The following is a 72089-nucleotide window of genomic DNA, read 5'->3' as shown; positions in this document are numbered from 1 at the left end:
CAGCAAAGATGTTGAGATGCGTTCCCATGTATAAACCTCAGTGTTTATAATAGAATGAAAGCAATGCTATTCAAAGATGCTTCCTCAGAGAAATAAAAACAAAACATGAAGGCATTAAGCAACTCTTCTTGATGATAAATTTTTGAAAATATCCAGCAATTAAATAATTATAGAAACCTAGAATTTATCTGCAATTTTGAATTGCACAAGGTAACACAACTGCATGTCCTTCAGTATTATGTCAGATAATAAAAATTCTAGAGCATAATGTAGCAAATGCTCTGGAATAATCATATTAGCATAAGACTTTTGCCTGGAATTCTAGCACTGCAGAAAAGCTACCATGATTCATAAAATGACATATAAATATGAGATCCTTTATCTATAAAATAAAATTACTTATCTACTACCAGTGAAATATGCAGTTGGTGTTTATACATATTCTGCTTGTGAATATTGATATTCACTAATGAAATATTTGTTTGGCTTCAGATGAAGCACATTAGTCAAACAAATTTTATTTTGTAGAGAGATCTGAGCACTGAGTAGTACTATTGGCATATATATGTATACACATATATACTTTCACCAAGGTTGAAACAAAAGAAAAATATTTCATTACACTTATTTGTTAAGTGACTCGCCTTGAGCTTGATAATTGCTTTTAAATTCCTCCACATGAACATCGCTGGTTAATATATTCTTATGCCTTAAAATTCCCATGCGATTAGAGCATAATTGTTACTTACTAATGAAAGTGGTCCTTTAAGAATGACCATCCCAGAAATATTTAAAAGAGCTATTGAGAAATAAAGGAGATGAAATAAAAAATATTAGGGCTAAAAGCATTTTAGATCATTATAAGACATATTGGAAGATTATATGTGTGATATGTGCACCAAAAATAATATACAATTGAGAACACTTTATATATACAAAAAGTAGAGAAAGGAACTAACATTAGTTCCTAATTAAATAAAAACATGATATTTCAAATTCTTAGACATTGCTATAATGTTCCTGGTATGTAGGGCCACAAACAATGAACATTCTCTTGACAAATGAGTTCACTGAAGATATAAAAGTGATTTACCCTATTGACCAAGCTGACCTTGTTTTATGTCTCCCAAGCCGCTTACACGCTGATCTACATATAGTTCTCAAAGTGGTACAGCAACTAATATTCTAGTAAATTTCAGAATCCAACAAAAATGTAGTTTAAAAATGTAGATAATGATAATGATATAATTCTAATGGAAACGTACACTTAGAAGATATTTACCACTTTCATATTAATGTCAATTTTTCACATACAGGGTGCATAGAGTTTTAAATTCAGAGCCAGAACCTTCAGGAAACTGCCTTGTATATATATATATATATAGCTTGATATCATGGTTACTTAAGAAAATGCTTATCATTTTCTTATCTGTATTTATTTTACTCAGAATCTGTTCTTACCTAAACCCACAGGTTGAAACAGCATAGTTTTAGACATGGTCAGGGTCTGAAGATTAGAGGTCTTGAGATTATTTTAAGTAATTTTTTCTAGAAAACTGTAAGTACTGTATCACTGAGATTTTACAGGCTTCCCTCCCACCCTTCACAGTGACATGATACAAGGTGCAAGTTCATATGTGATGGAGAAGAGAGAGAATCTTCCCTAGACATAGGCCCATCGACTGATGTGAGGATGCCTGAGAAAGCAGATTGCTCTCTCTCTAACACGGTACCGCACAGTGGTATGCCTGGGCCAGAGACCAGAGACAGAAGATGCTCATACTTCAGGCAGAGGAGAGGATTGTTCTCCAACATGTCTACTAATAGCAAAAACTTATACATTCATTGTGTGCAAATTCCAGTAAACCCTAAAACTTCTGACAACTGGAGACTTGAGCCACAGGTAAATGTGAATTTCTTCAATGTTTCATATTATTTGACTAAGAGAACAATGAGATTAAAGTTTTTTTGATCACTGACAGTTTAAAACTATCATTATATGTGGAGTAGGGTAGAAAAAATGTGACCCAATTAACTTTTAATTTTATTTTTTATTCTCACCCAAGGACATTTTTCCTTTTTTTTTTTTTTTTTTGTTCAGATAGAGTGGGAGGAAGAGAGAGAGAGAGAGAAACATTGACGTAAGAGAGACACATCGAGTGGTTGTCACCCACACAACCCAACCAGGGCCCAGGACAAACTGCAACCGAGGTACATGCCCTTAGCGGGAACTGAACCCGGGTCTCTCTGGACCTCAGGCCGATGCTCTGACCGCTGAGCCAAACCGGCCAGGGCGCAATTAACTTTTTTTAAATGCTAAAGAATATATTAAAATACTCTCATATTATAAAACCATGACTTTCAGTTTATCTAACCATAACCAACACACATCTATCTATGTATCTATATATCCTCTATCCATTCATCCATCTATCCATTGAAGAGATTACACAAAGTTAGCATTATGGAGATATATGTGACATTCAGAATTCCTTTACTGATTGCACCTGTAGTCCTAAAGAAACCATGTTCTTGCAATGAGTAAAAGTGGTGATTAAAATTATGCTCAGATAGATTTTCTTTGACATTCAGCTCCAAGCTTTCTACCTACTTCTCCCATCTGTATTAATATTAATATAATAACCCTACCTGACCCAGAGCTGCAGGCGTTCTATTTGAATCTGCTTTTTCTTTGCACAATACTACTGATTTTAGAGATGTGAAATTAGTAGCAGTTGCAGGGCAATGGAAATCTGTCATTCCTCACTCCATTCTCTGAGCTCTTCTCCCTGAAGCAAGCAAGGAAAGGGGTCAGGAGAATGGAATAATCTAGGGTTCTCTCTGAGAGCCAACACTGGAATAGGACATAAAAAGAAAGGAAAACACTGGCCAGGTGGTTCAGCTGAAGTGTCATCCCACATGACAAAAGGTTGCAGGTTTGATTCCTGGTCAGGGCACATACCTAGGATGCAGTTTTGATCCTTATTTAGAGCACATAAGGGAGGCAACCAAGTGATGTTTCTCTCTCACATGGATGTTACCCTCTCTCTCTAAATATCAGTCAAAAATATACTCGAGTGAAGATTTAAAAAAAGAAAGGGAAGGAAAGAACTAAGGTACTTCACCACAGGTAAGCTAAGATACCATGAGATAGATCTAATGTTGTGACAGATTATATATAATAAATATTGCACATTAATTTATACTATTTTAATTTTAACTTAAATAGTGTATGATTATTTATTTAAAAAAAACCCAGAAAATATGGGCTGGTAAATGATTAGTCACTTATGTATACATATACATATACATATACATATACATATACATATACATATACACATACACATACATATACATATACATAGAGAAAGGTGAGGGAAGACATATACATATATAATGTCTGTGTCATTTATTTGTCATTTTTTCCCCTCATTCCTCTAGGTTTCTAAACAGCAAGAAAATATATGTGCAAAATAGTAATATGTATCCATTTATTCTGTAGAAAATTTCAATAACAAGTACTTTTCTGTTGGTGAGTACAGCTGTCATAAACCTCATGGGAGTCACTCCCCTTACGTTGTAGAAATAACTTCTGTGCTTGCTACACACAAATAAGGTTGTAGTAAGAGTAAACATATTAAAATCTAATGTACTCCTGGGAGACTCATAACAATTTTTAAATCAAGAAAATCAGAGGAAAGGTATAAGCAATCACATAACCATACAAAACTTCAAAAAGAAAAGAAATACTTTTCATAAATAGAGCCTGGAGCTATAGAGCTAACCTAAATAACTGAACAAAAAAAAATTGTAAGAAGTATACAGATATTCACATTTTTGAGATTGCTAAAATGTGGATATTTTGGAAATAAATTTCCCCTTCTAGTCCCCTCTCTGTATACAAGGTTAAACCCTCCACATTATAAGACATTCTTTAAATGGAAGGAAAGAAAGCATCTCTTACGTTCCTCATAGCCAACATACTTTCCCCACTGTGTCACAGGGCGAGATCTGGCTTCATCTGCCAGCCCTCCCGTCGTCTGCCACAAGCAGAGTTTTCTCATTGTGCGCCATTCGGCGGAGCGTTAGGGCTGCTAGCTCGCTTGGCTGAAGATCTCTTGGCTGTCCGGTTTTTGTCTTGAACCATGTATCACCTACCTCGCATGTTTGACTTCTAAAAGCTACCAAATATTTACCTTTACAATAGACTCACATTTCATGCATAATTTCTTACTGTTGGTGAAACAAAATAGGAAATAAACATACTGCTAGATATAATTTTTTTCTAAAGAGGGAATCAAGGATACTTGAGTAAGGAAAATATATAGATAGAGCTGATATTTAATAATTTAAAAAACCCAAAAAACATGATTCTCTTCACTCTAGGTTTTTATGTTTTCATTGTGGTTTTTTTTTTTTTTGCATCTTACCTCCCCCCAATTTCAACACATCTTCTGTCATTCCATGAACTCCAGAAGAAAACTCTCCAGTTTCATGAGTCAGGTATAGAGAGAGGTAGCCTTTAGCGGAATTTCAACTATATATCATATATTTGGGGACAATGACATATTTCATTTGTACTCTTTGCTATTATTTGCCCTGTGATACAATGGTCAGGCTAAATAAGTACAGGAGAACCACCATATAATTTACCATATAATTCTGCAATTGAGAAAGTAAACACCACCTCTTCAAATCCTATTCTAACCTGATTGAGATTTTATTAGTACCTTGGATTGATATGTTGTGGTTTTATGTTAAAACAATAAACTAGGGAGCTTATTCATAACAGGATTAAAATGAAACAAAAAACAAATAAACAGTGAAACTAACTATCCCTTAGGGAAAATAAAAGAAACAGACATAAGGTTAATCTCACATGAGTTGCTACATATACGGGGCTACCTGACTCACCCATACTCCACGTGAGGGTTTTCTATTTAGTTATTGCCGTAGGCAAAATAATAACTCCCTAAAATGGATGCGTTCTAATTCTCAGAACCTGTATATAGGTTCCATGGGGAATTAAGGTTGCAGGTGATATTAAGTATGCTAATCAGCTGACCTAGAAAAAGAGAGAAATTATCTGATATTATTCAGATGAACCCAGGATAATCAAAAGGGCCCTGAGAAATGGAAGGCCAAAGCAGAAGAAGAGGGTCACAGAAAAAGACATGATGCCAGAAACTGGCCAGAGTCAATGCCCTTGGTTTTGAAGATAGAAGAAAGGCTCTATGGGTCAAAGAATGCAGACAGGTAGAAAAGGTGGAAAATAAAACTGGTTTATTCCTAGAGTTTCCAGAAAGGAAGACACAGCTGTGGACACATGATTTTAGCCTAGTAAGATTTTACCCCAATAAGTGTTGGATTTATAACCTATGAAACTATAAAGTAACACATTTGTATTCTTTTAAGCCACTAAATTGTGGTAATTTGCTAAAGCAACATTAGAAACTAATACAACTGTTTTTATCAATGACCCTTAAAATTTGCATGCTGACATTAAAATAACAGTGTTATACAATAGTGACAAACAATTTAGGGCAACTAGTCATAAACCAGAGATTAATATGTTCATACCAGTTGGTAATCTGATCAGTAAATACAACTTCACATAAAAATTCATATCTTTATATATGTGGATTACTTAATAAACACAATACTTTTTAATTGTAAGTGAATCAAATAACATTCATTAAATTAGTATTTTACTTAAAAAAAATACAGACATAAAACTGAAGCAGATGGCATGAGAATCATGATGTAGATTGCCACATGATACAGATTAATGTACTAAGCTTGCCAGTTAAGTGGAAAAAGATCTACATAAAAGTTTTGCTAAAACTAAGAAGAAATATAATTTTCTACCTATATTGGAAACATTAGTGCTCAGCAGGGAGCAGAATGATTTATGATAGTAGAGGTAGCATAATGTTCTGGAAAAGAAATTAAGATAAAATTAAGCTGGATATCAGAAACTGTCTCAACACAATGCAGTAATCTCCCAAATAAATTGGTGGAATCTATACCACCTGAGAACTTTAATAATGACTTTTAAAATAAAATACTCTTTAAAATATTACCAGAAACTTGGGGGAAAAAAAAAAAAAAAGCTTGGGTTCATGAAAGTATATATATTATGTCTAGAATACAGGTGCCCCTAATATTTATACCAGAATATACAAGCATTAAAAATATATATAATATATTTAAACACAATGTATTTATCTTTAAACTACTAAAATTGCAACTTCTAGAAACCACAAATTAGGACAGACCACTGTATACATGTCCCTATAAATATAGTCTATTCTTCTTGTATAAACTAAACTTCAAAAAAAAGAAAATTTACCCTTATATTGATTTTTAAATTAATAGTTTTCACCACAAAATAAGATCCATGTTCTTATAGAGCAATGAATGCCACCTAAATGCAACTATCTCCAGGAATGTTTTCAAAATTGCACAGTTCAACAAGGACAGGAAATAGTGCCTGTTCCCAGCACAGTAATTGGGTAGAGTACTCTCAAGGGGAACATTTAGCTGAAGATTAAATATGACTATAGTTCTATTATTAAGAACATGGCCCAAAATGATCAAATTGTTTCCAAATAACTCCATCCCAGAAAAAAAAACTCTAAAACATGTATGGAAACACACAAATATTCATAATCTAATAAAATAAAATTCACAGTGTCTGGGATCTAATAAAAATGACTAGTCATTTAAAGGAACAAGAATATATAACCCATAATGAGGAGGAAAAGAAAAACTAATTGATTGAAACTGAACAAAATTGATATATATATATTGAAAATAGCAGACAAAGATAATAAACTATTATTATAACTGTAAGTCATGTCCAAAGCTTAATAAAGACTTAAAATATATTTCACAAAGATCCAAATCAGTCTCTGAGTGATGAAAATGACAATGCAAGAGTTGAAAAATGTGTTGGTTGAGAACACAGCAGTTTTGGCACTGCAGAAGAAAACATTAGTGAACTTGAAGACATAGCTATAGAAATTACCAAAAATAAAACTGAGACAGAAAAAATAATTAAACATTAAAGATGAATTCCACTTCTGGATTTATGGGGTAGGTTTAATTTGCCTATTTTTATGTCTCAGTTCAGCTGAAAAACTTAGACTTAATACAGCAAACATAAGAAGACTCTCAAAGACAGAGAGGGCAGATTGGCTAGGGACCTTGGGTCCAAAGGCAAGATACGCTGATGCATTTTCTGGATTTTCTTTTTGCTTTTATATATGCCAGGCTGGGTACTGGAAAAGCTAGAAATATTGAAATGTCAATAGTAGCAGATAAGCCCCAAGGAACTTCTCCTTACTCCAGCTAATTAAAGACAGGGGGAAAAGCAGCCTAAGAACACTTTTAGCTAAAACCCGTCTACATCAGTCAAACGCCACAGAAGAAATAGTGACCCTTCCCCCACAAAGGGTTACTAAGCTGCAACCAGGTACTGAAACCTTCCTTCCAACGTGGTATCAGAGAATGCTGAGTAGAGGATGAGTATATTTATCACCACTTAGTTTTAATAAGGCTACTTCCTCTCATTTCATGATGTCATTGGAGGCCATGTGAAGAATCTGGATTTTCAGTCCCCACTGGTTATAAAAAGGCACCCATCCTCCTCCCCACTGGAGTGGTGTCAGAGGAAGCCCAGCACATGCATCACTATTGAGTAGTAACAGAGACACTCCCAATCTATCAGTGGAGGTCATTTGAGACTGAAGCAAGGCACCGCTGTCCTTCCCAAGCAGGGTTGTATTCACAGATTTCCAGTAAGGAAAAGGCTTTCAGACCCTACCTGATAGTGATGAGGAAGACATAAATAACAAATATCAGGAATAAAATTCAAGATATCTCTACTTACTCTGCAGATATCAACAAGATAAAATAGAATACAATGAATAACTCTACAGACATAGATTTGACAACATACTTGAAAAGACCAAATCTATTTTTTATCTTTATTGTTGAAAGTATGACAAATGTCCACCCTTTCCCACCATTGAAAAGAGCAAAAATTTTAAAACTACACACCTCACCAACATGAAATAGATTATATAAATAGACATAAGGCCTAAAGATTATTTTTGTGGAGTGTTTTAAAAGTGAATTTTTTTTTTTTGGACCCAAATTATTTCACTGAAGAATTCTACCGAATGTTTCAATAGTCAACACCAATTTAACACTTTTACAATATTTTCAGAAGACAGAATAGGAAGTAACATATATCAAAACATACTGTGAAGCCACTGTTACCCTTATATCAAAACCAGATAAAGCTAAAAAAAAAAAAAAAAAAATAGTAGCAATACCAATGGCTGGCAAGGATGTGGCAAAATTGGCACTCTTATACATTGTTAGTGGTAACTTCTTAGAAAAATAAAGCATATGCTTAACATAGGATCCAGCAATTGTACTCCTGGACATTTATCCCAGGGAAATAAAAACAAAAATGTGTGTATAATTGTTCATAGCACCTATATTTTTAATAAACAAACCAGAAAAAAAAATTTTTTTTTTTTAATCCCCACACGAGGACATTTTTCCATTTTTTTGTACAGATAGAGTGGGAGGGAGAGAGAGGAAGAGAGAGAGAGGGAAACATCGATGTGGAAGGGATACATCGAGTGGCTGCCACCCGCACGACCAACCAGGGCCGGGGACAAACCGCAACCGAGGTACATGCCCTTAGCGGGAACTGAACCCGGGTCTCTCCGGACCGCAGGTGGACGCTCTAACCGCTGAGCCAAACCGGCCAGGGCCCAGAAAATAATTTAAATCACTCTCAGTTGAGTTGCCAAAAAAGAAATCACAATATATCCATACCATAGAATACTACTCAGTAATAAACTTAAATAAACTATCAATATGCTCAACAACTTTGATGATTCAAAAAGGCACTGTGGTAAGTGAAAGAGCCAGTATTAAAATGTCACACACCGTAAAATTCACGTGCTATATCATTCTATTTTTAATGCATTATTTAGTTAAGTTATTTTTTATAAAATACAATATTGTTGACAACTGAAACAATGTTGCATGGCATATTTCTACAGCTTATTTATCTTGCTTAACTGAAATGTAATGCCCATTGACTAGTAATGCCTCATCTGTTTCTCCCCCAGCCCTGGAAACCACTATTCTGTTTGTTTGTGCTATGAATTTGACTTTTCTAGATACATGACATAGGTGGGATCATGCAGTATTTCTCTTTCAGTGACTGGCTTGTTTCACTTAGCAAAATGTCCTCAACTTTCAATTATGATGCTGCATATTGCATAATTTTCTTCTTTTTTTTTATGGCTGAATAGTATGCATTGTATGTATATAGCACATTTTCTTTAGTCCTTTATGTGTCAATAGATACTGAAGTTTTTTTTGTTTTGTTTTGTTTTTTACACCTTGGCTACTGGAAATAGTGTTTCAATGAGCATAAGATTGCTAATATCTCTTTGAGATCTTGATTTCTTGATTTCAATTCCTTTGGATAAATATCCTTGAATGGGATTGCTGGATCATATGGTGGTTTTTCTATAGGGGATACACCATTTTGTATCCCCAACAGTGTGAAAGGGTTTCAATTTCTTCACATTCTCACCAACACTTGATATATATATATTGGCTATCTTGACAGGTATGAGGTGATATCTCATTGTGACTTTGTTTTCCATTCCCCTGATGAATAATGACATTGAGAATTTTTTATATACTTATTAGCCATTTCTATGTCTTCTTTGGAAAAATGTCTACCCAAGCCCTTTGCCCATTTTTAAATTCGGTTATTAGATTTTATGCTATTGTGATGTATTTGTGGCTTCTACACTTTAAAGGTAAATACATTATCAGATAGCTTGTAAATATTTTCTCCCATTATGTAAGGTGCCTTTTCACTCTATTGATTATTTTCTTTGTTGTGCAGGAGATTTTTGAGTTTTATATAGTCCACTTGTTTGTTTTTGTTTTGGTTGCCTTTGCTTATGATCTCATACCCATAAAATTATTGCTAAGACTACAGTCAAGATGCTTTCCCTTATATTTTCTTCTGGAAGTTTTATAATTTCTGGTCATAAATCTAAGTCTTTAAATCGTTTTTAGTAGATTTGTGTGTATAGTGTAAGATGAGGGTCCAATTTCATTCCTTTTGTATGTGGATATTCAGTTTTCCCAACAACAGATATTGAAGAAACCACTGTTCCCTTATTGTTTCTCTTGGCCTTTGTCACAGATTGTTTGACTAGATGTGTATGAATTTGGTTCTGTGCTCTCTGTTCTGTTCTATTGGTCAGTATGCTGTCTTTATACCAGTACCATAATGTTTTCCTTACTGTAACTTTGCAATATATTTTTCAATCAGGAAGTGCTATGCCTTCAGTTTTTCTTTTATTTCTCAAGATTAATTTGGCTATTTGTGACCTTTTGTGCTTACATATAATTTTAGGTTATTTTTTTTCTATTCTTGTAAAATATGTCATTGGGATTTTGATACAGATGTCATTGAATCTATTTATAGATGACTATGTTAGTATAGACATATTATCAATATCTTGTAATGTGGGGGTGTCTTTCCATTCTTTTTATCTTTTCTTTGCTTAATTTCTTTCATCAATATTTTATGGTTTTCAGTATACAAGTCTTTCATCATCTCAGTTAAATTTACCCTAAGTATTTATTATTTTTGGTGCTATTATAAATGGGATTGTATTCTTAGTTTACTTCTCAGAGGGTTTGTTGTTAATGTATAAAACAGAAATGATTTTTTCTTACAAATGTTTTTTTTATTTATTTTAGAAAGAGAGAAAGGGAGAAAGAGAGAGATAGAAACATCAAAGAGAGAGAATATCGATTGGCCGCCTCCTGCATATCCCCCATTGGGGATCAAGCTCACAACCTGGGCATGTGTCCTGATCCAGGATGAAACGGGTGACCTCCTGGTGCATGGGTCAATGCTCAACCACTGAGCCACACCAGCTAGACAAAACATAAATGATTTTTATATGTAGATTTTCTTATCCTAAAACTTTACTGAATTATTTAGTAGTGTTATAATTTTTTTTATTTAGTCTTTAGGGTTTTCCATATATAAAATCATGTCGTCTGCACACAGGGACAATCTTATTTCTTCCTTTCTGATTCAATTGCCTTTTATTTATTTATTTTTTGTATAATTGCTCTGGCTGAGATATCCAGTACTAAGTTGAATAGAAGTGTTGAGAGTGGGCATGACTGACTTGTTCTTGATCTTACAGGAGAAGTTTTCAACCTTTCACTATTGAGTATGATGTCAGTGGTGGGCTTTTCATACACTGCTTGTATTGTTTTTAGTTCATTTCTTTCTTTCTAGTTTGTTGAGAGTTTATTTTGTTTATTTGTTTTCTCACAAAAGGCTGTCAGATTTTTTTAAATGCTTCTTCTGCATCTATCAAAATGATTATTTTTATTCTTTATTATGTTAATGTGGTATGTCACATTAAATAATTTTTATATGTTTACCAGGGATAAAATCTAGTAGGGTATGGTGTATGATCCTTTTAATTACTATTGAATTAAGTTTGCCAATATTTTGTTGAGGACTTTTGCATGAATATTCATAAGGGATATTGGTCTGTGGTTTTCTTGCTGTGTCTTTATTTGGCTTTGATATCAGAATAATGCTGGTCTCATAAAATTAGCTTGGAACTGTTGCCTCCTTTTTTTAGTTTTGGGGATTATTTGGAAAAGGATTGTCATTAATTATTTTTAAAATGTTTAGCAGAATTTACCAGTGAAGCCATCTTGTCCTGGGCTTTACCCTACTGGGAGGTCGTATGTTACTGATACAATATTCATACCAGTTACAGGCCTGAACAGACTTTCATTTCTTCATGATTTAGTCTTGTTAGGTTGCATATTTCCAGTAATTTATCTACTTCATTTAGATAATAAAATTTGATGACATATATTTATTCATTATAGTCTTTTATTACCTTTTGCTGTTTGTTTTCTTCTGGAGCATCAGTTGTAATGTCTCTTATTTCATTTCTTTTCACATCCTTAGAGACATTTCTGACAAAAGTTGTGCAAATTCTGTTCACTAAAACCTACTGAACATTCCTCAGAGTAATTACAGAAGACCTATGCTTCATGACCGTGAGTCAGGAAATTTAACCTTATTGCATAGTGTCAATTCTTTCTAACTTGTTTTATAGAATTAATGCAATCCAAAAAGAGATTGACAAAGAATTCAAATATTCATATGGAAATGCACAAGAACTACAAAAGTCCAACAACTTTGAAAAATAATAATGTTGGAAGATTAACATTACTTGATTTCAGGACTTATAAAGCTGTACTAATCAAGACAGTGTGGTATAGGAGACAAGCCAGATAAATTAATTAATGGAACAGAAAAGAAAGTTCAGCAATAGGCTAACACATTTATAAATAACATATTTTCAACAAAGGTACAAAGACAAGTAGTGAAGAAAGCATAAAAACTATGTTGGAATAATTTGAACTTTATGTGAAAATAAATATATTTTAATTCATAATCAATATTCATAAACTAAAATGAGTCATTAGCCTAAGTTTAAAACCTGTAACTATAATACTATTCAAATAAAACATAAAAGGAAATCCTTGTGACCTTGTGATGGACAAATATTTATTAAATATGACCAAAAATACTATTCAGAATAAACTAAATTGATAAGTTTGACTTCATCAAAATTAAAAGTATCTGCTCTTCAAAAAACGCTAATAAGAAAATAAGACAAGCCACTCACTGACTGGGGGAAAATAATGACCAATTATACATATGATAAAAGACTTGTATCCAGCATGCATGAATAACTCAATAATTAGAAAATATATAATCAATAAATAAAATGGACTAAATATTTGAATTGACATTTCACCAAAGAAGACATATAGATGGCAAATGAACAAATGAAAAGATACTCAATATTTAAAAACATACAAGGTAAAACTATTATTAGCACACATTTACCAGACTGGTTACAGATAAATACGGATGATAGCAAGTGCTGGCGGTGATTCGGAGGAACTGATATTGTCATACAGTGGAGATAAAATGATATAACCACTTTGGAATAGCATGGTGGTTTTTAAAAAGTTAAGCATTCACCTATCATCTGATGTAGCCATCTATGAACCTCAGGCATGCAATCAATCAACGGCTCCCTATTTACTTCTCCCAGTACAAATTTAACCATGGTCGGTGTTATAACATATAGTAGTAAGTTACATAATTAATACAATAAAATACAACACATCGTTTTTTTAATGTCTGAAGTTTTTCTATAATAAAAGTTTTCACTAAAAAAATAAAGATTCTGAATGAATAAAAGATGTAACCAAGTTTAGAAAGTGATTACAAAAAAAATGAGTATATCTGACTGATGTTTCTAGCTGTTTCTTTTTATTTAAAAATATTTCAAAAAGATTAAGAAATGATAAACCAGGCTCAATATAAAAATGGACAAAACAATGAAGAGGAGTAAATATTAATGAATAAAAAATGTGTAAAGATTATTTTTCTTATTTTAAACTGAGATCTAAAACTGAATTGAGATATCATTTCCTTTTTATATTTTTATCTTTCAATTACAGTTGACATTAAATATTGTTTTATATTCGTTTCTAGTGTACAGCATAGTGGTTAGACATTTGTATAATTTATGAAGTGATCCCTTGATAAGTCTAGTACCCTCCTGGCACCATACATAGTTATTACAATATAACTGACTATATTCCCTGTGCTGTACTTCACATTCTTGTGACTGTTTTGTAACTACTAATTTGTACTTCTTAATTCTCTCAATTTTTTCACCCAGCCCCTCAACCCCATTCCTGTCTGACAACCATTGAACAAAGTAAATGAACAAAACAGAAACTGACTAAGAGATGCAGAAGCTATCACTCTTATCATTCTGGAGACTGGAAGTCTGAGCTCATGGTGCCAGTTGGTCGGATTCTGGTGAGAGTTCTCTTCTGGGCTGCAGATAGCTAACTTCTTGTATCGTCGCATGAGGGAAGAGAGAAAAGAAGCATTCTCATGATTCTCAGAAGGACACTAGCCCTGTTAACGAGGGCCTCATCTGATCTTTACGATGTTTAATATTATCACATTGAGGGTAGAGTTTCAACATATGAATTTTGGGTGGAGAACATAACATTCAGTCTTTAAAATCACTTTTCATCCATCAAATTGGGCCAATCAGAAAGATTGATGATGTTAATACTGACAAAAATAATAGATATTTGTGAAGTACTGAATGCAGATTTTTAACTTTGTGAATCTTACCAATCTTTAAAGTTACTGTTGAAATTTACATTTCCACCAGCACTGTGAAATAGCCTCTCCTCCCCCCAAATCATCAGAAGTTAGTATAGTCATTTATAATGTTTTACATTTTACAAGTCCCATGAGTGAAAGCATAGCCTTAATTTAATTTATATTTCCTTTATAACCTGTGGGGTTCAGCAACTTTTCACATGGTGTCTCCTTCTGTAAAAACCTGAACTTTTAAACACTACTTCATTGTAACTTAATTTGTTAACCACAGAAGCATGAATTTTATACTGAGTAACCCATATAGATATTTTCCAGCCAATAAAATTATTAACAATGGAACAGGTATTAACCTGAACATTAGCACCACAGCATATATCAGTCACCTGGTAAGTGTGTATAGATGCAATGACCTCTCACTCTTTTAGTAAGGTGACCTCATCAGAGCACGTAAAAAAATTTTTAAAATCACATTCAACTTATATTAGTTGAAAATTTTAATATGATGTTATAATATTTTCAGGTGAAGAATAAAACACTGTTCTTTTAATTTACAATGACTATTTAAACTCATATTATTACATTTTAAGAAATATAACTGGAGCTAGTAGTATAGAGTAGGTAGATGCCTATCAAAGATGCAGTTACCTTGGGACCTCTTATCTGTAGGATTTCTGGTACCAAGTGTTTACACGTCATCATCACTCTAATACTCAAAAACAAAGAAGAATTTGTACCATATATACTTGAAAATACAAATATATATTTTAAAAACAAAATATGCCATAAAGAATATTAATGAAATCTTGCTTGTTTTATGCAATAGGTTTTTCTATTAGAAGTACACAATTGGCACCAAGTTGATTATTTAACCCTGCTTTCTTCAATTTTACACTTTCTTGTGTGACTATTGGGAAGAGCAAGGAAATGAGTACAGCAATTTTAAGGTAAGTTATGATCCTCTCTAGTTTTATTTTCTGCAGTTGTACAGGCCACTGATGTTCAGTGTGATTCATATATTTACTAGAAATTCCCCAGAGTATGAGATTCCCTTGTTTATCTCTAGGAACTCTGACAGTCATTTTGGTTAATTCCAAATTCAATTCACAGAATGCTTTAGAGATGCAAAGGTATGGTTTTGATTTGTCCCGATGTTATTTGTGGAAAACGTTGCATAATCTTTGTTAGAATTTTTAGTTTCACCTTTGATAGGTAGTTCCCGACCAAGGTCAAAGAGAGAGTAGAGCTCCCTGAGGGATCACCGCCTCAGCCTGCCTAGAGTAATGTGCAGGGAAAAGAGAATTAAATTATACATCCAGCAGTACAGGCATGACACTGTCATTCAACTGGTTCTAAAAAAATGAGTTGATGCACAGTAAATACAACTGATTTTTATGTATCTTGGAAGATGACACTTTATTATAAAGTATGTCACCGTCATCTCCTCACTGTTAAGACATCCAGAGTCATGTTGGTTTACAACCTTCCCTCACGATTACAATTCTGAAGGGTGGTTAGTGGCAAGTGTGCAGTGTTTTGTCAAGCTCTTCAGTTTATACAGATGGAGTGCTGTTCCGCTCACCAAATCCATTACAAGTACAAATATGTGGCTAAATGGACCAGCGTTTGTTTTAGACGTGAGTGTAGCCAGTAACCAGAGTGTTTTAAAGAGCATCTCCTATAACTTTTTTGAGCACAACTCAACATTCCACATTTCTTTCCGAAGACCGTCTGCTTCTATTAACCCCTTTGTGGTTATGTTATTTTCAACATAGCACAAAAACAATTATTTCCTATAGGAACTCTCCCAGGGATACACATCCATTTGGTTATATCTATTAAAGTCTAGAATGCATCTTGCATTTTAGTGTAGGGCTGGCCTTGTTTTTTTCTCTGATTGCAAAGGCTACTTAAGAGATTATTGAAGATCTAGTTTATAGGTGAAGATAAGAAGACATGGTCTTAAAACTCCTAGGGAATAGAAATTGTTTTACTCTTTTCAAGTGAAAATACTGTGTTTTAGCGGACATGAGTCATGAAGGAAGAATGGCAATCACATCAGCCATTTAAAATCCTGTTTTCATTAAGCTGCCAACTAAATCAAGGAGCAGAGAGCAATGCAAAAGTGAAAACAAACAGTTTGTCCCTTAATACTGAAAACGCACAGCAAGCACCATGCTGGCGGGTTCTGGTGTCATTAATCTTTTCCTCCAGTGCAACCATCATCATTGAGACTCCAGCAACACACTCGCTCCCAGGTCCACATTAAGGATGAAGAACCACTTTGCAATGTTTTGAAATCTGTCTAGTTTCATGGGTAGACTGTCTTTTCTCTATGAGATAAAAATCAAAACAAATCCATGATAATGGATAATGGATTTGAATAGAAAAATATTTCTTGATTAAAAGTGATGTAGCCCAATTTATGTCTTTCTGAGGTAGGACTAAGATCCCTCTGACTTAAAGGAAACTTACATTAGAGCTTGGCAGGGTCTCAAGTAATGATACTCAAGAAAGCTAGAAAATGATCTTGCAGATGTTTTATCTTTAGACCACGTAAATAGAATAAACTCTATCTCCTAAATCTATGCACGGCCTGGTTAATTTTTCTTTAAATAATGATAGTGCCAAAGATTTCCAAAAATGCTGAAAGCATTTTTCAACCAAGAGCACATTTAAAAGATTGTCCTAGTAGTAAAATATTCTTAATTGAACGATAATATGAAAGTGTCATAATCATCAAGGTTTGTACGGAGTTCCATAATTTGTCATTTTTTGCTAGTTATGTGTTTCTTTCTCCATTTCAACATCCTATATCATCAGAAAAACATCAGGATGATGGAGACCATAGTGAGTCAGAGTAATGAATCACAAAAGCCTCAGAAACCCCTGCCAAAGGACATGCCATTTCTCACAGGATGACGAGCAGCTGCAGTCATAGCCAAAATGGCCAGTCTTGCTTCAAAGCACACTTGCATAAATCCAGCACATTTATTTGTCCAGGAAGTTAACTGTGAAAAAATAATGTGACAGTAAACTGGCGAGAAAGCAGAACAGTTGTGGAAAGAAGTTGAATTGAAAAATGATGAAGATAACAGAACATTTATTATAATGTAATAACAATATTAAACCCATTGTGGCTATTAACCTCCGAGAAAGGTCTAAAACCCAATTCCCGGAATTCTTCATACAGCAAGTATGGAATTCAAAAGGCTTGCAGGCTTGCAGTCTGTAGTTTGAAGATGGCTTAGAATCTGTTCACTAAGGAGAAAACTGCACAAAACAAGTGTTGAAAGCTCAGTTTATTGAATTATCCAAACGATGTCTATTTATCTAATAGTCTAAATATAAACCAACCGTTTAACCCAAGAAGAATATTTTCTGTTTTCCCCATGTCATGGGTTAGCCAGGATGGAACGTTGCCTAAATTTGAATGCTTGAACAACTTGAGTTAAGAGCATAATAAATGAATCTATCTCTATCTCTATCTCTATCTCTATCTCTATCTCTATCTCTATCTCTATCTCTATCTCTATCTCTATCTCTATCTCTATAGCTATCTCTGTGTCTGTATCTGTCTCGGTATCTATATCTGTCTATATCTATACATTTCCAGAGGTTTTACTGTCCAAGAAAAGTAACAGAATACAATAAGCTTGATCTTCAAGAAAGGTAAGATAATAGAGATCTAAGTGTACAGGAAAAAGAAGCAAGTAATAGGAGAGCAAAAGAAAAATGATGTCTCTATCTCCTCTCAGGGTTGGGTTTAAATAGCTTGCAAGGTGCTTGCACATGGCCTGGTAGAATTACTGTCAGATGTAACAGGGAAAAGGCAAAGAAAATACGGCCTTGAGTGCAGTTCAGTCAGGTTCCAACCCTTAAAGTTGTGAGTTCAAAGGGAAAAAATAAAAGTATCAGGTACACAGGAGAGGTATTTTGGTTACACGAGGGAAGAGTCATTAAGAGAAAAATATTTTAACAGACTCAAGGCAGAAAAGATTTCACAGTCATAAGAAAGGGCAAATAAATTACATTTACTTAACTGAATTTTGGATATAAAAACAGTCAGGTAGAGGATAAATGCAGTACATGGTATCAGCAAGCACAGAATATAAACAAAATCATTGTTCTGGACCTGAATTAATAAGTCTACAAGGGAAGGAGAGAAAAACGTTATTTTCCCCAAATCCAAATGAGTTACATGTTATTAATAAATGTGAGCAGCTGCCCTACAGCACCTGGTGTCACAGAAATTCATTTTCTGTTAGGAAAACCACACATAAAGCACTCGCAGCTCTGTATCGAACAATCTCACAGGATATACCTGTTTCTGACAAAGCTGGTGCAAAATGCATTACCCAGGAGAGAGGTTGTCTTCGAGGGGTCCAAATCCTCCTTTGTTCCTCCCTGTTCTGTTGCAATCTCCTCCCTAAAACTGCTCTTTCTGGGCCCTTCTATCTTAAACAGTCTTTTTCAATAAGAGGCAGAACTGCACTACAGCAGAAAGTGGACTTGACGGAGTTGTCCGAACATTCAAAATGCATAGAAATGTCTTCCCGAGCCCAGCGATCACAGCAGACCTGCCTCTCAGATCCTCACCATGCTCTGAAGCATGCAGACTTTCTTTACTTCATGTATCCCCTAATGCTGCCCACAGTTAACTAATTTTACTACTAACATATGCCTTTTCCTGGTTACTAATGCATAACTTAGCATCTTCCATCTTTTGTCTTTATATATCTCTGGCAATTGCTGCCTTCTGCTTTTGAACAGTAACTCGTTTATCTCTAGATTGGCATAGGAATAAGAAAGATGATATGTGTGGCATTAAACCAACTCCTCTAACTGAAGTCCAAATTTTTAAGAATCGCTAACATAAACATTTTAGTTTCCCCAAACGTCCTGCCAAAGCAAAGACAAAAAATAATAATTTTTAAGAGTGATGTTTTTAAATATATACACATTAACCCACATAACTTTAAAAAGTCTGAGTTAACTGGATCAGAAATACTTTAAGCTTATTGTTTTATATGCAACCCAATCGGGAGTGTTTCTTGAACTCTTATAAAGTCATATTAAACTACGGTAATTACATTTAGGGGCATTTCACTGCTCTGGCTCAACACCAAACTATTTCCTAATTTCCTCACCTTCCTGAGCATCTGCCTCCTAAATCCAAACATGTGTGGATCTCTCTAACAGATTTCCTGCCATAATCTCACTTTTGACATTAAAAAGGAAAAGCAGCGTCATCTTCAGAAGTTAAACCTGCTCATCCTCCTTTAATCTGTGTTTATGATAAGCAGAACCACTGTCCTTACGCGGCACTCTAAATAAGTGTAAGCTCAGTCTCTTCTTTTTCAGGCAATCATTGCTAAACCTTCTGGATATAACTGTGGTGGCTTCTCTGAAGTGTCTCCCATTTTAATCCACAGTGTTATTTGCTATCCTAAATAGACAGAACACTCCTTCACTGGGAGAATGTCTAAAACCTCTTTCAGCTCTAGGTCATCATTCATTAAATACAATGGTCATTAAAGTTCAAATATCTTCTGAACCCCTCCTATGTGATGGACTAAATGTTGTCAGACAGAGATGTCGCCTGACTTTATGGACATCAGAGTCCAAAAGACAAAAATCAGTGAATCTCTCCATCAGCTAATTAAGCAGTAGGCGAGTAAATGGCTATTTACAGTGATAACAAATGATGGTAAGGGCCATGAAACTGGTCAGGGATGGCCTTTCTAAGGGGGTAAATATTAAGCAGAACAGTAAGAATTAAGCAATACTAGAGCCAGCCAAACAAAGAACATGGCGTAGAGTAGTACAAAGGAAGAAGAAAAATATACAAAGCTCTTAAATTTGAGGAAATAAAAGAGGGCCAATATGGTTAGAGTACAGAGAAAGGGAGAGCTTGGCATAGGAAGAAGCTGTTAAGAGCTGGAAAACGTAGGCTCTTGCTGCCTAGAGAAAAGAGTTGGCTTTTCTATTACAAGTATAACAGCAAACCATTGCATATATACTTCTATGGGGAAAAAAGTATAATCTCATTTTGGTCTGCTGTGAGAGGATATGAATATCTAGAAGTCAAAATACCAGGCAGATCCATCAAGTCATCAGTACTGGAAACCCTACTCTGCTTTTCATTGTGCTTGCTTAGAACAATCCACATTACCCTTCACACCTGCTGAATGAAACCCATTTTCATAAGTCACTCCATAAAACTTACTTGACCACTAAACTGTAACCATCATTTACATTTTTGTTTATATATTAAACTTAGTATCTATTGCCTTCTAGCTAGATATTTCTGTTTATATCTTAAACTCCAAACAAGGTTATCCCTCCACCCCATCTCCTTCCCCTTTCCTCCCGTCTTCTCTAACTCCCCCTCCCTCTTTCCCTGCCTTTGTTCCACACCTCCCCTTTATCCATCCCTCTTTCAATTATTTATTGAGTTTTTCTATAGGCTGGGCACTGTTCAGGTGAAAGATTCTTTTGTAATCTTACTAATTACCCTTATATCACCTAGCACAGTGATTTACACATTATAGGTAAACATAACATTTTCAATAGCCTTATGGAATTATTAACATGATTTGCTTATACCTGCCATGTATAAAATTAAACTGTATTTTCCACTAGAAAATGTTAAAAGCAAGTTATGCCATAAAATTAACATTTACAGTCAATATTTCCACATACTTTTCTTTAAAAGCTAATTTAACTTTCTGATAAGTGATTCTTACCAATGGTTGGAAAAGTAGACAAGTGAGGAATATTTTGTAAAAAAAAAAAATGTTTAAGTTCTATAATATTTAATAATTGTATTATTATGGCTTTTCACATATAAATACATATGTATATATATATATATATCAATGGTTTTGTCAGAATTTATAGATACAGTTTTTCTGGCTATTTTATTAACATTTTATCTTGAGACTTTTTCTAGAAATAATTATAATAGCTATACAGTTTTCATCAATATATGAATCATAATTTACTTAATATCATTCTTTTGTTGAGTTTTAATTTAATACCAGATTTCTTATTGAAAATAATTTCACAAGGACAAAGCCCTGATACATAAATCTTCTCACTATATATCACTGATTTTCTCTCAGAGGGTGATAGAGGTAGGACATAAATTTTCAAATTTCTTACCAGTAAGGTTGACTTAACATATATTTTCACTAGTTTAAGAATGTTCTTGTCCCTGCAATTTTTGGCAACATTAAAAATTATTATTTTAATTTTTGCCAACTTTGAAGTAAAAATTTCCTATTATTACTGGTTTAATTTACACGTCTTTCTTTACCAAGGGTCATAATGCCTCAGCTTGAATCCCTTGTGGGCTTCAAGTTTCTATACCTCAGTTTTCCCATCTGTAAAATAAGGATAATAACAGTACTTTGCTCATAATGTTGATGTGAAAATTAAATGAGCTAATAGATGTATAGTTTTTAGAGCAATGTTTGGCACATAGTACGCTATATGTGAATATTTACTGTTTTTATTTACATTATTTTTAAATTTTCATAATATCAAGTGTATCTATTATTTCCACTGTGTATTCTTTTATGATTTATATGCTTAAATATTTACTTTAACATGAGTTTATACTCACTCTTATCGGTTCTTCCTCCTACTATCTCTTAAAAAAATTTTAGAGGCTCTATATTTTTTTCTTTTTTCTTTACAGTATTTGTTTTTCATTATTGACCCTTTAAAGGGAAGCTATCCACATGTGCACATCAGGTATTTACTAGGAAGTTCAAAGTATAAAACAGTGTTAGCTTGTACTCCCATGAAATCAGGCTAACTTGAACACTGAAGCTCAGTGTAGTTGGCATGCTGAGATCACCCCCTAAACTCTTCAATATCCTGAGAGTCTTGGCAACAGGACTCAAGTTTGCCCCTTTGCTACTCTGGCCTCCTGGGTTGCATTACCTTGGACAGACAGACTAACTCAATGTAGATGAATGAAGCAAAGATTAATAAATGATGGTCTATTAAAGTGTTCTGTCTTTTCTTTAAATAAACAATAGAATAATGTAAATTTGTTCTATAGATCATATATAGACAGTATGGTCTATAAAACTGATCTTCTCCTCTCTAGTTTCCCAAATAATCTACTGTTACCTGTGTTCTTCCTATTTCAGCCCCTTCAGTAATATTTATTCTCTGGAAGAAAAATATCCCAGGTGTATGTTGGTTGCTCTCATCCCTGGGACTATGCCACATAATGGCCAGGAAGTTCAATTGTTTCTTTCTAGTGATGTCATCTTGCATGAGTGACTGAATCTCCCTAAGTCTCAGTTTCTCATCTATGGATACAGATGATATCTACCCCTCAGGGTTGCCTTAAGGATCTATAGAAAAGCTCTAGCGATATATCTGGCTCATCAGAATATCTTAATAAAGAGCTATTTTTTTATTATCATCCATATCATTATCATTATCATCATCAAGTAATATAAAAGATGTTCTGGGGGGAAAAGAAAGACATGGAACTATTTTTTACTGAATTGTGTAAGTCATGTATCAGAGGTAAAAAGTCACTGTGAATTTTAAAATATAATTTTTGACTTCACATAAAATGTATTTTGTAAAGACACAGATTAGTGCACATGTATGAAAAAAAAACTTCTTTTGGTATTTATTTTTAAGTCTATCTTTTTAAAGCTCCCTAAGAAATAGTTTCATATAAGGTAAGAAGTAGAAAACTGATATATGTCAGTACAGATTAGATCTCATGCAGATGAAAGAGCTATAGTATATGAATTTCAATTGAACCTTTAAATGATAAAACACTTTTTACCAGTGAAAGAAAATGTGTTATAAATCAATTTTTATTATATGACATCTCACATGTACCAAAAACTATGTTGGAATGGATAAGGTGAAAATCTTATCCTTCATTAGCCTGCACTAATTTTTCCATTTTCTTGCCTCAAGGGAAGAAGGATATTATTAGCATGTTTCTCCTTTCACCACAACAATATTTTTAATTGTCAAAGAAATGAAGTCTTGTCGCTTCAAAAAGCTCAGCAGCATCTTTCCCTTTCTTTGGAAAGAAAAGAAACCTAAGCTTTTAAAAAATTATTATGATTAAAACAAAGAGAATTTATATTTAGATAGTTCATTTCATACATAATAATTTTTGACACGAGTAATCTTTCTGCTTTGTAATATATCCACTATTAATAAGGAAGAGGTGGATAGGCTAACTAATTGCAACATGAGTAATAAAGACAATTACAAAGGAAAACAGTTACCATATTTTGTACTCTAAAGTGGAATTGAAGGGTAGTTTTCTCGTCTTCAATTGAATTAATTTTAATAGAAAACGAACTATATTTAATTTTTCTAGAGAAAAAAAATCCTCCCAGCATTTCCTCATGTTCTGATAGAAAAACCTCATTTTTTGGTGGTATGTTGATGAAGTCATTTACTTACAGGCACAAGGATGCACTCATACAAATAACCACTTCTCTGTCCAGCCCTCCAACCGCCCAGGCCCTGCTCTCACTCCATTAGAGTAAAGGTGAAACTAACAAACAAGCAGAACTCCCAGCAACTCTGTTTTCAGGGAAATGGGAAGGAAAGAGACACTCCCCTGTGAGCCCAAAATGTAGTAATAATTTAGACAGACTTACCCCAAAACAAAAATCAAATTGAGCTAGTATGTCTGCATAGTAACCCCACTGCACCCCAAAATACCTTCTGACACTCAGCTTGAATTATCTGCATCCCTTTGATATACTGCTAGCTTTTTAAAGCTCGAGGTTTCATTTGCTGTAACAAATCTCTTTGTTCAAAATAAGAAAGATGTCTGGGAGTAATATAGTTGTTTGTTTGTTTGTTTGTTTTTTCCAGCCAGTCACACATGTATTTGAATTTGTCCAATTAGGTTGCACTTTCTCATACTTAGCTGAGATAAATGCACAGCAAAAAATGGGAAGATTTAACAAAGAAGAGAGCAGGAAAATCTAGATAGCATGCAAGGATAGTAAGAGGAGAGTAGGACACAGATTTAGTTCACAGATCATGGCCTAGGACAACTACAAGACAAAGGGTATAGAAATCAGGTATAAAAAGAAGTGAGAAAAATTAAACAAGGAGAGCATGAGACTGAGAAAATGCTAATTCCCTGGTGCCTACATAAGCAAACCTAAATCTAAGCCTGTCAATACACCAATCACAAACAACCAACTAGTTTTTAAGCTATAGCCAATCAATACTTTTCTTACTTTACTTTCATTTTTTTCTCCATAAAACTTTTCCCCAGGGCCCATCAACACAATACCCCTGACCACGTCCGGTTTGGCACTGCCAAATTTGAATCAAATTTTGCTCAAATAAATTCTTCAAATGCTAACATGCTTCAGCTTACCTTTGAACAAAGTGATAGTGGAACACAGAATGAGAAACAGTGGTGCCCCGATGATAAACTTCTATTTGTCACAATTTAGGTTCAGTCCCAGGAAGAAGAAGTGGATATTCTTTCCTTATGACCTGGTCACTGTAGCACTTGTCTCTGCCATTAGGAACTTATTAATATAATTCATTCGAGCTATAGATTTGATCATCTTTGGATTGACATGGGATCCATTCAACTGATTATGTTCTTATTTTTAAGTGAAAAATATGCCTAATGTTCCAGACAATGTATTGATTATGTGACGATTGTCATTTTTATGAAGTCATGTTATAATGACATCACTGGGAATGTTATTTTGTGGTATTTTAATTGAAATATCTATATTTCATACTTTGTATTTATTTATTTTAATTTATTCATTAAGAACTTGTAAGGGCAAGTTCTTAAAAACTAGACGCTTAATTCTTCCTGTTGAAAATAGGGGAGGATATGTCCCTCCCCTCCTTTTCTTAGAGCACTTTCCTTAGAAAACTCTCAAGTACTTTCTTCTCTCTTTGAAAGGTATGTGTCTTTTGAAGAGTAATTAGGCCTTTTGTCATCTTTATGACCCAGAATGTCTTTCTCAAGGACCTGGAAGCCATCTCTTTGAAATATAAACACTGAGGGACAGAGTGCCCCTGTCTGCCAGTCTGTTCCAGGGTAGGAGCCTGACCTCTGGGTGTTTCTTGCTTCAAGTTGCAAAACTACTTCCTGCAGTAAACGTGAGAAGTTTGCTTTTCTACTGCATAAAACCAGTTAGCTAATACAGATGTCACTCCAGTTACAGGCAAAGTCAGGAAGAACTATGAGCGACAAACGGTGCTGTCAAGTCCTCTTGCATGAGAACTAGTTCTGGTTTATCCTGAAAACACATATGTAATGGGTTAGATGTGCTTGGTTACATAGAGCATCTTTGCAATCTTTCTGTTTTACAATTCTTATCGGGTTGCCTTTGATACACATTAGATTCTGGTTTAATGTTTATTCAAAGATTAAAGTGTGTTGTTTTTTTCTGTACTACCTTTGTAGAGAGAATTTCTGGGTTGAAAGAAGATACTGTTTTTAATTATAATTCCCCAACAAGCTCAAATTTTTTATATTAAATGATATCACCATATTAATGTATTTATGATTATTCCATTTATGCAGTAAAGTTCTTAAGTATAAAATACTGTAAAATATTAACATTAATAAGTAAAATATGCATTTATAATATGAGATATTTTTGTAAATGCATACATGTTTCTACAAGGCCTAAAAATTAAGTAAGTTGGACTTTCTATGGGCAAAGAATAAGAAAACATGATCACTTATAAGATTTCATAGTGTCCATGAGACGACAAACCAATTGCTCAGCAAAAGTGAAGAATTTCTTGGCATAGGGTTCTGAAACACATTTCACTTGAATATTCATAAATAGCATACTGAGTGATCTTGTGGAAAATTACCTTGACATCCTGTCTGTAATACAAAAACATAAATTCATGCAGTTGTTTTTATAGTGTACATCAATGCAGTTGAAGAGCAAGATATCAAAATCAAATGTAGTAAAAGCTGAAACAATGAGGTTCAAATTTGTACTCCCCGATGGTCTGATTTGAACTGTGGTTAAATTTTCAAATTTTGAGAACATTGGATTAGTTTTCATGCATTCATCCTTTAATGTTGTTTTTTCAAGCAGGCAAGAGTAACACAAGTTTATATTTTCTTGCAAGAACCTGGATTGAAGAATCTCTGTTGATACTCAAAGCCAAATCCACATACTTTATTTATTTAATTTTTTTTTCTTTATTGATTTTAGAGAGAGAGGAAGGAAGAGGGAGAGAAAGATAGAAACACTGATGAGAGAGAACATCGATTGGCTGCCTCCTGCACGCCCCCCACTGCGGTTTTAGCCCACAAACCAGGCATGTGCCCTGACTGGGAATTGAACTGGGGACCTCTCGGTGCATGGGTTGACACTCAACCACTGAACCACACTGGCTGGGCAAATCCACATACTTTAAAAGCAAATAAATATATTGAGGTTAGGATTTTATGGAAATGATGTAACCAAACCAGTAATCCTTATAGTCAAATGGATGGCTGAAGACATTGTAGCAATGTGGCAATATAGCAAAAAGATTGCCTATACATCTTTGTGATATACAAATAAAATAAAAAGAAGACAGAAATAAAATAAAGTAATAACCTAGAAAAGCAGGACAAAATATAACAAACATCTGTAAATGCATAGATAAGCTTTCAGGAAGCCAAGTCCCAGGGTCCACAAAGTAGAATAAACCACAAAACAGAGCAAGGGCTGCCTTTCTCGGAATCATGTAGGCTTTACTTTAAATGCCATGTAGAAACAAGAGATGAGGCAGGGAGCTGAACCAATATCATCATATAAATCTGAGACTTGAAGTGCTTTCCCAGCAATGATGGAATGAACTAGAAAAGTTGTCTGGTTTACAATGTTTCTCTTCAAGCCATACCCATCTCCACTAGATAACTCCCCCCCAAAAAAAAGCAACAGGAATTTTTTTTTTAATGATGAATCAAACGATTTTGAAGGCAACTACTCTACTGGTAGATAAACAATTATTTTCTAATCTCTTCTGACAAGCATCTGGAATTGCCTCCTTTCCTCATTAGTATCATTGTTCTTCATGCTGCTAAACCCAAAATATAGGAATAATCCTTTTAGTCTGCATACATGCAAACCTGTATCATAAAGAACAACTTTCTACATGTTTATTTCCTTCAGACCTAAGGAGTTAGCACCTAGAAGACTTTCAAATAGATTTATTTATGTAAATATATATATGCACACACATGCATGCACACTATACCTATAGTGAAGGTGATAATCTATAATTTCAATTTTCTAAAGACTATTGAAGTTTTTAAAATCATTGCTATCCTTAAGTAATAAAATAAACTTTACACAATTTTAATTGACTAGAAAGTTTGCTAAATCAGAAACATGGGAAGAGAAGAGATGCTCATTTACATAATTCAATGAGCACAGAATTGCCATTAATACATATTGTCAGAAGATCTGACATTTAACTGCTATAAAGGAAATATGATAAAACCAGTGTTAACTTGCAATTAACAAATATCTTTCCGAATATTTTCTATTTCTGAATGTATCTAAGTTCATTTATTTACAAAATTCAATATTTCTTAATATAGGGTCTACATAGAGGTAGCTTCACTGGAGTTTTCTGTAGTTCTAGCCCAAATCCTACATGCCAGAACTCACACTTGAATTTAATAATCAAAGAATCTATAATGTAAGAGATGTTCTATCATGGGGGAAAATGCAAAATTGACACTCACAGTGAAGAGTTGTTTTATTTTTTTTCTTTGTTGATTTTTAGACAGAGGAAAGGAGAGAGAAAGAGAGATAGAAACATCCATGAGAGAGAGCATCGATTGGCTGCCTCCTGCATGCCCCCCACTGGGGATTGGGCCCACAACCTGGTCATGTGCCCTGACCAGAAATAGAACTGGCAACCTCTTGGTTTATGGGTCAACTCTCAATCACTGAGCCACACTGGCCAGGCAAGAGTTGGGTTTTTTAAATAAATTTTGGAACAAATACAAAGGAATTTATAAAATGAGTGAATTCAAATGTTATCACCAATAAGATTTAGGATATTATTAATTCACTCTTCTTTAATTGTTTAAGAAAACCATCTATACCTTAGATTTTCAAACTTCCTGAGGGTTGGTAATCAAATTCATAGGCTTTTTCATAAGTACTCACTCTGTAATTTCTTGATTACTTTAAGAATTCCTGTAAAAAAGAAAAAAATAACACAAAGCTAGTATCAGACCAATTATCAGAGATCAAGAAAGTCTCATTGACCATTTAGGGAGAAAAAAGCCAGACCCTTGAACCTTAAAAACAAGAAAAGAACTAAAAGCTACTTTATGCAATTCTATATTTATTCTTACATTTATGGAAGGCCTTTATAAAGTATAATGTTAAAACTGTACAAATTTGACTAAAATGCAATCTGTAACATTTACTCTTACATTATAATAAAAATTTTTAAATAAGACTTGAAAATATACATTGGGCAAACATCCTTAATTTTTATTAACAGACTTTAATAGTTAATCACAATGCAAACAAACAATGAACAAAGCCACAAATACATAGATAAAGACATTCAGATAGCTAGTAAACATGAAACACATCTAACCTCCACCAATATTCAGGAAAATGTTTTTCTCATTTTGACTTTTATTGTTTTTTCCCTTCAAATGGAACCAAACAAACAGAACAAAACAAACTAGAATAAATAATTCTTGCAAGAGTTCAGTGTGATAAGCTCTAACATATTATTGGTAGGTTGAAGATTAAGAACTTTTTGCAAAGCATTTTGACAAAGTGGGCATCCTCTGTTTAATGTTTGACCTCACAATGTGAATTTGTGTACTTTTTTGTTTCTGAAGTATTTTCCTCAGAAAGCAGTTAGATAAATAGCTAGACATAATTTTATATAGATGTAGACACATCTCTTAACATAATATTATTGTATATTTTTATGCTCTGGGTGATATCTTATGCTCTGAGCCAATGAGAGTTAGTGTGGCAGACACCACTATATACTTTGTTCAATAAGTATTAGAATATCACAAACACTATTCTCCTCAAGGGCTCTGCATTAACTTCATGTGATCTGAAATATGTGATATTTACTTCACTATGGCCTTTCATTCTGATATTTACTTTATTTTCTTCCATATTGACTGATAAAACTGTAAAAGTGGACAGTGCAAATGAACAAAAAAGTGTATAAATCTATAAATCTTCATGTTAATTAAGCTAAAGATTGACTGACATCTTCCAGCAAATGGGGGAGGAAACAGATAATATGGATTAGCAAGTAATTAAAGTTGGTGAGGATTCTTTGACATTTTGAAGCACAGCCTCAGAGAATTGACCAACAATTATATAAATAGAAGTTGGAAGACTATGACCTGAGGCATGCAGAATGAAAAATGAGTTGCTAACATAGAATACCAAGAAAGGGTCTCTTATGGGTCTATGGTATACGGACCCATGTATCTCCAATTCAGTTAAAATCCCATATCCAAGAACACAAACCTGGAGCTACATTTGAAGTATTAAGGTATATTTCAAAGTCCTTAAAAATATATTCAGCTCAATATATTGACAGTTCTTTTCATTCATAGAAATCTGCAAGAAAACAATCAATAGCAATGTATAAGAATGTTTATTAAACATTATTCATAACAGCAATTATTATTTATAAAATAAATATCAATATACGTACAGTTAAATAAAATAATAATGTACATATGGTCAATTATTATATCTTATAACATGGTATTTTGGGAAATAAATAAATACATGAAACTGTAAATATATTATTGAGTAAAAATCAAAGCAGAGTATATAGGCAGTATAATATTATTTTAAATTTGTCAACATACTATATACTTGTAAAATTACTTTATCTATGATATATTAGAATAAAACCACAAAAATGTTAAGTAACCACTGGGAGTAAATGAAATTACTAAAAATTTTTATATTTTCTAATTTTTCTTTTTTTGAAATTTCACATATTTCCTGATTATCTATTCTCTATTTGGAATAAAAAAAATAAACCCTTTAGAAATGGTTGTTGAATTACCCAAGTGGTGAATGTAATAACAGGTTTCCTTTAGGTTGTTATGAGGTTCATTCTAATCAAGTATAATAAATTCTAGAATGTGCATTCAATATATTTAAAGACATATGTCAATTCAGTGATTGCTCAGTATCCAGACATCAGTTTCTTCATTTATTACATTTGACTAACAATTTAATTCTTTTTTTTTAACGAATATTTTTATTTATTGATTTTAGAGAGAGAGAGAGATAGAAACATCGATAAAAGAGAACATCAACTGGCCGCCTCCTGCATGCCCCCCACTGGGAATCAGGCCCACAACCTGGGCCTAGCCCTGATCGAGAATTGAACCCGCGACCTCTTGGTGCATGGGTTAATGCTCAACCAGTGAGCCACATCGGCCAGGCAACTAACAATTTAATTCTAAATGTATTTTTGTGCATACTCCAAGTGCTATATGCTGAGTCACCACCACCATTGGAGAATGTAGTATTTCTTTTGAAGAGCTGAAATGTTAAATTTACAGAACAATCACAAGCAAAACAAATATAATGCCAAACTTCACAGTACTGTTTCATTTTGGGAGAAAGAATGGACCTTGGGAAGTGAATCAGTTTTTATATAACTAACAACTTACAATACTTTTGACCTTCCAATTCAACAGAATATAACTCCTACTACCCTGCAGTTTTGAAGATCATTCAAAAGTTTGAAAATGTTTGTGGGCAACAATTTCTTCCCTTTGTCCCTCAGATACTCTAAAGATATCTGACCTCTTCACCTAAAAACAGCTATCTTCTGCTGGCTGAAATTCTTATAAGAGAAGTGGTATTATGGTTAGCTTCCTTCTTCTTGTCCTATAAATTTAACATTTCATCTGTTCATAAGATAGTAAATTCACCAGTGGTGGTGCTAGTTGTGGTGTGGTGATGATGGCTCCATGTTGACAATAACCTTTTAAAATAAATATAGGAATCAAAACTTTTTTAAAACTTCTGCATTTTAAAATAAGGATTTATACTTAATGACTTTTCTCCTAAATTCATGTGTAAATAGAAAACAACGATATTATTTATCCTGTCCTACTTGGCTATTACCAAACAATCAAACATTACTTTGTTTTATTCCTGCAGTAGGGTTAAGTTTTCTGCCAATCAATTTGCTTCCTCTTACTCTTCACTGAAACTGTTCCACCTATCTTTACCTACCTTCTACCATTCCCACCTTTGGACAGAAAATAATATCTAAACAATTTTATGTCATTTTGCATGGCAGTGCCTATTCCTTAAATTACCCATTAGTAACAAAAACAATAAAAATAGAAACCCCTAAATAATTGCAAATTACATAGAAGCTGTAATAAGTGCAATTAAACACAATTCACTATGATCATTAGGTCATTTTCTTTTCAATAAGTAACATTAAGGGCAGAGGAATGACTGAAATTCATTTAACATAATCAAGGAGGACTAACATAAATCACACCTAGAAAATGCACTTGAACACAGCCTTAACTGGGGTTAGACAGGGCAAATTCCCATATATTAAATACTTAGAGAGAGAGAACTCAGAACGCTTTCCCTGGGAGTTTGGCAAAGATCAAGGCTCTCGCTATGTATTTTCAATTATTCTAGAATAACTCACTACCAGTTCTTATTAGTTGGCAGTATCACAGATAAACATTAGAATAAAATTATTTTTCTCCCTTGAGTTCATAAATGAAATCCATTTACTTAGTAACTCCAGCAAAAGGGAATTGCCTTTGTTAAAAATAGTGTGTTATTCACTTTAATGAAATTTAGTCAGTAGTAAATTAACTGCATGCCTTCCAAAGCCAGGTACATAAAAAGGTATCAGAACTTTTACCAGCAAAGAGTAACTTCATGTTTATTATGCTTGTTATGTGTTAGGTACTATTTAAAGTATCTAAAATATATTAACTCATTTAATACTCCCAAAGAGTTAAGTACTGTTATTGTTGCTATTTTATATATTTAAAACATTGACACAGAAAAATTAAAGCAATACAAGGTCACACGGCTTGAAAAGAGCTTAAGAGTAGTTTTGGTGTAAAAATTATCAAACAGAGAAAACAAACAAATCCAGGCTAGGATAGACGTTTCTCCAACAACATATATTTATGCTGTGCTTTCAATCAAAGAAGTTAGTGGGAATGATCACTTGAGGTACTAAATTATTTTTGCCAAATAACAATTATTAAAATACCAACAGTATAATATTTACTATGTCCTAAGCACTAAGTACTTTTATGATATAACAATTGTCATAAACAGCCTATGTTATGAGAACTGTTATTGTTTCTACAGATAAGATAAGGAAGATTCAGGGACACACAACCTCTGCCCACCCCTACTAAGTGGTTTAAGATGTTCAAACACACAAAAGACATTTTTTTAAAAGACAGCCCTGGCTAGTATGGCTCAGTTGGTCGGAACATCTCCTGTGCATCAAAAGGTCGTGGTTCAATTCCTGGTCAGGGCACATACCCAGGTTGAAACAAATAAGTAATTAAAAGAGAAATGTAAAATGTGACAGAGAACACTTAGAAAGAACTGATGGTCCCCAGAACTGGAGGTGGGATCTAAATTGTATGTGACATTCCCTGTTTGTATTAGTCTGCTTGGGCACCCATAACAAAATATCATAACAAAATACCATGTTGTGCTCACACAACAGAAATGGATTTACTCACAGTTGTGGAGGGTAGGCTAGAAGTCCCAGATAAGGTGACAGCCAATTCATTTCCTGGGGAAAGCTCTCACTGGCTTGTAGACATCTGCCTTCTGTGTCCTTACATGACCTTTCTTGGTGCTTGTGGAGGGGGGAGAAGATAGAGAGAGGGGAAGAGAGTGAGAGATCTGATGTCTCTTTTTTAATTTATTTTTTGCATTTATCTTCAGATAGAACGAGAGGGAGGGAGGGAGGAAGAGAGAGAGAGAGAGAGAAACATCGATGTGAGAGAGACACATCCAGTGATCGCCACCCACTTGACCCCAACCCAGCGAGGACAAACTGCAACCAAGGTATGTGCTCTAAGCAGGAACCGAACCCGGGACTCTCTGGTCAGCGGACCGACACTCTAACCACTGAGTCAAACCAGCCGGGCTGATGTCTCTTTTTATAAAGACACCAACCTTTTTGGATTTGCCTGCCCCACCCCATTATGATCGCACTTGACTTTGCCTCCCTAAAGGCCCAGTCTCCAAATGCAGTAATGTATGAAGGGGGGGGGGGGGCCTGGTTCCCTCTCCATAGTACTATCCAGTTACAGTCAAACCTCGCTTCTTGAACATCTCCGTCTCAGTTTACTTCTCAGGCTACAACCCTTCCATGCTGATGCCTGCATTAATGTCACACACCTCTCAGGGGACAAAGGCGAGAATGTGCAAGGATCAGTCAGTTAACGCTAACTGAGGTGGTGTTTCCATCTCAGGAAATTGTACTGTGAATATTTTCCTGGTTTTTTTTTTTTTTTGCTTTTGTTGCTGCTTATCATTACTACATTTTCATTTTTTACTGTACATTTCATTTTCTTTTTTGTTAAATTTTTATTTGCATTTTATGCCGTTTTTTTGTTTTTCAAGTGTTTATTTATAGATTAGACAGGTACTGTATATAAAAATGGTTAAGTGTTTGGGGATCTGGAATGAATTAATTCAATTTAGATTATTTTAATGGGAAAAAATGATTCGGTTTTCAAGTTGCCTTCCAGAACGAGTTAAGTGGGAGAACCAAGGTTCCACTGCTGAGGTATAAGGATAGTGGGGGGATGGGCGGGATCCCATCTGGCAAAGAGAACCTGCAAAAACCTGGAAAAATGGATATTTTCATGGACATTTAAGGGACATGGCATGTGTAAGTTCACAGAGTAACACAACAAACTATTTCTTTGACTATAGATTTGTAGAAGATAGAAAAATATTCCTCATGGGTCATTTCTTATTCTGTCCACCAGCAGTTACCACTTTAGGAAGCTAAGCAATTGTGATTCAGACATGGGAAGATCTATGGCTTTCTGCCATATCTTGAGAGTTCTAAGAAACACATTTTTGTATTCAAAATACAAATCAAGTGTAATGTAGACAAATGTCATTAAGTATGTTAATGGGTAAATGAGTGTTGCAGCACTAGAGGAAAACTAAGAACATTTATTGAAAATACTGAATGCTATGCCATTAGCTCTATTTTTAAAGTATTTTCATTTCCTTTTGCTCTTTAAAAGTCATATCATACATCTGAGAAAACCAAAATCTGAAGGCTGAAGTTAATATTATCAACTTAATAATGCAAAAGTAATTACTTCCTGAAGGATAATTATTCTTTATATATTAATTTTAAAAAAATTAGTACCTGTTATATGTCAGACACTGCCTGGGATATTGATTTAGACCTTGTCTAAATTGATTCAACAAATGTTAACCAACTGCTATTTAGTAGGCTTATACACTCACATACATACTCTCTCCTGTAATGTACTTGGCTTTTGTTGAATAAAGTGATGTATTTGGTTTCCCATATTTGCATTTTGGAAAAAAATGTAAAAACAAAAAAAAGCAATCACATTTATTAAGTATGTATTTTTTGCAAGGTATAAAGGTTTTTTAAAATGTATTATCTCAATTCAGCTTGATGGAAAAAAGTTCTATGACATTAGTTATGGCTCTGGCTGGGTAGCTCAGTTGGTTAGAGCATCGTCCTGATACACCAAGGTCATGGATTAGATACTTGGTCAGGTGTTAGGCCACATACAAGAATCAACTAATGAGGGGGTTACGGGAAGAGATTAATCAAAGAACTTATATACATATATGCATAGCCCATGGACACAGGCAATAGTGCAGTGAAGGTCTGGGATGTGGGAGGAGCTGGGTGGAAGGGGGCAAAGGGGGTGGAATTGGGGACATCTCTAAATACTTTCAACAATAAAAATACATTTTCAAATTTAAAAAAATTAACCACTGGAAGCATAAATAAGTGGAACAACAAATCAACATTTTCTTTCTCTCTCCCTTCCTCTCTATCTCTAAAATTAAACAGTTATATTATTTTATAGATTCAAGACCTGTGCCTTAGGGAAATTAAATAACTTGCCTTGATAACTACATTAGTAAGGGTATAAACATGAATATTTTTATTTAGTAGTTCAAATTATTTAACACTATGCATTACAATGCCCGAAGTTTTAAAAATTACTGTAGTTAGCTGAGCCATATTCCTAGTTACTTCCTTCTGAGCTGATATTCTCATTTTGGTTATATCTTTGGTTGGGAATAAAGCTTTATTTCATCTGTTACTTGTCATCAGAAAAAAAAAAAAAGACAAAAAATCAAGGTATTTTTTCTGTCTTGCACAAATAACCACTATAATTAAATATGTAAGCATATCACTTTTATGGAATTATAGAAAAAAATAAATGAATAGTGGGAAACATGTATACATATTATAATTTTAATTTTTGTTTGTTTATGGGCTGTTTATATGGAATTTGAATCAATCATTATCTATAGGGTACTTATTGGGTTAATTTACATGTATATATGAAAATATTGCCTCAATACCTTCCTCACAGCATGCACTTCATCACTTCTCAGTGGTGTCAGAGATGGTGATGATGATGATGACCTGAGGAGCACCAGTGCTGTCCAGGTGGTCTGGTGAGTGTTGAAGTATCAGTAGAAAAGCTACTAGGAATGTACTATACCCTTAAGAAAATGCTCAACCAGTCGCCTGGTATTGTTCAACAACTTCAATGAAATGGCATTTGTCTGACCAATTTAAACCATGCAGCAACAATTTCACAAAGGCTGTAATTGGCAAACAGTTAACATCTTGCCTCTTTGAGAACTATGTTAAATATTTAAGTCAATTTCATTGTTATAAATTAATGAGAAAAACATAATTTATATGTAGAAATAAAAGAGTAAGAAGTAATCCTACTATCAATTCATTGTCACAAGGCAAAGTTTATCACTAAGTGCAGAATTTGTTCTGGATATTACCTGAGGGTTTTAAACTTTATTTTTGCTTAATTTTGTTTTATGAATTAAAAGTCTATCATTCTTAGGTTTATAGCTGCCTCGAAAATGGAACTACAGTGGATACTAAAATAGGATAAGTTTTATTTGAATTAAAAATGGTATCATTCCATCAGGGTTTTCATGCAAGTCTTAGAAATTTTAGTATATTCTTCCCAGTGACAGGAAATCAAAATGAGTAATGTCACTTACAAAAAAAGAGAGAGAGAGAGAATTACTACTTTGCAATGAATCAAATTGCACATATATATTTATTAACCTGGTATTATACATCAGTGATAACATTGACAAATATTTATTGAGTTCTTACTCTGTCTCTGGTATCCTTCTTGATGTTGAGGATATAGGACTGAGAAATATGAGTGGTCTCTGCTACTTACATTCCAGAGAGGGAAAAAGATATTATAAAAGTAATAAATAATCTTGAATAGAGATAGATAAATGTTACGAACAAGACAAAACTGGTTATGGTTGAGAGATGGACTGTAGGGAGAAGCTTCTTTCGATAGAATGGTCACCCAGTGCATCTCCAAAGTAAGGACATTTGAGATGAAGCCTAAATAAACTAGGCATGGGAATGTGAGGTGCACATTCCAGACAGAAAAATGCCCTGAGATGGAACTGTTCCTAGAGTGTCTGAGGAACAGTTAACATCCAGAGCGCCTGGAACAACGAGAGAAGAGTGGGATGAGATGACATAAACAATAGCTAGATTTAAGTGTAATGTGAAGCCATTAGAACATTTCAATGATGGATGCAATTTAATCTATGACTAAAAAATTTTTAACTACTGTCATAAAAAACAATGAACTGGTGGAAATTCGTCAGTGCCAATGGTGGATTTAAGTCTGCTCTGTCCAATATACATAAGACTATTTAAACTTAAGTATATTAAAATTAAATAAAATTTAAAATTCAGAATCTCAATTACACTGACCACATTTCAAGTTCTCAATGAGCATTTGCAGCTACTGGCCAATGGGACAACAATGATATAGAAGATTTCTATCATCATTGCTCTTCTATCTGATATTGAAGTAAAAGTCAAGATATGTATTTGACATATGGCTTAAAGGTAGAGTTCAAATCTGTCTATGTATACAACCAATGTTAAAGCTAAATGTAGAAAAAACCCATCTCGCATAATAATATTTAGTAATGTTCAGTAATCACTGATATAAAATAAAAATACAGTTGTACCCATGAGTCAGAATAAATGCTGTTCAAGTTATCAGGACAACAAAAAGGTCAATGTAAAATGACAAAAAAATTTAGATCTCAGGAGACCTTATAGCTTACTTAGTCCAGTCTTCTGAAAATAGAGGCAAGTAGACTTGGAGTGATTTGCTCTAGTATTACATTGCCCAGCACTGGAGTTGAGAGTAGAAAATAGTGAGGTTCCCTAAATCCCATTCACTGCTATTACAGTATGGTGACAGCTCTTTGAGTCATGTGATCTGACTATTTTTTACCAGTCTTTTCTCCCTAGGGACATAGACCACACATACCTGTATCCCAAGCACCTATCACAGTATTTGGCGCCTAAGGAAAGCCAACAAATCTTAGTTTATAAACACCTGAGTTATAATGATGGAAGAAAGATGAAACAGTTCAAAGACTTCTTAAAAATTGGGTGTCTGTGTGAAATGTGTAATATGTGGTGCTATTGACTGAATGTCTGTTTCCCCCAAATCCTTGTGTTGACAACCTAATGCCCAAGGTTAAGCATGAGAAAGTGAGGCTTTTGGGAAATGATTAGGACATGAGGGCAGATCCTTCATGAATGGGGTTAGTGCTCATATAAAAGAGATCCTAGAGATGTCATGTGTCACTTCCACCACGTGAAGATACAAGGAAAAGTCTGCCACCCCCAAAAGGTCCCTCATCTGACCATACTGACACCCTTATCTTGGACTTCCAGCCCCTAGAACTGTGAGAAACAGATTTCTGTTGTTTATAAGCTGCTCAGTCTGTAATATTTTGTTATTGGACTGACTAACGTAGATGCCAAGAAATTGTGGTGATTAAAATAAAGTCAGCTTACATATATAAATCTTATGTATTCATTTATTTGTACATCTTTCTGTGAAAAATATGGGTTTATAGTATATGTATATGTAAAATATATGCCAACAATATCACAAAGTCAGAAAAAGATAAAGGAAAGTATGCTAATTTAAGGTTTTTATACTACAGGTGAAGTGCTATAATATCTCTTTTCTATTGAACAACTTTTTTTAGATATAATTTACATATCATGCAAATCACATTTTAAAGTGTACAATTCAATGTTTTTTAGTATATTTGATACCATTAACAATATGTACTGAGCTCTTACTCTATTTCAAGTATTCTGTCTGTATGGATTTACCTTTGATGAGCATTTTACATAAATTGAATCATACAGTAGCTAGTCTTTTGTGACTGGTTTCTTTCACTTAGCATAATGTTTTTCAATGTCTTTCTTTTTTCTTTTTCTTTTTTTGGTAGGTGCCCCAGTGGGAACTGAGCCTGGACTCTCTGGTCCGTAGGCCAACGCTCCAACCACTGAGCCAAACTCACCAGGGCTCAAGGTCTTTTCATGGTGTGCTTTATATCAGTATTGCATTCATTTTTATTGCTAAATAATAGTTCATAATATAAGTATACTATATTTGTATGTTCAGGAGTTGATGGACATTTAGATTGGTTCTATTTTGGTCCATTATAAATTATGTTTCTATGTTTGTGTACAAGTTTTTGTGGACATATGTCCATACTTCTCTTGGGTATATACATACCTATGACTAGAATTGCTGGATCATTGGAAACTCTGTTTAACCTTTTGAGAAACTGCCAGACTGTTTCCCAAAGCAGATGCACCATTTTACATTCCAACCAGCAGTGTATTCAATTTCTGCACATACTCGTCTTATTATTATAGCTATCCCAGTGAGAGTGGGAAGTTTGATTTCTTGACGGCTAATAATGCTGAGCACCTTTTCTTGTATTGATGACCATGTTTTCCTCCCAGATTAATTGAAATTCATTCCCTTGGTTACAAAGGAAGGAAAAGAAGAAAACAGATGTTGAAAGCACTGCTTGATGTGACTAAAAACAGAACTACATTCTTGTCAATTATATATGTAATATCTTTCTTGACTGTGAGTAGTCAAGAAAGTTTTCTAAAGGTACCAGTGAAAGACAATGCACAAAATTATCCCTTGTTAGTTTTGTACTGAGAAACTCTTGTTAATATTGTTATCTGCTACCTGAAAGCTACTTCTTTGAGCCTAAAACACAGAAGTAAATGATGACATGTACACCAGCCTGGCCATGATACCACATACCTATACTCTGCAGATGTCAGTTACCCTGGAAAATGTAATCATAAGAAAGACTAATTTTCTGGCTGGTGTGGCTCAGTGGTTGAACGTCGATCCATACACCAAGAGGTCATTGGCTCAATTCCCAGTCAGGACACATGCCCCGGTTGTGGGCCTGATCCTCAGTGTGGTGCACGCAGGAGGCAGCCAATTGATGTTCTCTCTCATCAATGTTTCTATCTCTCTCTCCCTCTTACTCTCTCTCTCTCTCTAAAAAAAAAAAAAAAGACATTATTATTATTCATTGGACAGGAAACTGAACTACTTAGTAGATGTAGAGTATCTAGAAATGGAAATGCAACCCCTGAGGTTAGTGATTCCATATGACATGGTGTAGTAAGGGAAGTGCTGACTCAAATACAGTTAAAGCAAAGCAAGCAGGGAATACAAGCAAAATCTCAGCACTAAACTGTATAGCATGGAAACATACAGAAGCCCAGGGAAGGCAGAGTAAGAACTGTAAATACAACAGTAACAATTAAGGCTGGTGCTTTTTTTGTGGTCAGGCTAGCCATCAGACACAAAGAATGCAGAAGAAGCCCAGGCATATCAGTGGTAAACCAGGAAGGCTCATAGTGTAGTCCAGGAAACTTAAGGCTATGACATAGGAGAAAATATACAAATTAAAAAAAAAATTAGGAAGGATGTTTTGCCTCTAATGATTCTTGGTTAAAACATTTGCTAATAAGAAGAGAGTCTGATGATCAAAGAAGGCCACAACTATGTAACACAAATTCTAATTGTTTGTTAAATAAACCCATCTATTTCCTTCTCAGCACTGGGGATTTTTTATGCAATTTAAAAGTCACATTTAAGATATTTACACTGGTCATACCTAAACGCATTGCCATCTTGGTGCCTAGAATGTAACCAACCTTCAAAACAGTGTCTAGGAGTGAATCACAGAAATGTTTATATAAGTGACAACTCTGAACTTGAATGTCAAGCAGCAAGGTCCGTGAGTAAAGCTCTACATTCATTTTGCTAACTATAATTTCTCCCATGCTTAGCAGAGAATCTTGTATTTAAAATTTTATATATTAAATGACCAGGACTGAGAAAATGGCAATCACATGTTCTGTATGGATGAGTTAGGCATTATACATTGACAAATACACATTCACTTTAACCATAAATCCATAGTAACAAACATAAAGGTAAAGATGAACACTGCTATTGATATTGTAAGAACATTGCTCAATTAATTATATAGACCTTCTAAATATTTCAATCATGTCACCAGGTTTAGAAGCTAATCTAAAACGTATAAATCATGATGGTTTATTGTATGTGTCAACTTGACTGAGCTATGGTGCCCAGTTGTTTGTTCAAACAGTAAAAAATATTTTTTTCTAAAAAGTCTAGATGTTTAGGTAAAGGTACTTTTTAGATGTGATGAATATTTACATCAATAGATTTTGATTACCCTCCATAATATGAATGTCCCTCATCCAATCAATTGAAGGCCTTAAGAGCAAAGGCCAAGGTTTCCCAAAGAAGTAATTCTGAAGACTGCAGGTAGAATCCTTGCCTGAAAGCCCAGCCTGCTGCCGTGCAGAATGCAGACTCAACTCATCTAAATTTCCAGCCAGCCAGCAAGCCCTACAGATTTTGGATTTGCCAGCTCCCACAATCATGAACCAATTCCTTATAAAAGTATCTATGCATCTATTATCTATCGATCTCCAATTAATTGTATTTCTCTAGAGAATTCTGACAAATACACATGTTACATTCTCAGTTAACTATTATCACCAAAAAGCCTCAGTTTGAATCCTGGACCTACCCATGTAAAGTTAGTCATTTTGTTTCTGCATACAAATCAGTAATAACAAGTACTATATTTTTCAACCAATAGAGATAATAAAAATTAGTCTCCTAACATCAATAAGATAAGTATAAATGTGAAAATATTAGAAATTTCTTCTGTAGTATCCAGGGCCAAGTGATTATATATAAATAGAAAGTATCACTTCATTCAAATGAATATAAATGATCTAATGCTTCATATCAAATAAAATTTAAGTATCCCTATAGTATTAGTACATTAAAAATTACATTAGTAAAAGAAAAACAAACAAACTTAGAACGTAAATATCCTGAATTTTCTCATTTGTAATATTTAAATGACTTTATAAAGGAATGTGACTTAGGTTCTTTGTGTTCTAGGTATTAAAAAGAAGCTTAAAATAGAATAAATAAAAAAGTAAAGATAAAATGAAGGCTCTAAGTGTTCATTAAGGCACTTTAGAACTGAGATAAGCTACTAACTTAATAATTATTAGCAATAATTTTTCTCCATGTAATTTGAAGATGGAGTTAGAATTCTGCTCAACTTATTAGTTCACATCAATATATGGACATTTTTTGTTCTGAAAATGGGTGTTAGTCACCCAATACATTATATTCTCATCTATCAGAGCTGCTATTAAGATCATGGAATTGAACCACTCAAAAGTCTTAAAACTTATGAACCTATAATTGCATACATGCTGTATATAAATAACACACACATTCATACGCACACCTAACTTGATGAATGTATATAGCAGAATTTTCTTATGTAGAAAGAAGTGCATTGTAATAAAAAAGTTAACATAAAATGTTTCCAATTTTTTTCTTACAGTAGTAGGATACACAAAATGATAAAAAGACATTTGGCATATCTCTGTTAATCTATTACAAAGTTGAAATGGTAAATATGTAATAGTGTGATATCTACAAACAAAATATTTTCACTAGTGGCTAGGGTATGAAAATGAACAGGCAAATTTAAAGTATATAATTACAAAAAAAGACCTATTATATCAGAAATGACCTGTTTACTTTTCAAAGCAAAGGTATTGAGAAATACTGGATTTCTCTTAGAATGCACAATGAGAATTATTGATAAAATAGGGTTGGACATCATGAAAAACCAACAATTATTTTGGAGTGAAATGTCAATAGGAGAGATGTGTTATTCTGAAATTAAATGAATATTGAATAGTTAGTGCTAAAGAAATAAACCTACATGAAACCACAAAGGTAAATAAAATGTATAAAACTAAGGGAGCGTGTTGAGTACTGGGTAGGGCCCTGTGTGAAAATAGCACTCAGTAAATGTGAGTTGGTAGTGATTTTGGAAACAGTCTGTCCCATCCATGATAGAGTCATTTTAGAGATGGGCCAAGTGAAACCAAGAGGATTAAAGAAGGAAATAACATTTACACCAAACCCATCTTCAACATTGTCAATACGGATACTAAAATCACCTAAGATTAATGGGTTATGTGGTTCCAAGGAGAGTTGAGAAAGAAAAATCTATAAATTCATTAAGAAAACTTGTGGTTCCTCAAAGAGGTCTATAAATTAAAAGCGAAGCTAAAGTTGGATGCTAAGAGCAAATAGATACATAGAGACAAAATTGAGGTGTTTTGATTCTGTAGAATACATTTAAAAAAAAAAAAAAAGATTGAACTCTAACCTTTACAGCCTAAAACAAATTTTTAGTATATAAATTAGGGCTATAACAAAACAAGCAAAACAAGGCTTTAATTGCCTTATCATCTGAATTAATCCAAGCGGTTTTTAGAATATGGAAATTACCTCTAATTCAGGAGAATGTTAGTAATTCTTCAACAGTCATCATATTATATTATAAAGAATTCAATCTACAAAATACAATTCAGTATACATATATTTTTGGAATTCATGTATTTATGTATTTTGGGTTGTAGTCTATGTAAAAATGCATAATTATCAAATATAAGTAATTATATATTTTAGGAAATGGCTTATCTTTCTTTTTGTGTTAATACATTTTTAAATGTCATTTCCATATCTCTAATTTTCTTTAACTAATGTATTGGAACACTCTGGCTAGAAGTAACATAGAAAATTGGCAATTCTAAACCCATTATCTTAGAATTAAACTTAGACTCAAATGTGTAAAATAAATTTACTCACATTCTCATGAAATTTTAGTTCATAATCAAGATTAGATCACAGACCCACAGAATTTCATTACAGTATAATTTCTTTAGTTTTAAAAATGCTGTCCCTTCCATAAAGTGAGAATTATGCTTATCTAGAATCTAGCCCATATGTTGACTAGCTGTGTGACAATGAGTGAAGTGCTTTACTTCGCCAAGGCTCAGTTATTTATCTGTGAAATCAAATGCTTGCAGTACTTGACCTTGCAGTGCTTGCAGGTGTCTGTTCTAAGTACTTCAGCAAAGTACAATGCTCTGTACATCCAAGTGCTCGTTGTCTACTAGGTGTTATCATCATCATCATCATCATCATCGTTATTATCATCAACACTTCCTGGCAAATGGCCACATAACAAATATTTGTTAACTGTTGAATGGAAATAAAGATGCACTTTTAAAATACACAAAAAGTATGCTTTTCAAAAAAAAAAAATCCATATATAATTGAACAAAATGTGAAGAATTCCTAGCTACTTTGACTTCATAAATTATTTTCCCACTTCCAATTTTTCTACAAAAGCTTATTTTTTATTCCTTTAAAGACATGACATTAAAATATCTGCAGGTTATGTTTATGTTTATTTATTTCTCCAAGGGATCACACATCCAGTGTTTCAACCAAACAAGTGGGGTAACCCACTCAGGAATTTACTCAGACAAAGGCTTCCTGCATTACTTCTAGTCCATGATGCAAGGTAACCCGTATGACCATCAGAACTGTTAGGTTAGGTTTTCCCTAAAATGTCAGTTAGCCGAAAAATACTCAAGTATGTTTGTATTTATGATCAGAATCACTCTCATCTGTTTTATTTTCTTCTGTAATAAATATAATAAATAGAATATAAAGCCATAGGGTATAAAGGTCAGTACACAAGACATTAAAAAATGCATGAGATGCATCTTTAATTATTTCTCGTATTCCACTTTTTTTTTCTTTTTCTTCTCCCTAATGTCTTTCTCATTCTTTTCTTTTCAAGGAAGAGGTGAAAAGACAGCCTCCAGAGAAAGTGAAAGTGGAGGTAGAGGTGAGGCCTCACACCAAGTATATACTCACACATACATAGAGGTCATTGTTATACTCAGTCCAACCCATGCAATATGGGTCAACTGATTTTGTGTGACTAGCCACACACCAGTTCCCAGTCAAGTTCAAAGAGTGTGAATTTAGTCACAAAGAGAAACAGGTAGAGATTCAGGAAAACTCATCATTACCTCCACTGGAGTGCCAAAGCCAAGGACAGTGTGGGGGTCAATAATTCTGGCTGTATATAGAAACAAAATGACAACGGAGATTTAACATAGAGTACTGACATTAAATTAAAGATACTGGAAACAGCTTTTCTTTAACGAGAGACTTTGTTCCAGGAGGAAAGACATGGTGGGAAGGACTCCTATTGATTTTGGAGTTCTGGTCCCGGCTCTGTTCCAGCTGTCACTCACCAGTAAGGTAAAGAGAGCCATCAAATTATCATCTCCAACCGTGGCGATCTCCCTTTCCAATGACAGAGGTAGTGTGGAGTTCTCTAACATCTAGGATTCTAGAGATTCATGGAAAAAGAAAACCATCAACTCTGGGTTGGTGTTTATATCTGCAAGTATGTAAGTATGCTAAAATAGGTCACAAGAACAACTCTGAATAAAATTTTCTTTACCAACTCATGATAACAAAAAAAGACAAAAATAAGCATGACTCTATTTTGAAATAGATTATTTGGCTAGTCCTTGAACACACACACACACATGCACATACCCATGACAAAACAAGAAAAAAAATACCCTGTGGACACAGATATAAATTCTAAAATAATTTGAGAAACAAAATCACATTTTCTACCCCTGGGTACATATTTTTACTAAGGATTATATTTACTTCATGTAAAGTTAGATCCACTGTGGAACTGAAAAAGCAGCCAAAGATTTGACACTCACCAAATACATTTAAAAAAAATGCTATGAACTTTTCCCACATGCTCTCTAGGGAAGCATCCTCCTTAGGCTCATGCTTCTAATTTTCATTAAAGTAAACAATTATACCACAATTATAATTATTTTTATCTATTCTAAGGTCAATAAGGCAAAGTATAAAAAAATTACTTTATTCTAGATTCAGAATTTAATGAAAACATTAAAAATTTTAAAATATCTCAAGGGAATTTAGTCTTAAAATATTTCAAGATTGTAAATTAAACAAAAATTACTGCATTTTATTCTATGTAGGAGATTTTGTCAGACTTTAATTCGGGTTCTGAATACTTTTTCTGATGTATCACATTTTTCTTTTAATAAAAACACTACTCAAGTAGCATACAATCATAACATCTTAGCCACTTTATAAATAGTGCCTGTATAAATATTATTAAATTAAATTTTGGATTTGGTTATCTAAATAACAAAGTCCACAAACTTACTAAAGACACTAATAAATATAACGACTCAAATTCATCATGGCAGCAAATGAACATTTTTTTTCTTTCTTTACTAAAATAAAAGTTTCTTAATATCAAACTATGAATAAATTACTTAAATTTCTACTTCTTCTAAAATATTAGAATTAATCACAGTTTCAATAGAGTACAATTTTTGGAACATCTCAGATATTCAAACAGCAACTAGTACATGTGGTCTTAGCTTTTAAGAATGAAGTATGCTCTATATGTTTTGAGAATGAGAAGATTCATTACAAAAATAGTCTCTCAAAGTTTGTGCAGACAACCTGAGGCCCAACAAACCTATACGAAAGCAAGAATATTTATTTTAGCTAAATAATTAGGTATTTGCTGAGTAAACAATAAGGAAATAAGAAAATATATTTTTGTTCTGCCATCATCAAAGCATCATTGATTCTATAACATACAATTGGTATATGTACAAACTAAACATGAGAGAGGAAGAAAGCAGGCTAGGACACTGGACCTTCAAGGGAACAAACACATATGAACATTGTAAACAAAATTTAGGTTATTATTTGTATATATGAAAAATTTTAAATAAAAGATTTTACTGGGAATCAAGAAACTCTTCCTTTGGTTATGATTTCATGGAGTACCAAATTCTGGGAACAGAAGGGGATAATGACATCCTATTACCTCAAGTCCTAATTGCATTTAGTTAATGCAGACTTTAAATAAATATTTGGGTTTGGGCATTCCTTAAGTTTTAAATTATATATTTTAAGTACTTTAAATAATGAATCCCTTAGAGCAATAGTAAATATTTTTCAACCTCAACAAAATATTTCAGACCTCAGCATCTGGTATGATGCAATAAGACATATTTGTTTATTATTAATTTAAAAATAATATTGCTGGTTTCGTTTGATTCTCTTCCAGAAAGATTATACCACTATGCATGTTTAGGTAGATTGCTGGTCTCCTTACGTTTAGTAATAAGCTGTGTTTTCTTTTCTCTGTGAAACATCAGAGGCATAAAAAATAATCTGTGACTCTTCTAATAGCATTTCCATTACTAATAAGAATTACTAAATGGATTTTGGACTCATATTTTAGCATTTACTTAAAAAAACAAAGTTGAGCTTGAGAGATATGGATTATTATAGGAAGATTTTGCCATCTGACTTGGAAAATGAGCAAACAAAAAATTTCTCCACTAGTTTCAAAACAGAAAAATCTTACACTCTAACAATTGAAGCATGGTTCCTCAATAATCATTTAACTTAGAGAAACATCAGCAGAACTGATGCTATTAGGGAAAATAACTCAATTTGGAGAATGCTGAGAGGATAACACTCCAAGATCTGCTTGATAGATGTGAATTAGATGAGAGTAAAATGTGAAATAGTGTGTCAACCACTGCCCACAACTTCTCTCGTCCACTTCTGATAATCACAGCTAATCAGAATTCATTGCACTTGTCAAAACACCTCAGCATTAAGATGACAAGTGATGGAAGTAGAAATGAGAGAACGATAGTCCTAGATGATAGCACTGAGGGGGCTGAGTGGGCTCCAATATCTCATAAGAGAAGGATCAAGAGGGCCAACCAGAGAGAACTGATAGACATCCAAGCAGTACTTTCCTGTTACCTTTACACAGCAGACACATTGCAAGGCTTGGAAATGGCAGGCCACCTTTCTCTTAGAGAACCAGTGAATACAGCAAATGTAAAGGATTTACACAGATTTATTTAGAGAGGCTATAGAGAGTTAATGAGGCAATGAAGAGAGGGACATCACTGGTGTGTATCACTCCAGTAGAGTGGTCCAGGTCCTGGCTGGATAAATTTCAATGCCTGAGGGCTATCCTCCAATTACCTCCTCCAAACCATACTCCAACTGTCATTTCCTTGAGGAGTCTATGCCCTTAGAAACAATTAGAATAGAAAGTGCCTTTCATTCAGAAATAATTTTTTGGTTTTGTTCTCAGGGTAACAGTTCTAGTGTATGTGTGTGTATCCATTAAGAGGTAAGGGAAAAAGAAGAACTAGACTAGAGAGAACTTTAGTCCATAATTGCAAAGTCATTTGCATGAACCTTCAGTTCACCCCTTTTTCCATTTCTCTGTGACTCTCAGTAGTTTTTAGAATAGTGATTATTCTTAAATTCATATCTGATCATTTTGATGAACAAAATACAACAGTAAAATTTCTGACCTGGAACTCTTCTATAAACAAAGAAGTGCAGAAGAAAGAAAATGTAATTAGATAGATGGAAATTTTCTATCTAAAAACCAAAACACATGTAACTGCATCTTTGGGGTATATCTGCGCTAGTCTTATTTAGATTAGTATCATTTAGTCATATAATACTATTTCCTCCATTCTAAGAGGTTTCTTCAATTCACTATGGGTACCATTTCTAGATTAGGTACTGATACAGAGTGGGCAGTTCAAAAGTACTTGGCTTAACTTTAGATGATGTTCTTTTAAGTTTATGTTCAGATTCAAATTCAGATCAAGCTAATAGACATGTCATCTAATGGGAGGAAGCATGGAAAGTACCTAGTTATCGGGCATTTACATGCTATACGATATGTAGAAGCTCTTGATAGTCTTGTTTTTTCCCATTTTCATGCACAATAACAATATCTGACAAGATTTAGACGAGCACAAGTGGATTGTCTGTCAAAGGTGCTTTGAGATTTATTTGGCTTTAGCTCGACTCACTGTATTACAAGCTCTTTGATACCCAGAGCACAAAGCAGCTTAACACTGTGCTATTAGTGTTCAAGCCACACTGAAAACACTTCATTAAACAGCCTACTGCAGTGTAATTGTTTAATAATATTTTGATTAGGTTGTTTAGTAGACAATCCATGCTGTAAAACATTCTCTTGCTGTCAAGTGAATCACTGGTAAAAAGGCCACAGCAAAAAACCTAAGTGAGTCTCTTAGAAAAGTAATCAAAGTGGAAAAACAACCACCACCTAAGTCGCTCTGCTCCTATTACTCACTGGATTAGTTTCCTAGAGCTCCTGAAACAAATTACCATGAACTCAGTGGCTTAAAACTACATGAATTTATTATTTTACAGCGCTGGAGGTCAGCAGTCAGGCGCGAATGTCCCTGCGCTCATCAGCAGGGCTGTGCTCCTTTCTGGAGGCTCCAAAGAAGAACCCATCCCTTGTTTCCTTCCAGCTTCTACAGGTTTCTCACATTCTTTGGTTCATGACTCTCTTCCTTCATCTTCAAAGTCAGCAATAGTCAGTTAAGTATTTCTCACATCGCATCACTCTGCCACGGACTCTGCCACTTCTCTCTTTCACTTGTAAGGACTTTTGGGTCCACCCAAATAATCAACAATAATCTCTTTATTTTAAGACCATCTATTTGATAACAACCTTAGTTCCTCCTAGCTATGTAATATGCATGATCTCAGGTTCCTGGAATTGGTACATAAAAAAATGTGTGTGGGGGGGGTGTTATTCTGCCTACCAGAGCCATCATGTTCCCTCATGAAAGTTATACAAAACTATTTCACATGGAAACATACTTCTTTGGGTGAGTGGAGTGGGAATTTTATTTTTTTTAATTAATTAATTTTTTTTATCCTCACCCAAGGATATTTTTCAATTTTTTTGTTCAGATAGAGTGGGAAGGAGAGAGAGGAAGAGAGAGAGAGAAAGAAACATAGACATGAAAGGAACACATCCAGTGGTTGCCACCCGCACAACCCATCCAGGTCCGGGGACAAACTGCAACCGAGGTACGAGCACCTAGCGGGAACCAAACCCGGGTCTCTCTGGACCGCAGGCCGACGCTCTAACCCCTGAGCCAAACCAGCCTGGGCATGAAGTGGGAATTTTATAAGGAATGTTGTGATACAAGGGTGGGCAAAAGTAGGTTTGCAGTTGTGAGTATGCAAAACAATTTATTCTTGTATTATTATTTATTAATGATTGTATTATTTATTTGTATTACAAGTGTAAATCTACTTTTTCCCACCTCAGTATCTATGCATTCCTTGGTCATTTTCATTTCAGTGCAGACTAATTTCAAGGATTAAAATCAAAAGTATACATGTTCTGTATTCTTTTATTTAAAAAATACTAATTAAGCCCTGAACATGTGGAACATATGAGTCTATGAGCTTTAGTTGCCATGGTGAGAAGGATTTCCTGTGCTCAGGAGAAAACACCAGCTATGATGGGTGATCCCATTTATTCTCTTTATTGGATGCAAATAAGTTGTAGCTTCAAGAATGAGGTCATGGGCTTACACCATTTTCATCAGTTTACTTTCATGGAAATGGTAATATTTGGATGTTTTGTGACTAGTGGTTTTGCTAACTTTGATTGCTGGCTTCAGAGAGTAGTAATCTCTCGTGTCATATATAATTGTCATTACTTTTTCAAACACTTCTTCATGGTAATGCATGTTTACTGAAAAAGTCTAAATAATTCTGTTGAGTTTTTAAATTTTGACGTCATTTTGCTCAATAAACAATGAAAAAGCTTCTTTATTTTTTGAGATGGTATGCAAAAAATATATAAATTTTGGAATCAATAAAATGTTATCATTGTAGTATCATAAAGTCATAAAAATAAAATGCTTTAAATACTATGTACAATAACTTCCTACCTCACCATTTTGTTTCCCAAACTCTGGTTTTGAATATTTTCCAAGGTGGAGGAACCAAGTATTTCCGAAAACTTGTCCAATCTTCATTAAGTCCTGAATAGCAAAAATACACTTTTTATACCAAACCCAGTTCCTCTGCTTTGCATGATATTTCACATCTGATTGGTGAAGTCCAGCTTCTTGATAGTTACATAGAATAATTGTAATTTCTGTCTGTGTCAGTCCTGCAAATAGTTTTAAAAGCTGCAATCTGTGCCCTGTGATAGAATAAATATCTCTAATTCTTGTTATACTTTGGTGTGAGATTCCTTCATTGCTTGGACATGAACATTTAAATAGAATCTAGTTTAAATCTGTTATTTCCCTTAAAATCCTGTTCCTGGAAGTAAATAGTATGCTTTGGGTGTGTTTTGATCAGATATTCCCCAACCCTCTGCTTAGAAACTAAATTTCCTTTGAGGAAGGCAAAGGTCCTGTTTGTGATATAAACAATCACAATTCACTTTTTATTTTTACAGTATATTTTAACTAAAGCTGCTGGTATTTTTATTTTGTTTATACTTCATTTAGTTTGTTTTAGTAGTGCTGCTGTTGTCTTTTTCATCCCCTATTGGTACTATTAATTCCTCTCATTAACCAATTTTTTAATCTTTTTAAAATGTTAATATGAAAATAAAAACTTTAAATGTGGCTTTATTTAACTTCACCTAATTTGATGTAGTCCAAGCTGACTGAAGCTGCTGAGATACTGACTCACTAACCCAAACCAATGCAGTTTCCTTCTTTGGGTCTTGTCAGCTGCACAGTTGGTTACATGCCCTGGGTGTCTTTGCTCAAATCATTGGTAAAAATTGAATGAGATTGGTCCAAAGAATGCCAGCCGGGTGGTCTCCAATGCATGAAACAACACACTTCAGGCAAAGGCTTTCTCACTCACCAGCCTGGAATATTGGCTGTTGCAATAATTTCTAAACATCAATTTATTTTTTCTTTACTTAAGATCCTTAGCATTTTTCACATAAAACTGTTTGAAGCTGGGCTAGCATCCCAGACCTCATTGCCAGTTTCTGCTTCACTGGGGAATCCCCCTGTTGAACTAGGGGCGGAAAACCGACAGTTTGAAATTGTGGTTTTATAAAACAACAACAGAAACCTTAGGTCAAACCCCTAAACATACACTGTGAATCAGTCAACTTCACAATCAGGTCCTCTCTCTCTCTCTTTAGTTAGTTTCCATTTGTCCTTTCGAAATGTGTCTTGCTGTCAGATTTCATGCCGGGGTCTGAAACTACGACATTACCATTATATATTAAGCAAAATCTCTAGTCCTTTGTCTAATTGAGCTTTACAACCAGAGAACACAAATTCTAGAATTAGACAATTATTTCAGCCAGAAGAGATTTTTAAAATTGTTGATTTTAAAAAGTATGATTTTATAGATGCGAAAATTATGGCCCAGAAGATTAGAGAACATTGTCATCAACAAACAGCTAGAAGTTAACAGAACAAAACCCTCATTTTAAATCTGATGATCTATTTCACATTTTTCAGAATAACATTTTTTTTTTAAAAAGAGAGGTACTAGATACATGAAGAAGGTAAAACTTAACTACATTTGAGTACAGACAATTCTTCCTGCTGCCTTACAAACCATGTATGATTGTTAGTTACTTTCAGGAAATGATAAATTTCAACAATGAATTTGATAAAGAATGTGTGACTGTTGTAACTAATACCACATTAGCCCTGTATAGTTTGAATTTTGATGCAAAATGTTCCTGAGGAAAGTAAGGGCATACAAGGGGAAGATTTTCAATCAATCTGTATGAAAATTTACCAGACTCTTAGGAACGACCAAGATTTCACCTGTCATTGAGCTATGCCATGAGCAGAATATTTTTCATTTATTTATTTTATTAATTTATTTATTTTTGTTACAGATGTTTCTCCTTTTATCCCCACTGATTCCCCACTCCCCCTCTTTCCCCTCCCTGTCCCCAGCTTTGTTGTCCATGTGCATTGTTCATGAATACATGCATATAAGTTCTGTGGTTTATCTCTCCCCCACCACCCCCTATTCTGGAGATTGTCAGTCTGTGCCCCACTTCCACGCCTCTAAGACTACCTCATTCCTCAGAATGTTATGTTCATTATATTCCACAAATAAGTGAGATCATATGGTACTTGTCTTTCTCTGTTTGGCTTGTTTCGCTTAGGATAATACTTTTCAGGTCCCTCCATGTCATCTCAAAGGATAAGAGATCTTTCTTAGAGCTGCATAGTACTCCATCGTGTATATGTACCATAGCTTTTTTACCCATTCGTCTACTGATGGACATGGGGGTACATATATTCTTTCTGATTGGTGTTTCAAGCTTCTTAGGGGATATTCCTAGAAGTGGGATCACTGGGTCAAACGGCAGTTCCATTTTTAATTTTTTGAGGTAACACCATATTGTTTTCCATAGTGGCTGCACCAGTCTGCATTCCCACCAGCAGTGTACTAAAGTCCCCTTTTCTCCATACCCTCGCCAACACTTGTTGTTTGATGATTTGTTGATGGCGGCCATTCTGACAGGTGTGAGGTGATACCTCATTGTTGTTTTAATTTGCATCTCTTTGATGATTAGTAATGTTAGCATTTCTTCATATGTCTCTTAGCCATTTGTATATCCTGTGTGGAGAGGTGTCTGTTTAGTTCCTCTGTCCATTTTTTAATTGGGTTTTTTGTCTTCCTTTTGTTGAGTTGTATGAGCACTCTATATATATTGGAAATTAATCCCTTATCTGATATATCATTGGCATTGATGCTCTCCCAATACAGTGGGTTCCCTTTCCATTTTGGTGGTTGTTTCTTTTGCTGTGCAGAAGCTTTTGAGTTTGATCTAGTCCCATGTGTTCATTTTCTCCTTTGTTTCTGTTGCCTTAGGTGATGTATCAGTGAAAATTTTGTTGCGTATGATGTCTGAAATTTTGTTGTCTACAGTTTCTTCTAGGATTTTTATGGATTCATGAGTCACATTTAAGTCTTTTATCCATTTTGAGTTTACTCTTGTGTATGGTGTAAGTTGATGGTCTAGTTTCATTTTTCTGCATGTAGCTGTCCAATTTTCCAACACCATTTATTAAAGAGGCTGTCTTTACTCCACTGTATGCTCTTGCCACCTTTGTGAAATATTAATTGAGCATATTGCCTTGGGCATGAGCAGAATATTTTTAAGACTTACACTACAAAACCACTTACTGACTTTCATATAATGACATTCATTTACATATGCACATATTATAATATCTTAATGTGACAAAGGACCAAAGGCCACTTAAAGGCTCATTTCAGTTAGTAATCTGGAGAAAAGCACATTTTGTGCCAACACCCTTTGTAGCTACTGAATAAAAAGTATTAGACCTGTTAAATGTACCTGTTGAAATATGTAATCATCAGTTATTAAAATGAAAAAGATATTATCTGTCTAATAAGATAATATCTTCAATCTTGGGCAACAATAATGTAATGACAAAAGTAATTCCAACATATTTTTTTTATCCTTTAGTGTTTCTACCTTGTTTCAGAATGCTGCACTCTCCTATCTGAAGAGAATCTTCTAGAAAAAAAAGGATCTGCATTGACTTTCTTGCTTTACTGATATGTTTAGTACATTAAACACACTCTGAAGAAGAAGAAATAGGATATGTGAGTCAGATAAAAGTCCTGATGCTGAAAACAGTCTAAGATTTGGAATTTAGAGAGTTAGGACTCATAGTCTGCATTGCTTATGAGAAAGGTTTAAGTGCAAATTTTTTCTGGAAATTTAGGATAGCAGTCAAAGATATAAGAAACACTACTGCACTTAGAGTCATCATAATTATGCTCCTTCTCACTAAAGCTTAATTGTTTATATCCTAATTGATATATAAATAATATTGGACATATGTGTGTAAAAGGGATCTACTAGTTATTCATTATTTTTGGAAAATTAAAGAAGTAGATTTTATATACATTTACATATACATATGATAAAATTCTACGTGATTTAAAATATTATTTTTTAATTAAATTTTCTTCCTTTTTCTGATGTAATGATCACCAAGGATCATGTCCTTCAAGTACACAAAAGCCAATCTAATTCTTCTGTTACCATGGATAAACATCTTGCATAAGAAACTTGAAGAATTAAATGATTATACAAGTCATTGCTTGAATTGCAAAATGTGATGAATGCTGTAGAAAAATTATTAAACCAACACAGTTCCAGCAACACAAATTAGTCCAAGATATGCAAACATCCTTACGTCCTCATGAGCTAAACTTTAACTGTAACTGCTCCCAATTGGTTGTCTTTAAATGATTGTAGCTCTTATTTACAATAAAATGATAATAACACAACATATGTTTTGTTATTTCAGAATCAAACTGGTATGAAAAAATTTGCTGTAGTGTTTGATTATTTTTGGTTTTAGTTGACTTGTCAGTTAACAGTTAATCATATTTAAAAATTATTATGTCTTACAGTACTCACAGAATATGTTCAGTCTAAATCTAAATTCAATTACAATAGTTCATCTAACCAAAATAAAACTGGGGAAAGGTCATTGAGTTAATATCACTTTAGTGGTAAACACATGCATGACTAATGCATGTTTTAATTAAAAACTCTGAACATTATTTAACACATATAACAAATTACACATAACTCTTAAGATGAGACAAGCTTAATCAAGCTTTGAAAACTTCTCAGAAGATCAGTCCTATAGGCAATTTGGTATATTCTCATTGGAGAGAAGAAAAAGCTTTAATTTTTAATGAAATTATTAGAAGCCAGTTTGTCCCTTAGTTCATTAAATTTGGTTTATCATATAAAAAATCATATAATACTAAAGCAAAAAAACTATACTTTTATCATTACTTTGCTCTCAGTAGAAGTTGTTTCAAAACATCTATTTTAAAATTCTTAACAAACAAATAAAAAATTAACAATCTAAAATGCCAATATGGCTAAAACTTAAAAATTGAATGAATGTGTATTAAGGAATTCATAATATTTTAATATTAAATATTTTAAATCCTTAGTTACTGAATAACTTTTGGCTAAGTCTTAAAGATTCAAGTTCTTCCCTGCAACCTAAATAAATACAAAGAACAATGTAAATTCCTTTTTCATACCAACCTTCCATTAACACTACCCAAATATTGCTGGAGAGTGGTAGTGATGCAAAGTTAGCAACTAACATAAAAAGATGGCTATTTCTTGCGACACATTTTACGTGAACTTTTCACATCTATCTCCAAATTGAGCTTTTTTATGTAAAATATGTGCTCCCAATGATATGAAAAAATATTAAGCAAAGATATGCCTACTGGGGCTAATTTCAAATTCAATCTATTAAAGCCAAAATTTAATCATGATTCACCTGCAAAACTAAGGAGTTAAAGGGGGGGGGGGGCATTCAAACAGCTGAATTTTAAGTATGCCAGCATCTGTATCAACAATTAAAATAAATGTTTTGTTAATTAGATGCACATGGAGACAGAGCAAACATGGTTCCAGGTCAAATGCTCTTCAAGGATAAATGATTTGAACTTGAAAAAAATGGAAGGAGTCACTAAAGGTAAGTTTGCCACCAGAGAGGGGTTTCCAGTTCTCCAAGGCTCCCAAAGAAAAAGAGCTTCAAGTAATGCTAGACACCGCAGGGGGCCTCCTTCACAACCCAGCTCAAATACTTGCTTTTTTTTTTTTCAGTTGAGTTAAGACAAAAAAAAAGAAAGAAAGAAAAAATACAGGTAGCTGTGTCTTCAGTGTCAATGTAATACATTTACCTGATCTAAGGAAATATTCAAAATTGATTTCACCATGCTTTTGAAGTGAGAATGTTTTCCACATTTTAGAATTGATGAAGAGGTTAAGACATTGATTCCTGTTAAAATTAAACAGATGAGTAGCCTGTTTGAGAGATTAAAACAAATAAAATTTTCTTTCTAATCATGACCCAATTGTGTTTCTTGTATATTCAGTCTATTGGTTTGAGATTATTTGAAAATTACTCTATGATTTTAAACTTGATCTCCATCATCTGTTATTTATCATGGATGCCTAAATGTTAAGAGAAATCAAGCTTACTTTGAAAGTACCACTAAAAATATTCCTATGTTCCATTAATTGGTTTAGTCTAGCCCTTATCAATATATGTTTAAAATATACCTAAAAATAATGAGTCTAAGTTTGTATACAGTAGTCCCTCCTTATCCACAGGGAATAATTTCCAAGATCCCAATAGATACCTGAACCATCAGATAGTACCAGACCCTATGTATACTGTATTTTTTCCTATAAATACATTCCTATGATAAAGTTCAATTTATAAATTAAGCACAGTAAGAGATTAACAATAATACATTTATGGCTTCTTTGGGCATTTCTGAATTGCCAACATCCCTACTCTTGCACTTTGGGGACCATTATTCAGTAAAATAAGTGTTACTTGAACACAAGCACTGAGATACCTCAACCTTCTCTCTAATAACCAAGATGGTTACTAAGTGATTAACAGGGCTGGTAGTTTATATGCTTCATGGATAGGTTGGAAAAAGGGATGATTTACATAGCAGGTGGGATGGAGCAGGATGGCAAGAGATTTCATCATGCTACTCATGCTACTTGCTGGTTTTAAACTTATGAATTGTTTATTTCTGGAATTTTTTATTTAATAATTTTGGACCCAGGTTGATTATAGATAACCGAAACTATGGAAATCGAAACCATGGGTAAGGAAGGAATACTGTATTGTCAATTTAAGAATTTAGATGATTTTTTTCCCTAGATTGAGTTACTTTTGAATGTATAATTACCTTATGTGAATACCTAGAGTGCTACTGATTATTTCAGTGTTGTGCTCCACAGCCAAGTTCTCTAAGATCTCATTGTCTCGAGTTGCCATGATGCTTCTTATTGTCTGAAGCAATGTATGCATGAGAGAGAAAAATCATGGGTCAATGAAATGAATTTTTAAGGAAAGAATTATTTAAAAGATACAAATATATTGCTTTTCTTTTAAAGAATTATAATCACTAAATGTTGACTTGATAAATGTATTTAAATGTATGTGTGCGTGGGCTTGTGTTTTAAATCCATGAACCAATGCCATAAAAAGTCATTGACTCATCACTCAGGTTAAGGGGAAAAAAACAGTACTCTTGCCTTTTAAATAGCTTGTGTGTCCCTCTTCAAACTGATACCCATCTCTGTCCTCTAACTACGCATGTTCTCAAGTTTGTGTAGATCATTTCTGTGCTTTTCTTCAGAGTTGTACCATCTGCACTTGTATTCCTTAATATATATTTTTCACTTGTGTATAGTTTTTTACTCCATGTAAATGGAATCATACTGCTTATAGTATTCGGTGACTGGCTTTCTGTGTTGAACATTACTATCCGAGGTTTCATCTATGTTCTTTCTTAGAGTTAAAAATCATTTATTTTTCATGTTGACTATTAAACCACTCCATGAATATGCCAGGATCATTTCTCATTTTACTATTGATGACCGTTTGTTTTTTCAGTTTTGAGTTGTTTGGTTTTATACTTCTTATTAAAACTCTTGCTATGAACATTCTTATTCATATCTCCTGGTTTACTTCTGAAAGAGTTTCTTTAGGTAATTGGGAATGGAATTGCTCAGTTTAGGGTTAGCCCATATTTATATTTATTAAATAATGTTCAATTATTTTCCATAGTGTTTGTACTAATTTACACTCTGTATTATACGAGAGTTTGCTATTACTGTACATTTTCCCAACATTTGATATTGTCTAGTGTATAATATTTTTGCAAATATACTGAGAGTGAAACTGTATCTCATTGCAGGTTTATTTTACAGATCCCTAAGTACTAACTAAGCATCTTTTTATAGGCTTATATGTCATTTGAGTTTCATCTTGTGTAAAATGACTATTGGAGACTTTTTCTACTTGGTTGTTTGTTTTAATTATATTAAAACAAACTTGGAAGGACTCTGCATGCTAATATTTTGTCAGTTCTATAGGTTGCATATTTTAAATTTTTATACAATTTTAGGTGAATATAATTTCTTAATTTTAATAAAATAAATTTTATCAATTTGTTCTTAATGGTTTATGTGTTTTCTGCCAGGTAAATATTTTCCTACTCAGAGAATATACATTGTTTTCTAAAAGTTTTATTAGTTTTTTTCTTTCTATTTAAATTTTAATCAACTTGTTATATATACATATTTTTACCCTTTTATTGATTTTTAGAGAGAAAGGAAGGAAGAGGGAGAGAGAGATAGAAACATCCATGAGAGAGAACATCGATTGACTGCCTTCTGCATACCCCCCAATGGGGATCAGGCCCACAACCTGGGCATGTGCCCTGACTGGAAATCAAACCGGTGACTTCTTGGTGTATGGGTTGACGCTCAACCACTGAGCCACACTGGCCAGGTGTTATATATTTTTATGTATGATGTGAGGTAAGAATCTTTTAAAATGTATTTACGTATGATTAATCAATTCTACCAGCACTATATGTTGACCAAGAAAGGCCTAAGTTAGTATCTCTTTTGTATTTATGCTTTCTTTTTTTTTTTGAAAAATGTTTATTGTGGTAAGAACACTTAACATGAGATCATCTTAACAAATTGTTAAGTGTTCGATGCAATGTTGTTGACTATAGTCACAAAGTCGTACAGCAAATTTCTAGGGCTCACTCATCTTGCATAACTGAAACATTGTGCCCCTTGATTAGCACCTTCGCTCTGCCCCCACCCTCCCACCTCTGGCCACCACCATTCCACTTTTGGGTTCAATGAATTTGACTATTTTAGATGCATCATATAGTAGAATCCTACAGTATTTATATTTCTGTGACTGGCTATGTCATTTAGTAGAATGTCCTCGAGGTTCATCCATATTGCTGCATACTGCAAAATTTCCTTCTTTTTTTTAAAGGTTGAAAAATATTCCTGTGTGTGTGTGTGTGTGTGTGTGTATAATTTTCTTGATCTATTCATCCTTTAATGAACATTTGGACTATTTTCACATCCTGCTATTGTGAATAGTGATGCAATGAACATAAGAATTCTAGTATCTCACTCTGAATTTCCCAAATAACAGAACCTTTGCTAGATGTATAAGAAATTGATATTAAAATATAATTCCAGGGAGCAGGAAGGATGGGAGGAGTGAGTGAAACATAAAATAAAGGATGTATTATCAATTTGGCTATAGCAACAGGTTGTGAGACTATTGAAAATTCTTATGAAACATCTCAGGATAATCTGGCAGAGAAATAAAGAGAAAATAATTTGTTCATAGGCTCCTATCATCTACTGGTGAAAAGATTATGAGTTCCAAGATAGTAGAGACAGGTTTTTATCTGTGTTAGTCACTGCTATATACCCAGTACCATAGTAGAAAATTAATACACAGTTATGGGATGAATTAATTTCTTCATAATTATAAACCATTATTTGCTCATATATTGTTTCTGCCCCATTCTTCCTCCCCTTTGATCATAGGAATTTAATTATACATGAGTTAGAGCTTTTCATTCTATCTTCTCTGTCTTGTAACTCTTTCAAATTTACCATTCCCATAACATAAAGAAAAATTTCTTCTGATATATCTTTTAGTTCATCGACGCATTATGCAGCTTTATCATAAATGATTTTTTAATAATTGTATTTTATTAATAGAATCTGTATAAATTGTCTTCAAACTTATTTGGTTATTTTACATGTTTTTAAAAATATTTTTACTCATATTTTCAATTTGTTTATATCCTTAAACTTATCCAATTATATTTTATATCTACTACTTCTAATATTAGTTATGATTTCTGAGTTTTCTATATTTTCTGCTGATAAGAGCTCAATGGTACATTATTTCCTTGTGTACTTTTTCCTATGAGTTTTTATTTCATGTAACACCATCAATGAAAATAATTTGAAAAATATTAAGGCACATTTCTGCAAAGAATATTTGCACTTGCTTCTGTTGAGTCCACTGGTAGCATCAGTCAGTAAGAACAGCTAGCTCTAAAATAAATAAAAAGAATTGCAATTGGAGTCATATGAATATAGGCTAGAGGCCACATTAGGGTCATCTGAGTTTGGTATTCAGAGAAGAGATCTATTTTTGTTTCAACTCATTGCTAAGGTTTCAAACAAGTAATTTTCTTTTTCATGCTTTGGGGAAGTAAATTCGTTAGAGTAACTCTTAACGTTGATGGTGATACCATTTTAGCTCTCAGGCAAGTCTTTATTAGATTTCACAGCTTTGGCAAATTATGAATTTTGAACTCTATACCCCATTTTCTATTTATATAATCAGAAAAATAAAAGTTCAAGGTCACCTGTTTGGGTCCTAACACAAGACCCAGATTAAGTATTAGTTTACCACTTAGGATACTCTATTTATTAAGTTTTTTGTTGTTGTTTTTTTTTTTTCTCAGCAATATATCTGACAAAAGGTTAATATCCACAATTTATTTTAAAAAACTAATAACTGAACACCAAAAAACCAAATATTCCCATTAAAAATGGGCAATGGACCTAATCAGACAGTTCTCCAAAGAGGACATACAGATAGCCAACAACATATGAAAAACTGCTCATCCTCACTAATCATCAGGGAAGTGCAAATTAAAACCACAAGATTATCACCTCACTCCTGTCAGAATGGCCATCTCCAACAAATCAACAAACAAGTGTTGGTGAGAATGTGGAGAAAAGGGAACCCTCATGCATTGGTGGTGGGAATACAGATTGATGCATTTATTGTGTAAAGCAGTGTGGAGTCACCTCAAAAAAATGAAAATTAAACTGCCTTATGACCCAATGATTCCACTTCTGGAGATATATCTGAAGAAACCCAAAACACTGATTTGAAAAAAACGTATACACCCATATGTTCATTGCAGCAGTATATCCAATAGCCAAGATTTAGAAGCAGCCAAAGATGAATGGATAAAACAGTGTGGTACATTTACACAATGGAATACTTCTCAGCTGTAAAAAAAAAAAAAAAAAAAAAGGAAATCTTACCTTTTGGGACAGCATAGATGGATCTGGAGAGTATTATGTTAAGTGAAATAAGCCAGTCAGAGAAAGAAAAATACCATATTATTTCACTTATGTGTAGAATTTAATGAATAAAATGAACTGGCAAACAAAATAAAAATAGACTCATAGATACAGAGAACAGACTAACATCTGTCAAAGAGGAGGGCATTTCGGGGGCTGGGTGAAAAAAGGGATGAGATTAAGAAAGAAAACACACTTAGACTGTAGTATGGTGATTACCAATGGAAGGAAGGACTGGGGGAAGGTAAAAGAGTGTAACATGGGAATAAACTGTGATGAAAGAAGACTTGACTTGGGGTGGTAAACACACAATTCAATATACAGATGATATATTATAAAACAGTACACCTGAAACCTGTATAATATTATTAACCATTGACATTCCCATAAATTCAATAAAAATAAATAAATAAATAAATAAATAAATTTTCAACTTCTCAATAGTCTTTTATTTTTGGTTAGCTCAGTGATGCACCTAAAATAACTAAAATTTTAGTTAGTATTTTTAGGTATTTTAAAAAAGAGATTTTAGTGATGATACTTAATCTGTCTCAAGCTAGAAAAAAAAAAAGATTAATATGTAACTCTTTATGACCTGCTAAAAATAATGAAAATAAATAATAAAATTATGACAATAAAGTTTAATTTTTGTTTTAAGTTTTATTTTATTTACTCATTCATTTCTGTAGTACTATTTGTTTATTTTTTCTTTTGTTTCCCTTGCCCAAGATGATATATCAAAAAAAAAAGTTACTAAGAGAAATGTCCAAGATTGTACTGCCTATGTTTTCTTCTAGGATATTTAATGTTTTTCAGTCTAACATTTAAGTCTTTAATCCATTTTGAGTTTATTCTTCTGTATGGTGTAAGAAGGTGGTCTAATTTTATTTTTTTGCAGATACTGTCAAATTTTCCCAACACCATATAGTGAATAGCCTATCTTTACCTTACTGTATATTCTTGCATCCTTTGTCAAATATTAATTTACTATAAAGGTGGGGGTTTATTTCTTGGCTATAAATTCTGTTCCTTTGATCTATATGTCTGTTTTTATGCCAATACCATGCTGTTTTGATTACTATGGCCTTGTAGTATATTTGATATTATGTAGCATTATTCTTCCAACTTAATTCTTTTCCAAGATGGCTATGGCTATATTTTGTGGTTCCATATAAATTTTTGGAGTATTAATTTATTGAATATATTCTATATGCATGGCCTATAGTGGGTCTTTTATATATACCATCTCAATTAATTACATTGCCAACATTAGAAGACAGTTATTTGTGAGGATTCTCAGCTCAGAAAATATATAATAAAATGCTGAATATTTCATAGACTGGAACTAAAGTCTACATTTAATAGAAGCTAGACTTCAAAAAATGGAGTTATAACTAAAGATTTATTTATTTGAAAGTAATTTATTTTTTCAAGAATATTCTTATATATATTCTAGGAAATATAAATTTATTTACAGGCATCAAGAAAGTACATAAACCAATTTTAGATGGACAATGAGTGCATTTCACTTTAATGCTGCTGTCTGATTGTTGTCAAAATCACTACTAAGCAATTTATGGCCTCAGAAATCCAATCACATATCAGTTTGCATCAGTCAACATGACAAGTCTATTATACCCTGGCAAGTAACTCCTCAATCCTTGTTCCCAAACCAAGTTGTAGTAAATATTCATTCATGAGTGATAACCATCTATTATATAATTCAAGGAAAAGTAATTACCAAGTGATGTTGCAAAAAATAAAAGCAAAGTGGATAACAAATAAAAATAAAATGTATAACCAGTTGTTAAAACGTATTTTTTAATATCAAAGTAAAATTCTATATATTTTGCAATAGTTGATATCATCATTTACAAAGATAAATTACCTAATTACCTGACATCATATAAATCATTTTATTTGTATTTATTACCTACCTGAAATACAGTGTCAACATAAAGATAAATTTAACAAGACAATAGCCCCTTCATAAAAAAAGCTTTTGAGGTATTATTATCTATTTTTAAAAAGATTTATATATCCTTAATTCAAAAGTTAAACACTTATTTTTAAACATTATTAATATTTTCTCCAATTTTTTAACTTAAATTTAAGTAAAACTTGAAAATATCCACTAAAGAAATCACTGAAGCATAAAGTAATGCAATATTTTGAAAAACAATAAGCAGATAATGTTTAACAATCAGTGAATTTTAAGAAAGGAACAAAGCATCTTAATATCCCTTGAATCTATCAGTAAAATAATAAATGTTTACTATCACATTTTAAATCACTAAGAATACTTTTGAAATGAAGTTTTAAAAATGGTTAGTTCAATTTAAACAAAATTTACAAAGAATCTTTTTTATTGACATTGGTAAATTAAAACAATATTCATGGCACTGTTGATTCTTCTTTAATTATAGTATATGTGAATTAAATACTTAGATTCAGTTGCTCTGAAATATTCTCTTTAGTTCCTTCTATTCAGCATGTCTGCATTTTTTAGAAACAGTATATCATTTTATCTTATTCATTCTTCTACCCTAAACTTAGTCACTATTGTATTCAGCTTCAATTCACAAAATGTTGATTCTTCAGTTGGGTCTTCTGACTTTAAATAAAGTTAATACAATTCTTTCTTTGGATTTTTGAATTTAGGTCCAAAGAGAATATTAGGTGTATCCTTGTCAACCCCACACACACACACACACACACACACACACACACACACACAAATTGACTATTATTTTATCACACACACACAACAAAGGATTATTCAGGAAAAAGAAAGAATTGCAATCAGATATGTGCAGACATGAAGAGCCACTGCACAAAGAGAGAGCAAGAAGAAGCAGGAAGCCCTTCCTCAGAAAGGAAGAGGAAGTTAAGAGGAGAGACTATTATAACCCTAGAGCTCTTTGTAACCACATGGTTCTTCTTGTAAGGCTTTTGCCACAACATAGGGTATAAGAGCTCCTCCCACATGTCCTCTGGATTTCTTTCTAGGTTAGAATCTTTGTCATAAACTTTCATACCCTCTTTCCAGATGGTGCAAATAGGATGTAAAATTTGGGCACTTTCAATGGCTATGTTTTCTGTCATGTGAAGGAAGTCAATTGTTGGTGAGAGAGCAGAATTCAATAGTAGGAGACCAGCCCAGCCAGTGTGGCTCAGGGGATTGAGCATCCTCCCATGGACTGAGAAGTCCCAGTTTGATTTCCCATCAGGGCACATGCCGGAGTTGCGGGCTTGATCCCCAGTAGAGGGCGTGCAGGATGCAGCCGATTGAGATGTTTCTCTCTCTCACTTCCTCTATCTCTAAAAAACAAAATAATAAATAAATAAATAAATAAATAAATAAATAAATAAATAAATAAAAAATTGTAGGAGGTCAGTAAACCTTTGATAAATGGTGAGTTATAAATGTCCTCCTTTTTCCTTTTTTTATTTGTTAGTATTTGTTTTGAATTCTGTAAACTCTTTATTGCAGTGTAAAAGTGCTCTCCAATGCCTTTGGCATGTGGCTTTTTAAAACCATCTCCTATAAAGGAATAATGCCTTATAAAACCAAAATAACCTCTTGAAGATTGCTGGAAGCAATACCAGCAAAAAGCAGTAAAATCAATATCATGAGACTTCCTATTAAGCATGTTTAATTGTCCACATGCTGTAAATGCCTTTCTTCTCAAGGTCTTTCTAAAAAAAAAAATTTTTTTTTTAATTTTAAAGCTACAAATTCCTAAAAACAAAAAGAAAGAGAGAAGATATTGATTGACAATATAATTTCACTATTGAAAAATAGATAATGGTGAAGTAACTAATCAGCAAAAACTATATCTCATAACATAAGGGCACTTAAGTTTCCAGATTGAAAGAGACCATCAGTGCTAAGTACAATGAATGAAACACACACACAGAATCACACACACACACAAAAATATTTTATAACATTTCCAAGCATTAGAATAAAAAGAATACCCAAAAATATAAGAGAAATATCCAAAAATATTCAAAGAGAAAAGAATATGGATAATAATGGCTTCCCACCAGCAACACTGATATTAGAAAATAATAGAGCAGTATGTTTCAAAATCCAAAAGAACATAATTTTTCATCACAAAATCCTATACCAAGCCAACAATCTATGATATCCAACCACTTCTATCCACTGCTTCCAATTCCTTACCATTCTTTGTCATTCACATACTGTGATTTGTTCCTAATTCATCTCCCTGCACCCTTTTTGGTTCCTGTCCAGTTTGTCTTTCACGAAGGAAACAGACTAATTTTTTTTTCAGAGTGATATTTTTGATATACAAATCCAAACATGTACCCTCCCTGCTGAACATACCTTGATGGCTTCTCACTATTCCGTACGTGCCTTCCACGCTCTGCAGCGGTTTGGTCCCGATCTCTCATTTTATCTCAATCTTGCTCTTCCTTCCTCTCAGCCACAGGTTTGCAACCCTCAATCTTTTATCTGTAACATGCTCCTTCTTTCTGCAAGACTTGTACACAATGTTACTCAGGGAACAAACTCTTCAGTTCCTTCTTCACATGGTACATTTCTATTTATCCTTCAGCTTCAGCTCAATAATCACCCCCCCCCCAAAAAAAAAAAATCCTTCTTGATCTCACCTGCTAGGCAAACCTGCCCCATTTTACAAGCTACTGGTATCAAGCACCTCATATGTAAGCCTTTTTTTGCAGCTTCAATTTTATGTTGTTTTGTGTAGCTAATTGGATAACATTTCTTTCAGATATAGTAAATTCCATGTTTAAAATATGGCCGATTAATTTACAACAAAGGAGCCAAGAATATACAATGGGGAAGCAATAATCTCTTCAATAAATGGTGCTGGGAAAAGTGGATAGCCACATGCAAAAGAATGAAATTGGATCCCTATCTTACATCATACACAAAACCAACTCAAAATAGATTAAAACTCAAATGTGAGACCTGAAAAAACAGGAGTAAGCTCCTTGATATTGGTGTTGGCAATTATTTTTTGGATCTGACACCAAAAGCAAAGGCAATAAAACAAAATTAAACAAGTGGGACTTCATCAAATTAAAAATTATATATGGTTTAGCAAGATACTCATCTATGTTAATTTTTAAGTTATGTGCCTATTTGTTCAAGCAGAGAACAAGCTATTTCTATTTTTCTCTTCGTTTAAGAGATCGCTTTTGTAAAGAACACCTTAAAGGTTTGTTTCTTACTCATGTCTCAGTCCAAAGAGTGTCTGGCAACCAGCTGAGAACATGGTGATTCAGAGGCAGGATTTCCTTCCACATGGTGGGTCTGCTATCCAAGAGGCTCTCCTAATCTCCCTGTGAATTTTGCAGTTAGGAGATGTGGGGAAGGAAACCAAATTGGGGATTTTGTGAGGATTTTAAGGAGCTTGGTCTAGAAATGCCGTATATCATTTCCACCTACTTTGCTGTGGCCAAAATGTAGTCCTTCATTTTACCCAGTCTCCAGAGAGACTGGTACTATCTCTGTGCCAAGAAAAGAAATGAGCTTGATTACCTAGCCACACAGCATAATTTCTACTACTTAAGATAAATCATTTCATTTTGGTGTGCATTTCACTAAGGGTCTTTTGTGGCTTTAAATAGTCCTCTCCAGGTAAATATACTTTATGGTAAGATAGTTTCTAGAGAATCACAATAATTTACTGATAGGATTGTAATATTTTTTCAATAACATATAGGCCATTTTGTTTAGATATTTTATTTCTAAAGAGATACCTTTTGCTTTCTTTTGAAAATTTATGCAATAGAATTAGAGAATAAGTACATCAGATTTTAAACATGTCTACTTCTAGGCTATACAGGAAATACTGGAGGATAAAATAAGTACTTTTAAATAAAATATGGATCAAATTTTTTAATTATGTCAAATACTATTTTTTATGTTTTTAAACAAATTGAAAATACTTTGTGCACACAGATATAGAAAAAATTATAGCAAACACTACTGTGCTTCTTTTTTTAAAGTAGATAAATCACAAATAATAAAATTATTTGATCAAATATGATTTTCAGGGTTGGGAGCTGCTATTTATTATACCCAATTATTATTTTCAGCAGAAATTAATATGGTGGAGGCAGTTTCTTATAATTATATATAAACCAAGCAAAATGTAAAATTTTTATGCAGAAATTTTTACTTGAAGATTTCATACATGTATAATGTTATTATTCTAATTATAAAAAACTATTTTTCTGGAATTAGCATAGGCTTCCAGGAGACCTAAAATATTCAGGTATTTATTTCAACTCTCAACTTTCTTTGTATATATAACTACAGACTCACTAGAGTATCAAACTCTGAAGAATTACATCAGCAATACCCACAGAATAATTTATGAAATTACCATTCCTTTTGGGCCCGGAGTATAACCAGTAAAGTGATCTTCCTAGTCCTTTTTCCTCAGGGCTGTTTCCTAAGGTGGCAGAATGGCTCTATTATTATTGTTTTACTGTAGCTATTAAAAAAAAAAAAAATCCAGACCCTTAGGATCACATTCAAACTTTTGTTTCCAAGTACTTTAGATGAAATCAAATATCATGAAATATTTACAGTTTGTACTCAAGCTTTGAAGAAACACTTTGGGAGGGGAATAGGAAACAAAGACTGAAGATAAGAGAGCATTGAGTTATAAACACCATTCTAAAAAAGTTTAGGGTCTGCTTCGTAGAAATTGTCTGCATAGCTTAGATACTTGCTTTTGGCAGTTTCTGTTTCGTCTCATCCCCATTTGTAGGATCTGTTTGCCAATGGCTGAGTGGAAAATTCCTGGTGCATTAGGCATTTCTGCTGTTGTTTCTGTTTGGAGAACAATTTAGGAAAAAGGAGTTGATAACAAGCAAAACAAGGTCTCTTGAATTGGAATTGATACTGGTTATGTTTGTGGCTCCTTTTGGAAATGCTAATATTGAAATAATCTGTATAGAGGAAGAAAAAAAGAATAGTTTATTTACTCTGCTCTCATGAAATAAGAATACAGTGAGCTCACCACTGCATTTCAGAGTCTAATAGAGTACAAATTGAAAATATTGCACCAACAAACACAAAAAAAAGGTACTTGGACATGATTGAGCAAGACATAATTTATTTTATTTTATTTTATTTATTTATTTATTTATTTTTGTTGCAGATGTTTTTTCTCCTTTTTTCCCCATTGACACCCTCATCCCCCTCCCTCCCCACCATGTCCCCAGCTTTGTTGTCCATGTACATTGATTATGCATACATGCATATAAGTTCTGAGGTTTATTCACCTCCACCCCCCTCTTCTGCTATTGTCAGTCTGTACCCTACTTCCACATCTCTGGGTCTACCCTGTTCTTCAGATTATTATGTTCATTATATTCCACTAATAAGTGAGATCATATGATACTTGTTTTTCTCTGCTTGGCTTGTTTCGCTTAGGATAATACTCTCCAAGTCCCTCCATGTCGTCTCAAAGGATAAGAGATCTTTTTTTCTTATAGCTGCATAGTATTCCATTGTGTATATGTACCACAGCTTTTTTATCCATTCATCCACTGATGGACATTTGGGCTGTTTCCAGATGTTTGCTGTTGTAAATAGTGTGGCTATGAACATGGGGGTACATATATTCTTTCTGATTGGTGTTTCAGGCTTCTTAGGTTATATACCTAGAAATGGGATCACTGGGTCAAATGGCAATTCAATTTTTAATTTTTTAAAGTAACATCATAGTGGCTGCACCAGTCTGCATTCCCACCATCAGTGTATTAGAGTCCCCTTTTCTCCACATCCTGGCCAACACTTATTGTTTGATGATTTTATAATGGTGGCCATTCTGACAGGTGTGAGGTGATACCTCATGGTTGTTTTAATTTGCATATCTCTGATGATTAGTGATGTTGAGCATTTCTTCATATGTCTCTTAGCCATTTGTATGTCCTGTTTGGAGAAGTGTCTGTTTAGTTCCTCTGCCCATTTTTAAATTGGGTTCTTTGCCTTCCTTTTGCTGAGCTGTATGAGTACTCTATAAATTAACCCCTTCTCTGATGTATCATTGGCAGTATGCTCCCCCATACAGTGGGTTGCCTTTCCATTTTGGTGGTTGTTTCTTTTGTTGTGCAGAAGATTTTGATTTTGATGTAGCCCGTGTGTTCATTTTCTCCTTTGTTTCTGTTGCCTTAGGTGATGTATCAGTGAAAATATTGCTGCTTATGATGTCCGAAATTTTGTTGCCTGCATTTTCTTCTAGAATTTTTATAGATTCACAGTCACATTTAAGTCTTTTATCTATTTTGAGTTTATTCTTGTGTATGGTGTAAGTTGATGGTCTAGTTTCATTGTTTTGAATGTACTGTCCAATTTTCCCAACACCATTTATTAAAGAGGCTGTCTCTACTCCATTGTATGCTTTTGCCACCTTTGTTGAATACTAATTGAGCACAATGTTTTGGGTCCATTTCTGGGTTCTTTTTTCTATTCTGTTAATTGACGTGCCTGTTATTGTGCCTGTACCAGGCTGCTTTGATTACAGTAGCTTTGTAGTATAACCTGATATCTGGTATTGTGATCCCACCTATTTTGTCCTTCTTTTTCAAGATTGCTGTGGCTATTCGGGGTTTTTTTTGGTTCCATATAAACTTCTGATGTATTTGTTCTAGTTCTGTGAAGTATGTCATTGGTATTTTGAAGGGGATTGCATTGAATCTATAAATTGCTTTGGGCAGTATGGAGATTTTAATGATGTTAATTCTTCCAATCCATGAACGAAACATGTGCATATACTTTACATTCTCCTCTGTTTCTTTTTTCAATGTCCTGTAGTTTTCTGCAAATAGGTCCTTTACTTCTTTACTAGGAGTAAAGTTTACTCCTAGGTATCTTAATTTTTTTGCTGCAATAGTAAATGGAATTGTTTTTTTAGTTTCTCTTTCTGTGAGTTCATCATTGGTGTATAAGAATGCCATCTAATTCTTGACATTAATTTTGTATTCTGCTACTTTGTCAATTCATTTATTAAGTCTAGTACATTTTTGATGGAGTCTTTGGGGCTTTCCATGTATAGTATCATGTCATCTGCGAATAATGACAGTTTCACTTCCTCCTTTCCAGTTTGGATCCCTTTTACTTTTTCTTCCTGCCTGATTTCTGTGGCTAAGACTTCCAGTACTATGTTAAATAAGAGAGGCAAAAGTGGGCATCCTTGTCTTGTTCCTGTTCTTAAGAAAAATGCTTTTAGTTTTTGCCCATTAAGTATGATGTTGGCTGTAGGTCTTTCATATATGGCCTTTATTATGTCAGATATGATCCTTCTATTCCCAGATTGCTGAGCATTTTTATCAGAAATGGGTGCTTTTTCAGCGTCTATTGATATGATCATATGATTTTTATCTTGCATTTTGTTTATGTGGTGTATCACATTTATTGATTTGCGAATATTGTTCCAGCCTTGCATCCCTGGGATGAATCCCATTTGATCATGGTGAATACTTTTTTTGATGTATTGCTGGATTTGATTTGCTAGTATTTTGTTCAGGATTTTGGCATCTATGTTCATCAGGGATATTGGCCTATAGTTGTTTTTTTTTTCTTTGTAGTATCTTTTTCTGGTTTTGGAATTAGAATTATACTAATCATAAAACGAGTTTGGAAGTCTTCCTTCTTCTTGAATTTTTTTGAAATAGTTTGAGGAGAATGTGTGTTAGTTCTTTTTGAATGCTCAGTAAAACTCCCTCATGAAGCCATCAGGGGCTGGGCTTTTGTTTGCTGGGAGAGTCTTTATTACATCTTCAATTTCTTTTGTTGTTATTGGTCTGTTCAAGTTTCCTATCTCTTCCCGGTTCAGTTATGAGAGACTATGTGTTTGTAGAAATTTGTCCTTTCACTTAGATTGTCGAATTTGTTATCGTATGATTGTTCATAATTTTTATTAATGATCCTTTGTATTTCTGTAGTGTCAGTTATGACTTCTCCTCTGTCATTTCTGATTCTGTGTATTTGGGTTCTCTCTTTTTGTTTCTTGGTGAGTGTAGCTAAAGGTACATCAATCTTGTTTATCTTTTTAAAAGACAAGCTAGCTCTTTGTTTCCTTGATCTTTGAATTGGTTTTTTGGTCTCCATGTCATTTATTTCTGCCCTGATTATTACTATTTCCTTCCTTCTACTTGCTCTG

The sequence above is a fragment of the Molossus molossus genome, unplaced genomic scaffold (assembly GCF_014108415.1).
Source record: "Molossus molossus isolate mMolMol1 unplaced genomic scaffold, mMolMol1.p scaffold_m16_p_8, whole genome shotgun sequence".
Taxonomy (NCBI): domain Eukaryota; kingdom Metazoa; phylum Chordata; class Mammalia; order Chiroptera; family Molossidae; genus Molossus; species Molossus molossus.
This window is presented reverse-complemented; position numbering follows the sequence as displayed.